The following is a 70,656-nucleotide window of genomic DNA, read 5'->3' on the forward strand; positions in this document are numbered from 1 at the left end:
TCCATCTAATTTCTTTGTCTGGATTTCGTGCAACGTTTCATGAAGAACGACAACCCCCTCAAGGATATGTCTCCCAGGCATAAACGTCGTCTTTGTCGGTTGGACTATAGAATGTGCTATCTTCATCAATCTATTTGTGCCAACCTTTGTGAAAATTTTGAAGCTCACATTCAGCAGACAAATTGGTCTAAACTGTTCAATGCGTGTTGCTTCCACCTTTTTTGGCAACAACGTAATTGTTCCAAAGTTAAGGTGGAAAAGCTGCAACTGGCCCTCGAATAAATCTTGGAACATAGGCATGAGATCACCTTTAATAATATGCCAACCGTTTTTATAAAATTCTGCTGGGAACCCATCTGGTCCCGGTGCCTTATTACGTTTCATTTGTGCTATTGAATCAGAAACCTCCTTCTCTGTAAAGGGAGCAGATAAAACCTCATTCTCATCTGCATTTAGTTGAGGTATATCATGATTCAAGCTCTCATCCAGTGAGACTAGCGTCTCTTTTGAAGGTCCAAATAATTTCTTGTAATATTCAGATATGTATAATTTTAAGTTTTCATGACCTACTATTGTTCCTTCATCTTGCTCCAGTTGATTTTTTTTTTCTTTCTATGCTTGCCATTTGCAATCATGTGAAAGAATTTAGTATTATCATCTCCATGAACTACCTTGTTCACCTTAGCTCTTTGTGCCCATTTCATTTCCTCTTCTCTTAACAATTTTTGCAACTCTTTTTCAGCATTTATCTTATTATTCCTATCTGTCCTGTTTAACTATGCTGACTTGGCTTTGATGTCTAAATCATCAATAAGACGAGTCAGTTTTTATTTTTCTATTTTATAAATACCACTCTGATTTTTCGCCCCTCCTCTCCGAAATTGGCAAAGATGTCTTATTTTGTTCTGCCATCTTTCAATATTCGTAGAGCCGCCAACTTTTCTAGTCCATCCACGAGCTATGAGATCCATGAAGCCTTCTCGTTCGAACCAAATTAATTCAAATGAGAAGACATTTTTATTACCTACATGATTGGCCTCCCCTGAGTCAACCATGAGTGGTGTGTGATCTGAGATGGCTCTCTGTAATGCCCGTACTGTGACAAAGGGATACTTCTGTTCCCAGTAGACACTAGTTAGTACTCAGTCCAACTTCTCATATGTTGATACCGGTAGAGAGTTCGCCCATGTAAATTCTCTACCAGTGAGGTCAATCTCCCTCACATCGAGACACTCAATAACCATATTGAACATGAGTGACCATCGTTCATCATAGTTATCGTTATTTTTTTCCTCAGTCCTCCTGATTATATTGAAATCTCCCCCCACCATTATTGGGATTGTTTCTTCTCAACGAATTCTTACTAGATCAGCAAGGAAATCAGGTTTTAGTTCTGGTTGAGCTGCACCATATACGGCTATCAAAGCCCATCCGAACCCATCAAGTTTCGATCTCACTCGAAACTTAACGGTAAACTCGCCGTAAACCACACTCATCACCTCCAATGTCTCACATTTGACACCAAGTAAGATTCCTCCAGATCTACCCCTTGGTGGCAAACAGTGCCAGTCAAACTCAACCCCTCCTGATAATGCATTTAAAAATTGAGGCGTGAAATTATCTCTACCAGTTTCTTGTAGAGCCATACAATCTAGTTTATATTCTATCGATGTGTCTCTTAGGAACCTTCTTTTACCCAAGTCTGCTAGACCTCTGCTATTCCAGAATATTCCTTTCATATATCATCATGGAATTTTTTCTTTTGTTTCACTCTGGCACTTCTCCTAACCGCTGATTCGGGAAAAACCTTGCTTTTCCAAGGTCGCTTTGGTTTTTCCAGAGTCATTTGAGTGATACCTTCTTGGTTAATTGATGATGAATGCGTACCAGGAATTAAAGAGGCCGTATACCCCTCCAATCCCGTATCATCCCCCTCCTCTTCCTCTCCGTCTATGTGTAATAAACTTTGACATACTTTTTGTAATTCTACTCCTCCTAATTCATTAATATCATTTTCATTCATAGGCTTCACCGATGCAAGATTTTGAATAAACTCTATAGTTCTATCTGTTTCTATATCAAGAATATCATTAATATTTTTGCTAATTGTTTGCTAGAAGAACCCATAGTAATTCCTATGTCGCTAGCATTTTGTATAATCTCAGACTCTGTAAAATGAAGTATTGAAGCATTATGATCAATTTGCATACCTGTAGCTGCCTCGACGTCTCGAAGCTTTGCTCCCCTCGTGGCACGCGCTAGTAACATGTCATCGGCATCCGGCTGCTCCTGGATACGTTGACTGAACCGTAAATCTCCGCAAGAAGGGTCTGAAATTCCTCCAAAAGAAATCACATCATGTGAAGATATAGTTGTATGTTTTCGTCCTGTTACCTCACAATCAACCGCAACCTTGTCCTGCCCAGATGAAGGTGCATGAACCTGTTCCGGTATTGCAATTCTAGTGCCTTGTTGCTTCTGCTTCAGCAAGCAAGATTCAGACTCTGTAATTTGTCCATTCGGTCCATCAGAATCAGCATTTACGTTGCTGTTGTTGCTCATCAGCCCAGCTGAAGCACCGTTTTGCTGCATGGCTTGCATGTCCCCCTAGGACACAACTTTATTATAATGGCTGGTTGTACTTCTTATGTCGCTGCTGTTTCCCATTATACCAACCGAAGCATCATTTTGCTTCGTATATTGCATGTCACCCTCGGACACAACGTGAGAATAGTGGCTTGTACTTCTTACCTCATTGCTACTGTTTCCCATCAGCCCGGCCGAAGCATCATTATGTGTCGAAAATTGCATGTCACCCCGATGTACCTCCTGATTACACGTCGTAGGCACGGATGTATTGTCACGCCCAAGATGCGACCCTATCCTCAATTTGGCACGAAGGCCTCGTCAGGGATAGAAGCGCATCTCGTCGTGTCGCAAGAATGGATATCATTACAAGTACATGTACTGAAAAGAAGAGATATATATATATATAATTGGCTTACACTCGCCACATGCTACATCAGAGTCACAGCAGTACAATACATTAACATCATGAAGAAGAGCAGGGTCCGACTACGGACGAAAACAAACGAGAAAAGAAGAACGACGTCCATCCTTGCTATCCCAGGCTATCGGCCTGGAACCCACCCTAGATCGATGAAGAAGAAGAAGAAGAAGCAACTCCAAATGAACAGTCAACGCGCTCGCGTCAAGTAACCTTTACCTGTACCTGCAACTGGTGTTGTAGTAATCTGTGAGCCACAGGGGACTCGGCAATCTCATTTCCAAAGGTATCAAGACTAGCAAAACTTAATGGGTGAGGTATGGTTAAGTGGTGAGGTTGCACCAGCAGCTAAGCATATATTTGGTGACTAAACTTACGAGTACAAGAAATAAGAGGGGAGATCTACGCATAGCGGACCTGACTACTGATGATCAAATGAATGATCCTGAACACCTACCTACGTCAGACATAACCCCACCGTGTCCTCAATCGGAGAAAGAACTCACGAAAGAGACAGTCACGATTACGCACACAATTGGCAAGTTTTATTTAAGTTAACTTCAAGTTATCTAGAATCAGTGTTAAACAAAGTTTCCACGTTGCCACATAACCGCGGGCACGGCTTTCCGAAAGATTTAACCCTACAGGGGTGCTCCAACTAGTCCATCACAAATTACCACAAGCCGCATAGAAATCCTCGATCACGACACTCGCGATCTCGTCGGATTCCTTAGTGGAAAACCTCAACTTTGAGATTACCCAAAGCATCACCGGAATCCCGATGCACAAGATATCTCGTCAAAGGTAAAACTAACCCAGCAAGGCAGCCCGACGTGTCGACGAACCCGATAGGAGCCGCGTATCTCGTTCTTAGGACACGACGGATGGAAAAGCCTACAGGTACCAAACCTCGAGTTGCCCCGTGATGGCCCCGCAGTCTGTCCTTTTGGGACCAACACCATCAGCACTGGCCCCCCTGTTTATGTAGAATTACTCCTCGGGTAGCGCTAACTCCCTATGCATTTCAATTTAACAGAATTATTATGTTGGGCAAATAGTACCAATGTTGGGCCTTGCCAGACCAGCTTTAATCTAAAACGAATTATCAAGGGGGTCCCCATAACAACCCCGATCGTGTTAGGGGCGCTCAGTTATGGAACATAACACCGGTAGCCGAAACTAAGGGGGCAAAGGTGGAACAAAACACCAGGCTAGAAAGATCGAGCCTTCCACCTTTTACCAAGTATATAGGTGCATAAAATTAAATAGCATTTAATATGGTGATATAACAAGGAACCCATGTTTTCACATGGAAGCAACTGCACCTGCAACTAGCAACGCTAACACAGGGTTAAGCAAGCGGTAACATAGCCAATCAGTGGTTTGCTAGGTCGAACAGGTTGAAGGTTTTCATGGCATTGTTGAGAGGCTGATATTTAACATGTGGTAGGCAACGAGACATGATCGATAGAAGCGATAAAACTAGCATAGCAATGATAGTAATGTTATCTAGGAAAATGGTCATCTTGCCTGAGATCCCGCTTGGAAGAAGAATGCCTCCGTGAAGCAGAAGAACCGACGTAGTTGAACGGATCCTCACAATCCGGCACGCTGCGGAACTCTATCAAGACGAAGCAAACCGGAAACACAAATCAACACACGGAATTCACCAAACGATGCACAACACAAATGATGCATGAGCAGCTGAATACATGCACGTCACGGCATTACAATTCACACAATCAAACCTACAAACTAAGTGAAGTTCAATATGCAACGGGTTGCATATTGACGAAACTCCATGTTTATTTATTTAGTTTTATCCCGATTAGGTACACGGCAATATTAAATGTGGTTACACATGGCAAGAGGTGAAGCGTAATTAAACTACTTATCTAGGCATTTTAAATGAGGTCAGAAATGACATATAGCACCTCCGAGACGACCTCACATGTTAATTTACAATTTTGTCCAGATCTGAACTAACACATTTAATTGGTTGTTAAACAGCAAAACAAATAGGTTCACGTGATTCTATGCGTCATTACAAGCAATCTACACATAGAGAACATCTCCAACGGAGGTACGGATCAAAAGTTACAAGCATCGCAAGATATGATGGCATGAATGCAATATGTGTGCAACGACGGTCACAAGCACTTCAAAACATACAACCAACAAGAGAAAATAAAACTACACGAGATTCTAAGCAAGTTTCATGTAGGACACAATCAAATCGGAGCTACGGTTCAACAACTACGAGCAAAACAAGAAATCACCACAATCTGCCAAAATCAGCCACATAGCATTTTCTACACCCCACAACTACGAGCTACTCAACTCCAATATGCTCAATCAAGGCATGGCACGAAAGAGGGCAAGAAGCACTACCATAAACAACTAACATCTACTAGCATGGCAACAAGGAACACTAGAAAAAGAAGTCACAAGGGCTACAACTAACTCCATTGCACCAACCTCAAAAGAGCTACAGATCACAAGTTACAAGCAAGACAAGACAGCAACAAAATATAACAGATTCCAGACTTAGAAATATTTCAGCTCCTCCAAATCAACACTATTTCTAGCAACTTGAGAGCAAGCAAACCACACCTAAACATGCATTTCTATTGCAACCAAAAATACCAGGGGCTAGAGTAAACATCCAAGAACAACTCTCTAGTTGTCAACTCCGTCAAACAAAGAACGGAATAAACCCTACGAATTAAACAAAAGGGCAACATGGCAAAATATCGCGCAAACTAACTTACTCAAAAGATAAAACTAATTGCACAGAAAAATCCCATGGATTTTTCTACCCCGAAAACATATAAAACATGTGGGGTTGCAACACAACAATAATGCCACACATAAATGCGAGATAATAACCTATACACGGATAAATAAACTAGCGGCAATCCCTACACGCAAAAATACCAATGATTATCCTAAAATACATGGAAAATTGGTTCCTAAAACATGGGCATTTATACTACGGCATTCGAGCAAACCGGACATGCGCGAAAAATAATTACGGGACGCAAACATATTAGGACAACACGTTAATCTATGCATACGGCATGCTAAATGTCGTCAAACAAATATGCAAGTTATGAAATCGTATTCTACGCGAGAAACCACACGAAAACCAAATGCTACTTGTCGCGATCCGACTTACGGAATAAAAGATACGTACGTTTAAATATTTCTAATAACCCTAGAATATCTAATCCGAAAAAAAAATCTTATAATATCTACTGGGCTGAATCTATCTACTCGGCCGAAACCAAGGCAAGCGCGGGATAGCTAATACACGCCACAGGCGGGGCTTACGGGAGCTGGGGCTGCTCACCTTGGTGGGCCGAAGCCCAGGAGAGGAGGAAGCCTCGGGATCCGACGGCGGGGCGGCAGGGGACGAGCACCGGCGGCGGCGGGGCTCGGTGCTGGCGCGGGATCCAGGCAGCGGGGCGGCAGGGAATGTAGTTGCCTCGCCGGCGAGGGCTCCGGCTTGCCGCGCGCGCTGGCCACCTCGGGCAGGAGGAGCTCGAGGAAGGAGATCTCCGGGCACAGCAGCCTCGGGCCCAGATGGGCTCGAGCGGGCTCAGAACGGGCCCCGCGGGCCTAGCATGAGGTGGGAGGAGGGAGAGGCTGTCTGAGGTGGCGGCTAGGGTTGCTCAGCACAGAAAACGAGGAGGAGAGATGGGAGTCTCCTATATATAGAAAAACAGGCTAGGTTTAGCGGTTTCGGGCGTTTTCGGACCTTCCGATTGAGATCGGACGCTCCGGAACCGTCCTGGGGTTAGGTGGTTTAGGTTTAGGCCATGTAGAGGGGTGGTGGCTAAGATGAGAGGGAAGTGGGCACCCGACAACGATTTTTAAAACACCGATAACCGTCCAACGGTAGACCGAATACGGTGCCGCTACGGCCGACCGTTCGGGTACCAGACGAACTCCGATCGCGACAATACTTGACAAGCGGCCTAACTACAACTAATAAAGACCACACGTCAAATATCAACCCGATTAGAGGAAGTTTTCAACACACTTTTAAAACAGGGTTTTGACGATGCCGCAGGCGCGTGCGTGTGCGGTCGGGCTCAGAACGGACAACGACGAGAACCGGCAACTAACAACGGATGCAAGTTTTGAAAACTGGCGGCAACGGGGTGCCGATGCAATGCAGATGATGCGCATGATGCGATGATGATGCGACAAAAGAAAATGACAAGCACCATGATAGCATCGGGCTGTCACATGTATGTTTCAGGCTCAGTTGCTCATCCTCCCTATGAAGTTTGATTGAACTGATTAGCGTGGTCAGCACCTCCAAATGTGACAAACGCATCAGCGGAGAGGTATTGTTTCCTTCACGTGGTATCTCTTTCTCGATACCTGGTATTACTTCCTCCTCCACGCTTGCTTCCGTCCATAGTGTAGTTGGTGTAGGCATCTCAAAAGATCCAAGCCGTAAAGTAACCATAGGTGACAATGAAGAGGAGGGAGTCCCTGCAGTGTTAAGTGAATTATCCTTGGCAGAGGATGATTGTGGTTTTGAATTGTGGTTAGACTTGTCGGACTGATCCTCCTCGGCATCTCCCCGGTCCTTATCTCGATCATCACCATCTGTCATATGAATATCACCGTCAAGTGATTGCTTTTGGGCCTCCACCTCCACCTCTACATCAAGGTCATAGTGAATTCCATCGTAAGACCATGGTGCGTAATCCGGTATGAACTCAACATCAAGGACCAACACACGCACCCTCGCTATACCCCGTTTTTGAGTAAAAGGCATATCCACCTTATCTGTCTTACCAATCAAAGACCCTAGACTCCATACAATAAGGAAGTCATTAAGAAGAATCTCTCGTATTCCTGAAAATCTAATCCAAACCTTCTTTAATCGTGTACCCTGTGGTTCCGGTTTTTTACACTCCTCAAACTCAAGTAAGCATTTGCTATCACTCACTTTGCTGACCCCAAATGCAAGCAACCGTTGAAGATCCTCTCTTCTTGGGAACTCTTCTTGAAAACTTTTGTCATCTACCTTATCTGGTGCCCACTGGTATGTCTCAGACACAAGCCTTTTCAGCTGTTGAGAAACTTGTTCTGCAGTCAGTGTTCCGTTTGTGACCTTTACTAGTCCCGTTCTGGAACTCTGAAGGCGAGGCGGAACTAGGACTGATGACGATGTTGGTGTCTCAAAAAACATAAGCTTGCTTTGACATACACCATAAATATTAATCACCGGCTTAGGAACTAAAAGTAATGGACATGTAGCATCATCATGCCCTGGTTTTTAGCAGATATCACATATCTCAGTGGTACAATCTACTACGAAGTGTCCAGGAACTCTGCATCTGTACCATGCCAGTTTTTCCTTCTTTCGAGCTGCTTTATTGGCACGCGCCGCATCTATATCCTCTGCCGACTTAGGTGCAATGATCTCAGCAGAGTTAGGTTTATTATCTGCAGCCCCCTCATTTGCCTAGGTGTAACCTCCTTCCACTTCGGCATCAGATTGTTTCGTCCAAAGGTGCGTAGTCCACCCGTTCCACGCGGACAATAGTTTGATCCTCTAGCACCTTCAACAAAATTTCCTTCCGGAGGTTGGAAGGGCTGGTGCCACTGATTAGCACCACCCCCTGGACCCCCTCCGGCGTTCCACTGTCCCTCTGGAGGTTACAGAAAACTCATTCCTCTCTATCCCTCATACATTTTTCATCATCCACTTGAATAGATACCTAAAAAGACAGAATATTTTTAGTTCTAAGAAGCATACCAACAAACAGGTAGAGACCATCAATAAACAAGAACATATCAGACTTGAAGGTAGACTGAGATTTTACTACCATAAGCTGGAAAAAACACAAGCGAAGTTTGGATGTAGCAGATTCACGAGAATCACATGAACACACTAGCTATAGGTAGGAATCAATAGTAAATAGAGAAACAAGACAGAGAGGCCAAGCTCTGTAACTATGATTTCAATGCAACCTTAAACATGTCTTGTACCAAACTGTGCGAGATAAAATTGGGTAAGAATGACATAAGAGAGATAAAGATTAAAAGTTGTCCATGCACCATCTCATGAATATGTATTATGTAGCATCAAAACATAAATACCTTTAAAAGCAGGCTGCCACGTACATATGTAAACATGCTGAGAAGGAGCACTTAACATTAATTCACAGAATGAGTTAATTGGAGCACAACCAGGATGACAAAAAAGTGTTGCTACAGCAGAAAAATTGATCGACTGAAATAAATGCATGTCTCTATTCGAGTGGTACAGTAAACACAGGGTAGAATATATTAACCATATTTTAATGGATGGCTCTGCAAGATAGGAAAATAGGTCAAATGTGAACAAAATCAAAGTCTTACAGTATATAGGAATTTCAAGTAAAAATAATGGTGTGGATCTTTTTTACAGTATCCATGGCTACGAAATAAACTAGATTGATGGAGCCTAGCTAGAATTGCATGATTACTCACCAAAAACAGGACATTCCCATATGGTTTAAGCTACAGAATAAACAAGAAATAACCAGAAAGAAAAATCACATTTCCCTGTTATAAAAGATTACTCTTGTATTGAGAGAAGGTTAAACAAAAATATTAGCGAAGATTGACAGGCTGGATGAGTTAGATGAAATAGATTGGAGAGAATGTGTCTTGCTTTCCTCTCATCAGTGTTACATGTACATATAGGGGGAGACTCCCGTCAGGTGAGGAGAGTAGCCGGTGGAGATCCTATATTCTAGCTAGTAGTTACAACGGTATTGCATGCATGTACAAGGTTTGTTAACACCCCCCGCAGTTGGAACTCCGCCTTGGTGGATGTTCAAACTGGAGCGAAAATCATCAAATACGACCGAAGGAAGTCCCTTCGTGAAGATGTCGGCGTACTGCGATCCGGATGGCACGTGGAGGACGCGAGCTTCTCCCATGGCGACACGATCCCGAACGAAGTGGAGATCAATCTCAACATGTTTGGTGCGCTGATGTTGGACGGGGTTGGAGGAGAGATAAGTGGCGCTAATGTTGTCGCAGTACACAACGGTGGCGCGAGATGGCGGGTGATGAATCTCGTGGAGAAGTTGGCGCAGCCATGTAGTTTCAGCAACACAGTTGGCGACAGCACGGTATTCGGCTTCAGCACTGGACCGAGAAACCGTGGACTGACGTTTGGAAGACCATGAAACCAAGTTGGATCCAAGGAAGACACAGAAGCCCGACGTGGACTTCTGTGTATCCGGGCAACCGGCCCAGTCGGCGTCAGAGTAAGAGATGAGATCATGGCACCGAGACGGATAAAACTGGAGACCGTAGTGCGAGGTGCCCTTGAGGTAGCGAAGAATGCGTTTGACGAACTGGAGATGGGCAGTGCATGGGGCATGCATGAAGAGACACGCCTGTTGCACAGCATAGGAGATCTCTGGTCGGGTGATGGTGAGATACTGGAGGGCGCCAGCGAGGCTGCGGTAGTGTGTGGGATTGGAAAGAGGGTCACCATCAAGAGCTGAGAGTTTGGATTTGGTGTCGACTGGGGTGGAAATTGGTTTGCAATTGAGCATGCTAGCACGGTCCAAAATCTCGAAGACATATTGCTGTTGAGAGAGAAAAAGGCCGGATTTGTTGCGGGTAACATTGACGCCCAGAAAATGGTGAAGATCACCGAGATCGGACATGGCAAATTCCGCCTTTAAGGAGGATATGATGGAGGATAGCGTGGCAGGTGTGTTGGCGGGAAGGATGATGTCATCGACATAGAGGAGTAGATAGGCGATGCTGGAGCCGTGGCGATAGATGAAAAGAGAAGTGTCACACTTGGAGGACACAAAGCCGAGAGAGAGGATGTATGACCGAAAGCGTAGGAACCACGTGCGTGGGGCCTGTTTCAAACCATACAGGGATTTCTTGAGAAGGCAGACATGGGAAGGGTGGGAAGAAGAGGCGAAACCTGCAGGTTGGGCGCAATAAACGGTCTCACCAAGTTCTCCATGAAGAAATGCATTCTTGACATCCAATTGATGGATGGGCCAAGAGTAGGCTGTGGCGATGCTCAAGATGACACGAACGGTGGCCGGTTTGACAACCGGGCTGAAGGTCTCAGCGTAGTCGACTCCCTCCTTTTGCGTGAAACCACGAAGGACCCACCGTGCTTTGTAACGAGCCAGCGAGCCGTCGGGGTTAAGCTTGTGGCGGAAGATCCATTTTCCGGTGACCACGTTGACACCTGCAGGACGAGGAACCAAACTCCAAGTATCGTTCTTAATCAAAGCATTATATTCATCAAGCATGGCATGGTACCAATGGGGATCGGTAAGAGCTGTTTTGTATGTGGCGGGGAGTGGGGAAACAGAAGTGGAAGCAGTGAGAGAGAAGAGGCGGCGCGGCTGGGAGAAACCGCGCTTGGCCCGGGTGTTCATCGCATGCGAATTAACAGGCGGGAGAACAGGTACGGTGGGGCGACGTGGAGGAGACGGAGTGGTGGTTCGGGATTCCGAGGAGGATTCGGTGGGCCCGGGTGCAGAAACCATCGGGGAGGTGGGAGCGGCAGCTGCGGGCGAATCAGAGGCAGGTGGAGATCCGAGGCTGTCGACGGGTGGAGGTGGGGCGGGAGGACCGGTAGTGGGTGGTGGGGCCGCCCAAGTGGGGGCGCGGGAGACCAGGTGGGTGCAGGTGGGGAAGTGGGCGCCGAGGTAGGTGGAGGTGGGGGATCCGAGGTAGGTGCGGCGGTGATCCCGGGGAGGATTTGGCGGGCAGGGCGAGGAGGTGCTGCGGGAAGGCACGGTGTGGGCTGCTGTGTGGGAGGGGTGTAGGGAAAAGTGGACTCGTCAAAAATAACGTGGCGAGACACAATAACTTTGCGTGTGACGAGATCAAAACATCTATAGCCTTTGTGTTCGAGGGGGTATCCGAGGAAAACACATGGAGTGGAGCGGGGTGTGAGTTTGTGAGCAGATGTGGCGTATAGATTGGGATAGCATAAGCAGCCAAACACACGTAAATGATCGTACCGTGGAAGAACGCCAGTGAGAAGAAAGTACGGCGTGTGAGGAGATGTTTGGGTGGAGGGACGCCGGTTGAGTAAGAGAGTGGCGGTGTGGAGTGCCTCAACCCAAAAGGGGGGTGGGAGTTTGGCATGAAGGAGAAGGGTGTGTACGACGTCGTTGGTGGTACGGAGCATGCGTTCAGCCTTGCCGTTCTGGGGTGACGTGTGTGGACAAGAGACGCGGTAGGAGATGCCATTGTTTGAAAAGAAGGTACGAAGGGACGTGTTAATGAATTCACCGCCGTTGTCACATTGCATGGTTTTGATAAGAGTGTTAAATTGGTGGTAGATGTAAGTGAAAAATCGCTGGAGAGTAGGGGAGGTGTCAGATTTCTGGCGTAACGGGAAAGACCAAGAATAATGAGTAAAGTCATCAAGAATAATAAGATAATATTCAAAGCCAGAAAAACTAACAACCGGAGCGGTCCAAAGATCACAGTGAATGAGATCAAATGGAGCGGTGGTACAATTATGGGAAGAGGAAAAAGATAAACGTGGTTGGCGCCCTAGCTGGCAAGCGGTACATGGTGTGTTGGACAGTTTATTACAATCGGGAAGGAAATGCTTGGAGAGGGAAGCCAGGGAGCCTTTGCTAGGGTGGCCGAGCCGGTGATGCCACAAATCGCCGGAGGTGATGTGGAGAGCTGAGGCGCCGGTCGAGGTGGTGTTGTAGAATGGATAGAGCGGGCCGGGACTACTGGACGTCATGATGAGATTCCTGGTTGGAAGATCCTTCACAAAGAAACCAAAGGGGTTAAATTCAACGGCAACATGGTTATCGCGAGAGAGTTTGCGAACAGCAATGAGATTTTGAACAATATCAGGACAGACAACATCATTAAGGGAGAGATTGGTGGGGGGTAGGGTTGTGGATCCAGTGCCAATGATGGGAAGACGAGCACCATTGCCAACAGTCACGCTTGAAGATATATGCTTTGGGAAAGGACGAAACGAGGAGAGATTACCAGGGTTGACGGTGACGTGCGTGGTAGCGCCGGAGTCGAGGACCCAGTCGGCGCCAAGGTTGGGGACGCCCTGCTGACTAGGGGCGTGGTGGAACAAGGCCGCCTGATCCCAGGTGGCGGTGCCGGGGTGGTACTGGGCCGGCGCGGTAGGAGAATGGAACGCCGGGGACGGACCCGAGATCATGAGGGGGTACGCCTGGGAGTGAATGCCGGGACGGGGACCCAAGATGCCGGCGGCGTTGGGAGGAACCCAAGCGGGGCGGGGTGCCGGGAGCGCCATGCCGTAGGGGGCGAAGTAGCCAGTCCACGGGACGGGTTGCGGGGGAGGGCCACGACCAGCGGAGTCAGAGCGGCCACGGCCACGACCACCGCCGCCAGAGCCACGAGAACCGCCTGGACCACCGTGTCCGCCAGGGCCGCCGGGGCCATGGCCATCGCGATCGCCACGGTCCTGGGAGGAGCCAGGGCCGCCAGAGATGGTGAGGGCGGTGGAGCCGGCCTCGGCAGTGCGGAGGTTGATGTTGTACTCCGCAAGATCCAGCCGAGAGCGCGTGGCGGCGAAGGAGGGCAGGGGACCCGTGTCACCGAGGAGGGTGCGGATGGTGTCGAGGCGGGCATCGAGGCCATGAAGGAGCTGCATGGTAAGGTCGTGGTCGGAGACGGAGTGGCCCGTATCCGCGAGGCCATCGGCGAGAGCCTTCAAGCGGCGGGCGTAGTCAAACACAGGGAGATCGCCCTGTTTGAGGGTGCGAAACTGGCGTGTGAGATGGAGATACTGGGCACCCTGGTTGGCCCGGAAGTAGTGCCGGACGCGCGTCCAGGCGATGTAGGCGTCGACAGCGCCGCCCATGATGAGGTCGAGGAGGGAATCGACGAGGGTGAAGAGGATCCATAGCATGACACGCTGGTCGGCGGCAAGCTAGGCAGCGTCGGGGGAAGGTGGAGGAGGACGGAGGACATGGTCCTCGACGTGGTGTTGGCGAAAAACACAGGTGAAGAAGGTGCGCCACTTGATGTAATTGTTGAGGGCAGGATCCAGCTTGAAGGTGATGTGGTTGGAGATGTGATCTTGATGGAAATTGAGAAGGGAGTGGTTGGCATGAAGGGTGTGTGGAGTGACCATGGTGGAGAGGGCAGCAGAGGTAGCAGCGGTGGTGGTGGAGAGGACCGGGGAGGAAGCTGGAGGTGTTGCCGCGGCGGCCGTTGCGGCGGCGGGAGCTGATCGCCGAGAATGTCCTCGAATGCCGCGGCGGCCGTTGCGGCGGCGGGAGCTGATCGCCGAGAATGTCCTCGAAGGCCATGGTATCTTATACCAAGTTAGATGAAATAGATTGGAGAGAATGTGTCTTGCTTTCCTCTCATCAGTGTTACATGTACATATAGGGGGAGACTCCCGTCAGGTGAGGAGAGTAGCCGGTGGAGATCCTATATTCTAGCTAGTAGTTACAACGGTATTGCATGTATGTACAAGGTTTGTTAACAGGATGAGGGTCAGTGTCCACCTCTGGGCAACTGAAATAAATCTAACTACAATTTGCAGCTTCCATGAATATTGAAAGTTTGGGAGAGGGTCAGCGTCCACCACCATAAGGTTTCCAACCAACCACGTATGAAAACTAGCATACCATTCAGAGTCTGCCCACATTCGCCAGCCGATGTAAGAAATTTGAGAGATGAGTTAAGAGATGTGGGGCCAACATAAAATAGGAGCATGTACAAATAATACATTTTCCAAACTTGCATGCGATATAGATTGCATTGCTTCTTTACATCAATGTAAAATATGATCACGCCCAGCGGTGTGTATCAACAGATCAAAACTAGAAATAAATAGGTGCTTAGCCATCCATTGTTCGCCTTAAGCACAGTGTGAAAATATGAGAACCAAACTGCAGCTGTATGCAGTGCTTTCAAGGAGGTGTCAAAGAGCAACAAATGTACAATGAATTGGAAAAAGAAAAGTTGATCATGCATCTTGCACTTTTCGCTAGTTGCTACCATGTCTCACTATTATTCACGTCTGCTAGTTGCTACCATGTCTCACTATTATTCACGTCTGCGCCTACAATGTCTCACTATTGTTTAGGTCTGCACCTAGAGAAACTTCGCCTTCCACATAGAGACAACTGCAGGTGAAAGTGAAAATACATACTTTTACCAGGACGATTCAAGTTTAAGAAAAGACACATTTCTGTTCTTTGGTAAGATTAGATAATCGAAAGGTTTAAATTTCAATCTGTTCAGAGTATGATCGGCCCCGATGGCAGTGGCTCGACTAACTAAAAAACTAACAAAACATTACATTCCCAATCAGCAAGCCGGTGACATTGTGCATTAAGATCACAGTTACTTGGGCTTGAATGCTTTGGGCTTCTTTTGGGGGCAAGATTCTTCACTACGAGGCTTGTTTTTTCACATTTTTTTACTTTACCCTTTTTGAGTTCCCTATGTGCGTTCTGCAACACAGCATATACACAATGATGGGATGACCATAGTAATACAGATATAGTAGAAGTATCCCAACTCCATTCTAAGTTAAAATGGCCAAACATGGTATTTCTCAGTACTAGGTCAGGGTGGACACGGTCCGGGCCGGTCCGGTCCCTGACCGAGCCTCGCTTTGGACCGGCCGCAGCTGGCCCGGCCCGGACCGGACCGATGTTACTTGCGGTCCTGTTTCTCTGAACCGGACCGGCTGCAGCTTAGCTCGGTGAGGACCGACGGGACCGAATGGACCGGCTGCAGTTCGTTCCTGGGAGTGAGATGGGAGGTGTTTTAGAACTCTTTGACAGTAAATTTAAACATATAGATCGTTAGGTTGTAAAAGAGATTCAAATGGACAAAAAATAAGCAAGCAAACTCGAAAATTACCAACTGAAGAAAGATGCCAACTGAAGAAAGATCATACGAAGTGCAGAATGAACAACTGACGGCGTCGACGTGAGGTGCAGGTGCTACTCCCCCGTGTCCTCCAGCTTTGTGGTCAACGGCGGACAGCCAACGGGAGGAGGTGGTCGACGATGGTCGACGTCTCGACGTCGGCGTGCAGGTGCAGCCGCGGTGCTCCCTCCTCGGCTTCGCGGCTCCTCCACTCCTCATTCCTTCGCGTGCAGGTGCAAACGAGGAGGTGGTGGTTGACGAGATGACGACAACAGGAGAAGGCGGGACCGACGGCGTGGTAGGAGAGGTCCAGGTGGCGACGGAGATTGGAGATGGACGGCCGGATGGGGCGACGTGCGACGGCGCCGTCGCTAGGTCTGGGAAGAAGATGATCCTCCAGGTCGCCGGCGGGATCGACGGCGTGGTCTTGTTGCGACCCCGACGTGAGGATGATCCTCCAGCTTGGACTAAGAGTGGAGGGATCGACGGCGTGGTCTCGTCGGTGATCGGAGGCGCGGCCGACGGCGCCGTCGCCTTAGGGTTAGGGTTAGGGAGAGGAGGAGGAGCCGCCGTTCCTCTGTGTAACGAGGAAGAGGAGAAGACGAGCGAGGGCCGAGCCGCCGTTCCTCTGCTTTTGTTCTTCTGGTTATTGGGCTCGGTCCTTTCGTTCGGCCCGGTTAAAGACCGGACCGGACCGATTTTTTTTCGGTCTGAATATCTGGGCCCGGACCGGACTGTTTTCTTGTCGGTCCAGGACCGAGCGGGCCAAAATTGAACGGGCCACGAGCGGGCCTAAAAGCCCGCTCGGTACGTCCAGGCTGAGTACTAGGTGACAGTCCAGATCGTTCAAAACGGTGGAGCTCCAAGGAAGAAAAGAAGGAACGGTTTATCTATAACAGAAATTAATAGGGCCATCGCCTTTGGCTGGATCTAAGAAGATACAGTACTGTTGTTCCTCCTCCACAGCCTTCAGCTCCTTCTCCTCTCTCGCCACCATCTACGTGGCCTTCTTCTCCTCCTACACCATGATATCCACCTTCTCCTAGAATTGATCCCACCTCCGAGCGCCAGTCTCCACCATGAACCTGCATCACCTTTACAGTATGCAAGATCCTATCTTCTCTCTTTTCCTTTCTTTGTCTTCTTTCTATTCTTCTGCCTCGCTCCCAAAAACCAAGAACCCTAACCCTAGAAATTCAGAAATTCATGGAGGAGGAAGGGAGGGAAACCTCACCGGCGAGAAGAAAGCCGAAGGTAGAGAGCGATGCCGGAGAAGGCCATTGTCGCCGCCCAGCTCGCGTCGGATCGTTGCACTGCCTACATCGTCTCCTGTTCGCTACCGCTTGAGATACTTGAACTTCACGCGTGAGAGAGGAGAGTAGCCCTCGCCTCTAGTTGGTCCCTTCGGTGCCGCCGTTGTCGCCGTCGCTGCCTCCAGTGTCGCCGCTGTCGCCAGGAAGGAGAGGGGTCGGAAGAGATGAACACCTGTGCGAGCCCGTGAAAACCGCTCGCACCTGATTGGAAAAGGTGGGTGAGTGGGCTACCTCCTACCGACCAGCAAAGGCCCAACCATTTCCGTCGACATAGTTTTACAGACATAATTTTCCATCTGTTTTTAAGCCGGTCTATCCTCGGTGGCTCGGTCGATCGACTCGGGTGAGGAATTACTTATTCCTCACGCAGGGATATTAATAGAATTTATATATCTTTACCTAATAATAAAGAGGCTATCGTTTTCGTCGGAAAACCCAACGAGATGATTTTATAAAAAAGTCCTTACTGTTTATGACATTAAACTCGTAGTATATATTAAATATTTTTTAAAATACTCATATTTTTTAAACCGTAACTTCAAATTTAACATATTATACATGGAATTTGATTAGAAAAATATGTAGAATTTAAATATGATATTATTTTATCCGTTAAACGTTTAATAAAAATACTATCTAGGGTGCAATCTTAATAAATAAGTCATTATTCGTCTTTCTTTCATACCGGTACTCATCCGGGTTGGGGATGAATACGTCAACAAAATCAGTATTAGAGATGAAACTGAAGGTCACTTGACTGATTCTTTGTACGTATTAAATCTACATGCAAGCCGCGTTAAAATAGAAGACCTGTGAAATTTTGAACTGCATTTTCATAGGATAAGACCATCTTTATTTGTATCGTAACTATAAATTCTCAAATTATAGACATTTTTTATAAATTAAGAGCGTGTGCCGTGTGGTATTTCTTTCTCCCGTTGCAACGCATGGGCCCTTTTGCTAGTATATATATATATATATATATATATATATATATATATATATATATATATATATATACTAGTAACAGTGCACGTGCAACGCACGTGTCCATAAACATGAAGTTCAAGCGAGTATAAAAATTTAAAATCATATTATTCGATGACCGCCTTATTATCTCTAAAGAAAAGAGGAAAGGGGAAATACAAACCTATCAATTATCTTTTGTGGATGTCTGAAGTTCGAGCACACCAAGTAAAAATCACAATTGTATAGGTACATGTTAGAGATAAAGGACAATCGACTGGATGAACAACTTCTTCATAGAGAATATAATGGCATAGCCTATTTAGTCTATTTTATAGTAAAAATGGAATCAAACATCCGATGAAGATTTTAGAATGTCTAATTTTCTTGGATGATACAAGTGAACATGGTGGAGATACAAACTTGGAGCGAAGATACAAAAAACAAGTCAGTCTTGGAAAAAATTAATTAGTTCCTTCTTGAATTCATGTTGCTTTTCATCTTGACAAGTTGAAGGACTGATGATGGCGGTAAGGCCATCCATAGGAGTTACAGCGGGCATCGTAGGCTGGTCAAGTCATGTTCAAGCTTGGAAGTTAGAGTCTGCTGCCATCATTGAGCCTCAATGCAACTTTATTGTTCCATTCCATGCTCAGGGCAAAAAGAGGTATATATTGGTCCTACACTCTAGTAATATAAAAAGTAGCCCAATCATGACGCTCAAGTCTCTAACCTAACAGAGGTGTAGCATAGCACTCGGGAGTCCTAGAAGTCAGGCCCCAAACTTGCATGGGCATGGTACATGTCCCCAAACTTGCATATAATCTAGCATGTACCCAATAAGCATGTACCCAAACTCGGGAGTAGCTAAGCACCATTTCTCCATCAATAAACGGTACAAGAATATATAGCAAGTGTTACCCCGTCGCTGATTAGAAAACAATGACTCCTTACTTTTTGGTTCCATAGTTGAGACAAGATAACAACTACTTAGATAGGGAATAAGAAAAATTTTGCTAGTGAATATTGCTGGGAAAGTTTCAGTTAAGCGATGCGTGCAAGTACATCTTGTTAAGGAAAGGAATAAATAAAGGTTATCTAGTCTCCCTCTCTTCTTGAGCCTGTTCATCAACGGAGATAGGTCCCAAGTTGGATTTTAACAGGGTTTTGACCAATTAGCATTTTCACCGGATAATATGCCAATGAATCAAGAAAAAATAATGAAGCATAGAAGCAAAAATGCAGCAGTATGCGAGGAAAAATAAACACTGGTGCTGAATATGCCAAACAGAAACTGCGAAACCTGAATTTCAACCAAATCTCAGCAGTTGCACCTTCAGGAAAGAAAGTCCTAGAGGCACGTACTAAGCTGGTGATGGTCTCGAAGTGTTGTTGTCTTACTTTCCAGCCCTCAGGGCCCATGTTTCTGAAATAATCATGACATTCACCATGTTAATTTATATAGTTCTTTCGACACCAGAAAATATGTGTGTGTTCAGAACTGTACTTCTTGAAATGGGTCTGTATCAATGTCTCGTAAAGTGGCCTCCATTGCACATCAAGTGAAAGTCTCTCCGCATGCTTTTTGAAAAGCCTGATGAGCAAACCTCCCTATTTTATCTGGTTACAAATTATTTACCAACCAAAAGAGTATATCACCAAAGAACAAAAGATCTTAACTAAACATATATAAATCATTAATGGCAGGTCATTACCTGGACGACAAACTTATTCTGCAATGCATGAAATATTCCAAACCCAAGCTCTACAAGAGCATGTATGTCCTCAGGAGCAACGTCACTCTTTGCTTTAATAAAACTAAATCCATAAAAAAATCAAACATCAACATTTGCTACATAAATCCTGATAATTAACCAAATAGTATGTTGCAACAAAAACAAGTTGTGCCCTTCCGAGTATAACCTCACTTCAATTTACAATTGAAATTGCTGTGTTATTGAGAGAAAGGGAAATTGTGCCACATAACATAAAAATTCCATAATAATCTCATGTGTACTTTCATATATTAATCAGTATTACAAAGTGAAGGGTTTTGTATAAGGTAATGTGAAGAATTGATACATGTTGTCACGGCCTAACTCCAAAGACCCCGCAGAGAAAATAACTATAAATTCCTGTGTAGTTTCTTGATAATTTACCAATAAAGTGTACTGTTGAGAAATGTGGCTTCTGCACATAAACCATGCGCTCAAGAACGAGCAGAATATGTAGCCATTCTTTCGTAGTGTAATATCCTTGTCTACATAAATTCCAACTTTTTAAACGGAGTCTCAGTTTATTTGTCAAAGGCATTTATATTGCCCATTCCACTTACTGTCATGCATGATGTCATCCACATCGACAGCAAACGAATTACTCATCTTGCTATTGAGAAGGAAGTTTGCATTAAAAGATAGTTTTGCAACCTATATATTGTTATACCTACTCCATGAGATACTGACAACCTAACAGACAATGCACACAATACTTGGTTCTTTATAAAGTTGACCGCAAGCTATCATCTAATCCCTCCGTCCCATAATATAAGAGCATTTTTCAAGCTATTCTTATTGCGGGAGGAAAACACTCCATAACACAAGGAGAACTGATATGTAGTTCTAATGATTTATCACTTGCGTCTAAGAAATGGCATGAACTTACGGTGGATAAAATCAATGGCTTGACAAAAATCTTCGAGGGATGGTGAGAAGAGGTAGTCTGTTGTGGCAATCACAAGGTGATCAATCCCATGGGCGTGGAAAAAGAAGGTGTGTTACTCATCAGTACATATTTGCCCAGCTGAAGTTATTCATTGTGACATTTCGAAATAGCTTCCTCTGATATAAGATTGGATGTAGGTGATCATGATTCATTATTGTTGACGTTGAGGTAAATGAGCTGGGTGGCAAAAAATAATAAAGCCCATATCTTCATATGTGTTCGATGAAAACATTAGCTCCAAAAATGTGCAATGAGTGTTAGAAATCATAGAAGATTAAATAATAGTTGAGTATGTGAACTTGCTAAAATGAAAGCTCTTACATAGACTCTTCTCTAAAATATGATGAATTATGATTGTCTCAATGACTAAGAAAGTAGTTTGTTGACTGTCAATAAAGTTTATGCTTCATACTTCTCCCCCCTGGTAGCTCCCCTCTGGTACTTCTTTAGCCCAGTATTTTTTATATAATCCTGAAAAATTCCACGTAAATTTTCAGGGAATTTGGAGTTGTGCATAATAGTGGACTAAGATTTTCTCCTTTTCCAGTCGAGAATTCCAGCTGCCTGAATTCTCCCTCTTCAAATAAACCTTGAAAAATAAGAGAGAAAAGGCATAAATATGGTCCCACAAAGTAATATAACAGCCCATAAAGCAATAAATATCAACATGAAAGCATGATGCAAAATGGACGTATCAACTCCCCAAGCTTAGACCTCGCTTGTCCTTAAGCGAAAACCAAGTTCCATAAACATGTCCACATGTTGAGGGACGAAGGTGTCGGTAAAACATAATATGGACATGAGGGCATCATGATAACACATAGAACAACAATACATCATAAAGATTCTTATGGGAAAGTAACAATTCCTTCACAAAGCAAAGTATGAAGCAAAAACCTTACCGAGAAGTAACCAACAACAGTCCATAGTCATTGAAGCAATTGCAATTTATCACAACATCAGAAAGAGTCAAATAAGAGCTTGTAAGGCAAACCCACATACTCAATCATCTCTTTTGTTTTCCACAATTGTTACAACTCACGTGGTACTCATGGTGTCAAAGTTTCAGCTGGACACAGAGGAAGATAGGGGCTTATAGTTTTGCCTCCTAACTATTTACCTCAAGGGTAAAGTCAACAACAATAAATCATAAGTACTCAACTCCAAGTTTATATATGAATATAAATCTTTCCCAAGCATGTGACGGTAGCCAAGACAAAGGCAAAAATAGGGAATTGGTGAAGATCACCATGACTCTTACAAGGGCAAAAAGTAAAGGTACAAGATAGGCCCTTCGCAGAGGGAAGCAGAGGTTGTCATGCGCTTTTCAGGTTTGAATGTGTGTTCTCTTAGTGGGGAGGAACGTCACTTTATATTGCCTCCTATGATACAGAACTTTATTATGCGGTATGTCGCTTTTATGTCTTCCTCATCACAGGTTCGTACAAAGCTTATTTTCCACACACTAATAGATCATACATATTAGAGAGCAATTTTTATTGCTTGCACCGATGACAACTTCCTTGAAGGATCTTATTCAATCCATAGGTAGGTATGGTGGACTCTCATGGCAAAACTGGGTTGAAGGTTTATGGATGCACAAGTAGTATCTCTACTTGGTGCAGGAGTTTTGGCTAATATTAGGTGGAAGCAATCGTCACATGCTAAGGGATCTCTAATCATATAACATTGTTTGGAACCAAGCAAACACAATTCATTATGTTGTCTTCCTTGTCCAACATCTACTCCTAAGCATGTAATAGTTAGGTGAGTGCTCACAATTGTAAAAAGTGTCTAAGATGATATATTTATATGTGAACCTCTCTTTCCTTATTACTTCTTATTAATTGCAACAATGACTGAGGTCTATGTTGTTTTATCCTCAACAAGTTTCCATCATCATACGTGTCATAAGTGAAGTTATCACTTTCCATAAGATCGTCTCATGATCTTTCATGCTATCTTTCTTTTCATACTTTTGATCATGGCACAAAGCAAAGCCCTTGACTAAGACACTCTTTATTATATAGCTCGTAAGCTCGAATACATCGGGGGAGAGACAAAAGCAAAAGACTCAAACTAAAAACTAAAGACTTATTCCTCTAAGAGAAGAAATAAAAACTGAAAAGGAAAGAACTAAAACAAAGGTAAAAGCAAAATATATAAAGGTGATACGATACCACGGCAACTCCCCCAAGCTTGGCAGAAGCCAAGGGGATTGCCCATACCAATGCTTAGTTGTCTTCCTTTGGTGGTGATGGTGGTGGAGTTGCTGAAGCAGTCTTGAGCTTCTCTAATTTCCACTTGAGCAAAAAGTTCTGCTCCCTTAGATCGTCATTTTCCTCCTCAAGTTTCAACACTCTATGGCAAAGTTCCTGCTTACTCTCCTGCAAGAAACGAGAAGGGATAAACAAGGTCTTAGGATTCTTCCTTTGGTCATGGAGGCTTGACTTCTTGAACTCCACATGAGTGCGTCCAGGTTGAAGTAGAGGAGCTTCCTCTTCATCGGAACTCGTTTGTTCCTTCCCCTTGGGCTCATAGTCCTCTTCCTCGTCAGTGGTCCAGCCATATGGTTCCGGGTCCCCATTAATCCTAGAGTTAGCACGATCATCGGCCACATAGATCTCTTCTTCAGAATCTTGAGAAGACATCTTGACCTAAATCTACGGCAGACAACAAGCTCGAAACGAAAACAGAGGAAGACTGCGATACGGAGATCAAAACCTTCGAGCGAATATATATTGATTTTTTCTGGACCAGAAGGAGTGCTCCGCAAGAAAACGGAGTCTGGGAGGCACACGAGGTGCCCACAAGCCCTCCATCCGCCACTAGGGGTAGGTGGCGGCTTCCAAGCTTGTGGCCGCCTCGTGCGCTCTCCGGACTACTTTTTATTTTTCTAATTTTCCAAAAATTCCAAAACGGAGAAAATTTCCTATTGGAAAAGCATCGGAGTCCAATTTCTTACCAAAACAGATACCTCTTCGTTTTCAGGGTCTGAAACAGGCTGATAAAATCCCTTATGTACTCCTCTGGAGTTATGACATTGATGATTTTGGTCTCAACATTTATGGGAGTACCGAAGATATAATGCTTGATTCTTTGCCCATTTACCACTCTAGGAAAATTTCCTTCCGTGTTATTGATTTTGATGGCACCGGAACGATATACTTCCTCGATAACGTAAGGACCTTCCCATTTAGAGAGAAGCTTGCCTGCAAAGAATCTCAAACGAGAATTGTATAGCAGGACATAATCACCTACATTGAACTCTCATTTCTGTATTCGTTTCTCGTGCCATCTCTTAACCTTTTCCTTGAACAAGTTGGCATTCTCATATGCGTGGGCCCTCCATTCATCTAATGAGCTGATATCAAACAACCGCTTCTCACCGGCAAGTTTGAAATCGAAGTTGAGCTCTTTGATTGCCCAATAAGCTTTGTGTTCCAGCTCAAGAGGTAAATGACAGGCCTTACCGTAAACCATTTTATACGGCGACATGCCCATGGGATTCTTATAGGCAGTCCTTAAGCCCTAGTGCATTGTCAAGTTTGTTAGACCAATTCTTTCGAGATCTATTGACGGTCTTTTGTAGGATCAATTTGAACTCCCTATTATTCAACTCCACTTGACCACTGGACTGAGGATGATAAAGAGATGCAACTCTATGGTTGACATCATACTTAGCGAGCATCTTGCGGAAAACACCATGAATGAAGTGTGAACCGCCATCAGTCATCAGATATCTAGGGACTCCAAATCTTGGAAAAATGACTTCTTTAAGCATCTTAATAGAGGTGTGGTGATGAGCATTTTCAGTGGGAATAGCCTCTACCCACTTGGTGACATAATCCACAGCAACTAAGATGTGAGTGTACCCATTGGAACTCAGGAAGGGTCCCATATAATCAAAGCCCCAGACATCAAATAGTTCAATGACAAGTGAATAGTTCATAGGCATTTCCTGACGCTTACTGATGTTCCCTATTCTTTGGCATTTGTCACAAGACAAACAAACTTACGGGCATCCTTGAAGAGAGTGGGCCAATAGAAACCTGATTGCAATACCTTATGGGCAGTTCTATCTCCAGCGTGGTGTCCTCCGTAGGCTTCGGAATGACACTTCTGCAAGATCTATCCCTGTTCATGTTCAGGCACACAACGTCTAATAACACCATCTACTCCTTCCTTATAAAGGTGAGGATCATCCCAAAAGTAGTGTCTCAAATCAAAGAAGAATTTCTTCTTTTGCTGATAGGTGAAACTGGGTGGTATGTATTTGGCTACGATATAGTTTGCGTAATCGGCATACCACGGTGCACTATGTGAAGTGCGGATGACATTTAATTGCTCATCAGGAAAGCTGTCATCAATAGGTAGTGGGTCATCAAGGACATTCTCTAGCCTAGACAAGTTATCTGCTACAGGGTTATCAGCACCCTTTCGGTCAACGACGTGCAAATCAAATTCCTGTAGCAGGAGAACCCATCTGATCAGCCTAGGCTTAGCATCCTTCTTCTCCATAAGGTACTTAATAGCAGCATGATCAGAGTGAATAGTGACTTTGGAGTCAACTATATAAGATCTGAACTTTTCACATGCAAACACAACTGCTAAAAACTCCTTTTCCCTAGTGGCATAGTTTCTTTGGGCACTGTCTAGAGTTTTACTAGCGTAGTGAATGACATTCAACTTCTTGTCAACTCTTTGTCCTAGAACAACACCAACAGCATAATCACTAGCGTCGCACATGATTTCAAAGGGAAAGTTCCAGTCAGGTGGTTGAACAACAGGTGCGGCTATCAAAGCCTTCTTAAGTACTTTGAAGGCTTCCTCACAATCCTCATCAAAAACAAAAGGAACATCCTTCTGCAAGAGGTTGGTAAGAGGCCTAGAAATCTTAGAGAAGTCTTTAATGAACCTTCTATAGAAACCAGCATGACCTAGGAAACTGCGTATACCTCTGATATCTGTGGGGCAAGGCATTTTCTCAATTGCATCAACCTTAGCCTTATCAACTTCAATGCCTCTTTCAGAGATTTTGTGTCCTAAGACGATGCCTTCACTAACCATAAAGTAGCACTTCTCCCAATTCAATACGAGGTTGGTATCTTCGCATCTCTGTAACACTCGATCAAGGTTGCTGAGGCAATCATCAAAGGAAGACCCGTAAACAGAGAAGTCATCCATGAAAACCTCGACAATCTTTTCATAAAAGTCAGAGAATATAGCCATCACACATCTTTGAAAGGTGGCAGGTGCATTGCATAAGCCAAAAGGCATACGCCTATAAGCAAAGGTACCGAAGGGGCAAGTGAAAGTGGTTTTCTCCTGATCAGATTGTGCAACAGGTATTTGCGAGAAACCTGAATAACCGTCTAGAAAGCAGAAGTGTGTGTGTTTTGATAGCCTTTCTAGCATTTGGTCGATAAATGGCAAAGGATAATGATCTTTCCTGGTTGTCTTGTTCAGTTTCCAAAAGTCTATCACCATCCTATAGCCAGTAATAATCCTTTGTGTGATTAGTTCATCCTTATCATTAGGAACGACGGTGATACCTCCCTTCTTAGGAACGCAATGTACTGGACTTACCCAATCACTATGAGCAACAGGATAAATGATTCCTGCTTCTAGAAGCTTTAATATTTCTTTTCTAACGACCTCTTTCATCTTAGGATTTAATCTCCTTTGATGATCAGCAACTGGTTTAAACTCAGGATCGGTTTTAATCTTGTGCTGACATAGAGTAGGACTACCACCCTTAAGATCATCAAGAGTATATCCAATAGCAGCGCGGTGCTTCCTCAGAGTTTTTAGTAACTTCTTCTCTTCGCGCTCTGAGAGGAGAGAACTAATAATGACAGGATATATCTCCTTCTCATCAAGATAGGCATACTTAAGAGTATCAGGCAACTGTTTAAGCTCGAACACAGGATCACCCTTTGGTGGGGGAGGATCCCCAAGCAGTTCAACAGGCAGATTATTCTTGAGAATAGGATATTGTTCTAACACAATTTTATTTATCTCATCTCTCTCCTCCATATGCATATCATTTTCATGCTCAAGCAGATATTGCTCTAAAGGATTCGTAGGAGGTACGACAATAGAGGCAAGAGCAATGATTTCATCTCTACCAAACGACTCTCTTTCATGGGTTTGTCTTCCAAACTTGGAGAAGTTAAATTCATGAGACACACCCTCGAAACTTACTGTGACAGTCTGCCTAATGCAATCAATGTGAGCATTGACAGTGTTGAGAAAGGGTCTACCAAATATGATGGGACAAAAGCTATCTTGTGCAGTACCAAGGACGAGGAAATCAGTAGGATACTTCGTCTTACCACACAGGACTTCTACGTCTCTCACAATTCCTAGAGGGCAAATAGTGTCTCTATTAGCTAGCGTGATAGTGACATCAATGGGTTCTAACTCAGCAGGTGCAATCTCATCTTTGATTTCATCATATAGAGAACGGGGTATTGCACTAACACTAGCTGCCATATCACATAAACCATGGTAACAGTGATCTCCTATCTTAACAGAAACAACGGGCAGGCCAACTACAGGTCCGTGTTTGTCTTTCGCGTGAGGTTTAGCAATTCTAGCGGAGTCCTCACAGAATTTGATAACATGCCCATATATGTCTTCGGCTAAGAGATCTTTCATAATAGCAACACTAGGTTCAACTCTAATATCCTCAGGGGGTGCAAGTTATCTAATGTAACCCCTACGTATCACAGTTGGAGCTTTAGAATAATCCTTTATCCTAGCAGGGTATGGTGGTTTCTCAGTGTAAGCGCAAGGAACAACAGGATCACTAAAAGCAATGACTTTCTCCTCAACTAGATTGGTTTTGGCTATGTTGCTTTCTACAGGAGGATGATATTTAAACCACTTCTCTTTGGGAAGATCAACATGAGCAGCAAAAGATTCACATAGAGAAGCTACTATCTCAGAGTCAAGTCCATACTTAGCGCTAAAATCTCTAGAAGTGTTTGTCTCAACAAAAGATTTAACGCAATCAAACTGGAAATTCATACCTGACTCCTTACCTTCCTCCAGCTCCCAATCTTCAGAGTTGCCTTTGATTCTCTCCAATAAATTCCACTTGGGATCAATATCCTTCTTCATAAAAGAACCGGTACAAGAAGTGTCAAGCATGGTACGATCTTCATGAGAAAGCCGAGCATAAAAGTTTTGAGTGATAATATCTCTCGAGAGCTCATGATTGGGGCATGAATATAGCATTGATTTAAGCCTCCCCCAAGCTTGAGCTATGCTTTCCCTGTCATGAGGCCAAAAGTTATAAATAAAGTTCCGATCACGATGTACTAAATGCATAGGATAGAACTTTTGATGAAATTCCAATTTCAACCGATTGTAGCCCCATGATACAGTATCATCACATAGCCTATACCATGTCAATGCCTTACCCTTCAAAGATAAAGGAAAGACTTACTTCTTTACCTCATCCTCGGGCAAACCTGAAAGCTTAAATAAACCACAAACTTCATCTACATAGATTAGATGCAAGTCTGGATGTGAAGATCCATCTCCTGTGAAAGGATTAGCCAGCAGTTTCTCAAGCATACCCGACGGAATTTCATAAAAGATATTTTAAGTAGGTACCTCAGGTTGAGGAGCAACTCCTCATGCTTTCGTTCGTGGTGAAGATACCCCGAACAAACTCCTCAAAGGAACAGTTTCCATAGTGACAAGTTACAATAAATTTCAGCACATCATATAAATGTTTCCTTACCAATTTCCACTTACCAAAGGCGCTTCACTCCCCGGCAACGGCGCCAGAAAAGAGTCTTGATGACCCACAAGTATAGGGAATCAATCGTAGTCCTTTTGATAAGTAAGAGTGTCGAACCCAATGAGGAGCAGAAGGCTCTGATAAGCGGATTTCAGCAAGGTAATAACTGCAAGCACTGAAAGTAGCGGTAACAAGTGACTGTGTAGTGAGGTGAAATGTAGCGAGCAAAAAGTAACAAGTAACAAGTAGTAGCAACGGTGCAGCAAGTGGTCGAATCCCTTCTGTAGCAAGGGACAAGCCTGAACAAAGTCTTATAAGAGGAAAAACGCTCCTGAGGACACATGGGAATTTTTGTCATGCTAGTTTCATCATGTTCATATGATTCGCGTTTGTTACTTTGATAGTTTGATATGTGGGTGGACCGGCGCTTGGGTACTGCCCTTACTTGGACAATCATCCCACTTATGATTAACCTCTCTCGCAAGCATCCTCAACTACAAAAGAAGAATTAAGACAAAGTCTAACCATAGCATTAAACTAGTGGATCCGAATCAGCCCCTCACGAAGCAACGCTTAGACTAGGGTTTAAGCTTCTGTCACTCCAGCCACCCATCATCTACTTACTACTCCCCAATGCCTTCCTCTAGGCCCAAATATGGTGAAGTGTTATGTAGTCGACGTTCACATAACACCACTAGAGGAAAAGACAACATACAACATATCAAAATACCGAACGAATATCAAATTCACATGACTATTATTAACATGACTTATCCCATGTCCTCAGGAACAAAAGTAACTACTCACAAAACATAATCATAATCATGATCAGAGGTGTAATGAATAGCATCAAGGATATGAACATAAACTCTTCCACCAAGTATTCCAACTAGCATCAACTACGAAGAGTAATCAACACTACTAGCAACCTTACAAGTACCAATCGGAGTTGCGAGACGAAGATTGGTTACAAGAGATGAACTAGGGATTGGAGAGGAGATGGTGCTGATGAAGATGTTGATGAAGATGCCTCCCCTCCGACAAGAGGAGTGTTGGTGATGACGATGGCGATGATTTCCCCCTCCGGGAGGGAAGTTTCCCCGGCAGGATCGTCCTGTCGGAGCTCTAATTGGATCTGCTCAAGTTCCGCCTCGTGGCGGCGGCGAAACCACGAAAAAGCTCACGTATGATTTTTTCTGGACCAAAACCCTTCACATAGCAAAAGGGGGGAGCTAGTGGGCCGTCAGGCAGCCCACAAGCTTGCCCTGCGCCACTAGGGGGGTGGTGGTGGTGGCAGGGCTTGTGGAGCCCTGGTGGCCCCCCTCCGGTAGTTCTTTCGCCCAGTATTTTTTATATAATCCAGAAAAAATCCACGTAACTTTTCAGGGCATTTGGAGATGTGCAGAATAGTGGACTAGGATTTGCTCCTTTTCCAGTCCAGAATTCCAGCTGTCTGAATTCTCCCTCTTCAAATAAACCTTGCAAAATAAGACAGAAAAGGCAGAAATGTGGTACCACAAGTAATATAACAGCCCAAAAAGCAATAAATATCAACATGAAAGCATGATGAAAAATGGACGTGTCAGCGCTCCCGTGCCCTAGGTCTTTGGCCCATAAATTCCCTAAAAATCCAGAAAAAATCAAGGCATCCACGAAAACACTTTTCCGCCGCCGCAAGCTTCCGTTTCCGCGAGATCTCATCTGGAGACCCTTCTCGGTGCCCTGTCGGAGGGGACTTTGGAGTTGGAGGGCTTCTACATCAACATCATCGCCTCTCCAATGACTCGTGAGTAGTCTACTTCAGACCTACGGGTCCGTAGTTAGTAGCTTGATGGCTTCTTCTCTATCTTGGATCTTCAATACAAAGTTCTCCATGATCTTCATGGAGATCTATCCGATGTAATCCTCTTTGGCGGTGTGTTTGTCGAGATCCGATGAATTGTGGATTTGTGATCAGATTATCTATGAATTATATTTGAGTATTTGTTGATTTCTTATATGCATGATTTGATATCCTTGTAAGTCTCTCCGAGTCTTGGGTTTTGTTTGGCCAACTAGATCTATGATTCTTGCAATGGGAGAAGTGCTTGGTTTTGGGTTCATACCGTGTGGTGACCTTTCCCAGTGACAGAAGGGGCAGCAAGGCACGCATCCTGTTGTTGCCATCAAGCGTAACAAGATGGGCTTTTATCGTAGATATGAGATTGTCCATCTACATCATGTCATCTTGATTAAGGCGTTACTCTATTCTTTTGGACTTAATACATGATACGTCTCAAACGTATCTATAATTTTTTATGGTTTCACGCTGTTATCTTGTCTTCTTTGGTTGTTTTATATACCTTTTATATATTTTTTGGTATTAACTTATTAATTCAGTGCCAAGTGCCAGTTCCTGTTATTTCGTGTTTTTGACTCTTTTCTAATCTGATTTTGGAACGGAGTTCAAACAGAAGAAAAACCCCGAAATGATTTTTTCCCGAACGGAAGAAGACCACGGGGCTTTTGGGCCAAGCCAGGTGGGCTCCAGGGAGCCCACAAGGCCCCACTCTGCCACCAGGGGGAGGCGGCGGTGGGCAGGCTTGTGGCCTCCCTGGCCGCCCCCTGACCTAGGTCTTTGGCCTATAAATTCCCAAATATTCTGCAAAACATCGAGGGAGCCTCGAAAATACTTTTCCGCCGCCGCAACCTTCTGTTTCTGCGAGATCTCATCTGAACACCCTTCCCGGCACCCTGTCGGAGGGGACTTTGGAGTTGGAGGGCTTCTTCATCATCATCATCGCCCCTCCAATGACTCGTGAGTAGTTCACTTCAGACCTACGGGTCCGTAGTTAGTAGCTAGATGGCTTCTTCTCTCTCTCTTGGATCTTCAATACAAAGTTCTCCATGATCTTCATGGAGATCTATCCGATGTAATCTTCTTTGGCGGTGTGTTTGTCGACATCCAATGAATTGTGGATTTGTGATCAGATTATCTATGATATATATTTGAGTCTTTGCTGATTTCTTATATGAATGATTTGATATCCTTGTAAGTCTCTCCGAGTCTTGGGTTTTGTTTGGCCAACTAGATCTATGATTCTTGCAATGGGAGAAGTGCTTGGTTTTGGGTTCTACCATGTGGTGACCTTTCCAAGTGACAGTAGGGGCAGCAAGGCACACATCAAGTAGTTGCCATCAAGGGTAAAAAGATGGGGGTTTTATTATTGGTTTGATATTATCCCTCTACATCATGCCATCTTGCTTAAGGCGTTACTCTGTTCTTATGGACTTAATACACTATATGCATGCTGGATAGCGGTTGACGTGTGGAGTAATAGTAGTAGATGCACAAAGTATCGGTCTACTTGTTTCGGACGTGATGCCTATAGAAATAATCATTGCATAGATATCGTCACGACTTTGCACGGTTCTATCAATTGCTCGAGAGTAATTTGTTCACCCACCGTCTACTTGCTTTTATGAGAGAAGCCACTAGTAAACACTACGGCCCCCGGGTCTATTCACATCCATCGTTTACATCTCCGCTTTTACTTTGATTTGTTACTTTGTTGCTTTCAGTTCTCACTTGGCAAACAATCTATAAGGGATTGACAACCCCTTCATAGCGTTGGGAGCAAGTTTTGTGTTTGTGCAGGATCTTGAGATACTCCTCCACTGGATTGATACCTTGGTTCTCAAACTGAGGGAAATACTTCCCACCGCTACGCTACATCACCCTTTCCGTTTCGAGGGAACACCGACGCAAGGCTCCAAGGCCACGGGGGAAATCCTTTGCATACTTGCCTAGGAAGTCCCTTAAGGCGTAGCCGCAGAAGAAAGATCAAGCCAAGTATTCTCCCGTCGACGTGCCTATTTCTGGCGCCATTGGAAGGTCTTTTGTTGCAGTAGCAGAAGTATTTCTGGCGCACTTGCCGGGGATACACAGCAAACATCAGAAGTATTTTCGGCGCCGTTGCCGGGGAGGAGAGATCAAGATCTATCCAAGTAGGTATCACAAACTCATCTCTTGCATTTACTTTTGTTGCCAGTTGCCTCTCGTTTTCCTCTCCCCCACTTCACATTTGCCGTTTTCTTTCGCCTTTCTCCTTCGCCGTTTTGCTTTGCCCTTGCCGGTTTATTGCTTGCTTGTGTGCTTGTTTGTTTGTTGAAGACATTATGTCTGAAAACACCAAACTTTGCGACTTCTCGAGCACTAATAATAATGATTTTATTAGTACTCCGATTGCTACCGCCACTAGTGCAGAATCGTATGAAATCAACGCAGCTTTGCTGAATATTGTTATGAAAGAGCAATTCTCTGGCCTTCCTAGTGAAGATGTCGCATCGCATCTCAATACCTTCATTGAGCTTTGCGATATGCAAAAGAAAAGAGATGTGGATAATGACGTGATTAAGTTGAAACTTTTTCCTTTCTCGTTGCGAGATCGCGCAAAAACTTGGTTTTCTTCTTTGCCTAAAAATAGTATTGATTCTTGGGATAGGTGCAAAGATGCTTACATATCCAAGTATTTTCCGTCGGCTAAGATCATATCCTGACGTAACGATATCATGAATTTCAAGCAACTTGATCATGAACACGTTGCACAATCTTGGGAGAGGATAAAGCTTATGATTAGAAATTGTCCCGCTCATGGCTTGAGTTTGTGGATGATTATACAAATCTTTTACGCTGGCTTGAATTCCGCTTCTCGCAGTATCTTGGACTCCGCCTCAGGTGGAACGTTCATGGAAATCACGTTAGGAGACGCTACAAAACTCCTAGACAATATCATGACCAACTACTCTCAGTGGCACACTCAAAGGTCGCCTGCTAGCAAAAAGGTGCACGCTATAGAAGAGATTAACTCGCTTAGTGCTAAGATGGACGAGTTGATGAATTTGGTTGCTAGTAGAAACGCTACCGTAGATCCTAATGACATGCCACTATCTTCTTTGATTGAGAGTAGCAACGCTATTTTGGACGTGAATTTTCTTGGTAGGAACAATTTTGGCAACAACAATGCTTTTAGAGGAAACTATGTTCCTAGGCCTTTTCCTAGTAACTCCTCTAACAATTATGGAAATTCCTACAGCAACACTTATGGAAATCACAACAAATTACCCTCTCATCTAGAGAGTAATATCAAAGAGTTCATCAACTCTCAAAAGATTTTCAATGCGTCCATAGAGGAAAAACTACTCAAAATAGATGATTTGGCTAAGAGCGTTGATAGGATGTCTTGTGATATTGATGCTTTGAAAGTTAGATGCGCTCCTCCCAAGATCAACTTGGATGAAACTTTGAAAGCTATGCGTATCTCCATGAATGAGAGCAAAGAAAGAAGCGCCCAAATTCGCGCTAGACATGAATGGTTTAAAAGGGTGCGTTCTAGTGATGCAAATCACGAAGATCTTAAAGTGCTTGGTGTGTCTCCTCTTGAATCTTTGTTTTCGCGTGTCCAACCTACTTCTGGAGGGGCTGGATATGAATCCACTTTGGTTGAAAAACGCACCAATGATTCGGAGTCCACCTATCTTGATGATAAAGGTGTGGAGAGTGGAGTAGAAGAAGTCAAAATTTTGGGTAGTAATGAAACTCCCACTTTGGATTTTGAGGAATTCAATTATGATAATTGCTCCTTGTTTGAATGCATTTCTTTGATGCAATCCATTGCAAACTCTCCACATGCTCATAGCCAAAGCAAAGCCTTTACCGCGCATATCGTAGATGCTATGATGAAATCTCTTGAAGAGAAGCTCGAACTAGAAGTCTCTATACCTAGAAAACTTAATGATGAGTGGGAACCTATTATCAAAATCAAGATCAAAAACTATGAGTGCAATGCTTTGTGTGACTTGGGTGCTAGTGTTTCCGCGATTCCAAAGTCTTTATGTGATATTCTTGGTTTTCATGAGATTGAAGAGTGTTCTCTTAATTTGCATCTTGCGGATTCTACTGTCAAGAAACCCATGGGGAGGATCGATGATGTTCTTATTGTTGAAAATAAGAACTATGTACCCGTGGATTTCATTGTACTTGACATAGATTGCAATCCTTCATGTCCCATTATTCTTGGTAGACCTTTCCTAAGGACTATTGGTGTTGTCATCGATATGAAGGAAGGGAATATTAGATTTCAATTTCCTTTAGAGAAGGGCATGGAGCACTTTCCTAGAAAGAAAATAAGATTGCCTTATGAATCTATGATGAGGGCTACTTATGGTTTGAGCACCAAAGATGACTATACGTGATTTCATCACTTTCGCCTAGCTAAGGGCGTTAACAAAAGCGCTTGTTGGCAGGCAACCAAACGAATCTATCCTTTTTCTTTCTGTTTTGTGTTTTCCAAACTTTCATAATTCTGTTATGACTGTGTTTTTTGTGTTTCTTTTTGCGTTTGTGCTAAGAAAAACCGTTAGGATTAGTCTTGGGGATGATCGTTTGGTCATGCTGGAAAAGACAGAAACTTTCTGCTCACGAAAAGAATTTTAATTTTTTTCTGTAAGAGCTTTTGAGTTGATTCTTTTTGCTGCTGATTGCTACACAAATTCTTCAGACTTTCTAATTTTTCAGAATTTTTGAAGTACCAGAGGTATACGAAATATACAGATTGCTACAGACTGGTCTGCTGTTAACAGATTTTGTTTTTGTTGTGTTGGTTGCTTATTTTGATGAAACTATGGATAGTATCGGGGGGTATTATCCATGGAAGATTGAAAGTACAGTAACCCAACATCAGCACAAGTAGAATTTAAGTTTTCTACAGTACCTAAGGAAGTGGTGGTTTGCTTTCTTGTACTAATGTTATCACGAGTTTCTCTTTAAGTTTCGTGTTGTGAAGTTTTCAAGTTTTGGGTGAAGTTCTTATGGACAAAGAGATAAAGAGTGGCAAGAGCTCAAGCTTGGGGATGCCCAAGGCACCCCAAGGGATTCAGGTATTCCGTAAAAGCCTAAGCTTGGGGATGCCCCGGGAAGGCATCCCCTCTCTCGTCTTCAATCCATCGGTAACGTTACTTGGGGCTATATTTTTATTCACCACATGTTATGTGTTTTTGCTTGGAGCGTCTTGTATCATAGGAGTATTTTATTTTTGTTGTGTCACAATCATCCTTGCTGCACACCTAGAGAGAGAGACATGCACACACCGTGATTTTGTCGAGCTTCACTTATATCTTTTGGTAGACAATTCAGCTCACATGTGCTTCACTTATATGTTTTGAGCTAGATAATTTTGCTCTATGTGCTTCACTTATATCTTTTAGAGCGCAGCGGTGCGTGGCTTGGTAGTTGAACTATGCTTTGAAAGTAGTCTCAAAAGGGGTAGTTATCCAAAGGGATACAAAAACTTCCACCTTCATGTGCATTGAATAGTTAGAGAAATTTGATTCATCTCAATTAGTTTTGAGTTGTGGTTATGGTAATTTTGAAGTCATGCTAGTAAGGTGTCGTGGATCTAGAAATACTTGTGTTGAAGTTAGTGATTCCCGTAGCATGCACGTATGGTGAACTGCTATGTGATGAAGTCTGAGCATGATTAATATATTGATTGTCATCCTTTGCGTGGCGGTCGGGATCGCGCGATGGTTTATACCTACCAACCCTTCCCCTAGGAGTATGCGTTGAATGCTTTGTTTCGATTACTAATAAAACTTTTGCAACAAGTATATGAGTTCTTCATGACTAATGTTGAGTCCATGGTTTATATGCACTTTCACCTTCCACCATCACTATCTTCTTAGTGACGTGCAACTTTCGCCGGTGCACAAAACCCACCATTAGCCTCCCTCAAAACAGCCACCGTACCTACCTATTATGGCTTTTTCAAAGTCATTCCGAGATATATTGCCATGCAACTACCACCATGACATGTGCCACCACGTCTACTTTGCCTTTGCATGATTGTAAGATAGCTAGCATGATGTTTCCATTGATGTCTATGCCATGCTGGATCATTGTCACGGTACACTACCGAAGGCATTCCATATAGAGTCATAGTTGCTCTAAGTTTTGAGTTGAAAGTGTGATGATCATCATTAATGGAGCATTGTCCCATGTGAGGAAATAAAAGAGGCCAAAGAAGCCCATAAAAAAAGAGGCCAAAGATCCCACCAATATAAAAAAGGCCAAAGATCCCACCAAAAATAAAAATAAAAAATGAGAGAAAAATTGAGAAGGGACAATGCTACCACTTTTTCCACACTTGTGCATATTAAGCACCATGATCTTCATGATTGAGAGTCTCTCGTTTTGTCACCACCATATGGCTAGTGGGAAATTTTCATTATATAACTTGGCTTGTATATTCCAATGATAGGCTTCCTCAAAATTGCCTTAGGTCTTCGTGAGCAAGCAAGTTGGATGCACACCCACTAGTTCTCTTTAAGAGCTTTCACATACTCGTAGCTCTAGTGCATCAATTGTATGACAATCCCTACTCATTCACATTGATATCTATTGATGAGCATCTCCACAGCTCATTGATATGCCTAGTTAATGTGACTATCTTCTCCTTTTTTCTTGCAACCTCCACCACATTCCACACCATCTACAGTGCTATAACCATGGCTCACGCTCATGTATTGCATGAGAGTTGAAAATATTTGAGAAAGTAAAGGTGTGAAACAATTACTTGGCCAATACCGAGGTTGTGCATGATTTAAATTCGTTGTGCAATGATGATAGAGCATAGCCAGACTATATGCTTTTGTAGGGATAACTTTCTTTTGGCCTTGTTATTTTGAAAGTTCATGATTACTTTGCTAGTTTGCTTGAATTATTATTGTTTCCACGTCAATAGCAAACTATTGTTTTGAATCTAATGGATCTGAACATTCACGTCACATAAGAGGAATTACAAAGAACACCTATGCTAGGTAGCATGAAAGCATCAAAAATTCATTCTTATCACTTCCCTACTCGAGGACGAGCAGGAGTTAAGCTTGGGGATGCTTGATACGTCTCAAAAGTATCTATAATTTTTTATGGTTTCACGCTGTTATCTTGTCTTCTTTGGTTGTTTTATGTACCTTTTATATCTTTTTTGGGACTAACTTATTAATTCAGTGCCAAGTGCCAGTTCCTGTTTTTTCCATCTTTTTGACTCTTTTCAGATCTGATTTTGGAACGGAGTCCAAACGGAAGAAAAACCCCGAAATGATTTTTTCCTGAACGGAAGAAGACCAGGGGCTTTTAAGCCAAGACAGGTGTGCTCCAGGGATCCCACAAGCCCCCACTCCGCTACCAGGGGAGGCGGCGGTGGGCAGGCTTGTGGCCTCCCTGGCCGCCCCCTGACCTAGGTCTTTGGCCTATAAATTCCCAAATATTCCGCAAAAAATCAGGGGATCCTCAAAAATACTTTTCCGCCGCCGCAATCTTACGTTTCCGTGAGATCTCATATGGAGACCCTTCCCGGCGCCCTGCCGGAGGGGACTTTGGAGTTGGAGGGTTTCTTCATCATCATCATCGCCCCTCCAATGACTCGTGAGTAGTTCACTTCAGACCTACGGGTCCGTAGTTAGTAGCTAGATGGCTTCTTCTCTTTCTTGGATCTTCAATACAAAGTTCTCCATGATCTTCATGGAGATCTATCTGATGTAATCTTCTTTGGCGGTGTGTTTGTCGGGATCCGATGAATTGTGGATTTGTGATCCGATTATCTATGATATATATTTGAGTCTTTGCTGATTTCTTATATGCATGATTTGATATCCTTGTAAGTCTCTCTGAGTCTTGGGTTTTGTTTGGCCAACTAGATCTATGATTCTTGCAATGGGAGAAGTGCTTGGTTTTGGGTTCTACCATGTGGTGACCTTTCCCAGTGACAGTAGGGGCAGCAAGGCACACATCAAGTAGTTGCCATCAAGGGTAAAAAGATGGGGTTTTTATCATTCGTTTGAGATTATCCCTCTACATCATGTCATCTTGCTTAAGGCGTTACTCTGTTCTTATGGACATAATACACTAGATGCATGTTGGATAGCGGTCGACGTCTGGAGTAATAGTAGTAGATGCAGAAAGTATCGGTCTACTTGTTTCGAACGTGATGCCTATAGAAATGATCATTGCATAGATATCGTCACGACTTTGTGCGGTTCTATCAATTGCTCGACAGTAATTTGTTCACCCACCGTCTACTTTCTTTTATGAGAGAAGCCACTAGTAAACACTACGGCCCCCGGGTCTATTCACATCCATCGTTACATCTCCGCTTTTACTTTGCTTGGTTACTTTGTTGCTTTCAGTTCTCACTTGGCAAACAATCTATAAGGGATTGACAACCCCTTCATAGCGTTGGGATCAAGTTTTGTATTTGTGCAGGATCTTGAGATACTCCTCCACTGGATTGATACCTTGGTTCTCAAACTGAGGGAAATACTTCCCACCGCTACGCTACATCACCCTTTCCGCTTCGAGGGAACACCAACGCAAGGCTCCAAGGACACGGGGGAAACCCTTTGCATACTTGCCTAGGAAGTCCCTTAAGGCGTAGCCGTAGCAGAAAGATCAAGCCAAGTATTCTCCCGTCGACGTGCCTATTTCTGGCACCGTTGGAAGGTCTTTTGTTGCAGTAGTAGAAGTATTTCTGGCGCATTTTCCAGGGATACACAGCAAAAATCAATACACTAGATGCATGCTGGATAGCAGTCGACGTGTGGAGTAATAGTAGTAGATGCAGAAAGTATCGGTCTACTTGTTTTGGACGTGATGCCTATAGATATAATCATTGCCTTAGATAACGTCATGACTTTGCGCGATTCTATCAATTGCTCGACAGTAATTCGTTCACCCACCGTCTACTTGCTTTCATGAGAGATGCCACTAGTGAACAGTACGCCCCCCGGGTCTATTCACAACTATCGTTTCCACTTTCACTTTTACTTTGCTCTGTTTAATCTTTGCTTTAAGTTCTCACTTTGCAAACAATCTATAAGGGATTGACAACCCCTTCATAGTGTTGGGTGCAAGCTCTTTGTGTTTGTGCAGGTACTTGTGTCTTGACGAGATCTTCCATTGGTTCGATACCTTGGTTCTGAAAACTGAGGGAAATACTTACCGCCACTGTGCTACATCACCCTTTCCTCTTCAAGGGAACACCAACGCAAGGCTCCAAGGCCGCGGGGAAATCCTTTGCATATTTTCCAAGGAAGTCCCTAAAGGCGTAGCCGTAGCAGCAGGATTCCTGGCGCCGTACCAGGGAAGGTCTGTTGTCGCAGTAGCATGAAGATGCTACTAGAATTGCTAAACCTCACGTTAGAGACAAACATAGGCCTGTTGTTGGCATGCATGTGGTTTCTGTTAAGATAGGAGATCATTGTTATCATGGTTTATGTGACGTGGGTGCTAGTGTTAGTGCAATACCTGAATCCTTATACGATGAAATCAAAGATGAGATTGCACCTATTGAGATAGAGACTATTGATGTCACTATTCAGCTTGCCAATAGAGATACTATCTGCCATGTGGGAATTGTTAGGGATGTTGAAGTCTTGTGTGGTAAAACGAAGTATCCTGCTGATTTCCTCGTTCTTGCTACCACACAAGATAGCTTTTGTCCCATCATATTTGGCAGACCTTTTCTCAATACTGTCAATGCTCATATTGATTGTGAGAAGCAAACTGTCACTGTTGGCTTTGAAGGTGTGTCACATGATTTCAATTTCTCTAAGTTTGGTAGACAACCTCATGAAAAGGAGTTGCCTAGTAAGGATGAAACTATTGCCTTAGCTTCCATTGTCGTGCCTCCTACTGATCCCTTAGAGCAATACTTGCTTGAGCATGAAAATGATATGCATATGGATGAAAGGGATGAGATAGATAGAGTTGTCTTAGAACAATGTACTATCCTTAAGAATAACTTGCATGTTGAACTGCTTGGGGATCCACCCCCACCAAAGGTTGATCCTGTGTTCGAGCTTAAACAATTGCCAGATACTCTTAAGTATGCCTATCTTGATGAAAAAGAGATATATCATGTTATTATTAGTGCTAGCCTCTCAAAGCATGAAGAAAAGAAGTTACTAAAAACTCTGAGGAAGCACCGTGCTGCTATTGGATATACTCTTGATGATCTTAAGGGCATTAGTCCTACTCTATGCCAGCACAAAATCAAAACTGATCCTAACTTCAAACCAGTTGCTGATCATCAAAGTAGATTGAATCCTAAGATGAAAGAAGTAGTAAGAAAAGAAATACTAAAGCTCCTCGAAGCGGGTATTATCTATCCTGTTGCTCATAGCGATTGGGTGAGTCCGGTGCATTGCGTCCCTAAGAAGGGAGGCATTACCGTTGTCCCTAATGATAAGGATGAATTGATCCCACAGAGGATTATTACTGGCTATAGGATGGTGATCAATTTTAGGAAATTGAATAAAGCCACTAGGAAAGATCATTACCCTTTGCCTTTTATCGACCAAATGCTAGAAAGGTTGTCCAAACACACACACTTCTGCTTTCTGGACGGTTATTCTGGTTTCTCCCAAATACCAGTTGCACAATCTGATCAGGAGAAAACCACTTTCACCTGCCCTTTCGGTACCTTTGCTTATAGACGTATGCCTTTTGGCTTATGTAATGCACCTGCCACCTTTCAAAAATGTATGATGGCTATATTCTCTGACTTTTGTGAAAAGATTGTCGAGGTTTTCATGGATGACTTTTCCGTTTACGGGTCTTCCTTTGATGATTGCCTCAGCAACCTTGATCGAGTCTTACAGAGATGTAAAGACACCAATCTTGTCTTGAATTGGGAGAAGTGCCACTTTCTGGTTAATGAAGGCATCGTCTTAGGACGTAAAATTTCCGAAAGAGGTATTGAAGTCGATAAAGCTAAGGTTGATGCAATCGAGAAAATGCCATACCCCACAGATATAAAAGGTATAAGAAGTTTCCTTGGTCATGCTAGTTTCTATAGAAGGTTCATTAAAGACTTCTCTAAGATTTCTATGCCTCTTACCATTCTTTTGCAAAAGGATATTCCTTTTGTTTTTGACGATGATTGTGAGGAAGCCTTTGAAATACTTAAGAGGGCTTTGATAACTGCACCTATTGTTCAACCACCTGATTGGAACTTACCTTTTGAGATCATGTGTGACGCTAGTGATTATGTTGTTGGTGCTGTTCTAGGGCAAAGTGTTGATAAGAAGTTGAATGTTATTCACTACGCTAGTAAAACTCTAGATAGTGCCCAGAGAAACTATGCTATTACGGAGGAGTTTTTAGCAGTCGTGTTTGCATGTGAAAAGTTCAGGTCTTACATAGTTGATTCCAAAGTCACTATTCACACTGATCATGCTGCTATTAAGTACCTCATGGAGAAGAAGGACGCTAAACCTAGACTTATCAGATGGGTTCTCTTGCTACAAGAATTTTATTTGCACGTTGTTGACAGGAAGGGTGTTGATAACCCAGTAGCAGATAATTTGTCTAGGTTGGAGAACGTTCTTGATGACCCACAACCTATTGATGATAGCTTTCCCGATGAGCAACTGAATGTCATCAATGCTTCACGTAGTGCACCGTGGTATGCTGATTATGCAAACTATATCGTTGCCAAATATATATACCACCTAGTTTCACATACCAGCAAAAGAAGAAGTTCGTCTTTGACTTGAGACACTACTTTTGGGATGATGCTCACCTTTATAAGGAAGGAGTAGATGGTGTTATTAGATGTTGTGTACCTGAGCATGAACAGGGACAGATCCTACAGAAGTGTCACTCCGAGGCCTACGGAGGACACCATGCGCGAGATAGAACTGCACACAAGGTATTGCAATCAGGTTTCTATTGGCCCACTCTCTTCAAGGATGCCCATAAGTTTGTCTTGTCTTGTGACAAATGTCAAAGAATAGGTAATATTAGAAAACGTCAGGAAATGCCTATGAACTATTCACTTGTCATTGAACCATTTGATGTTTGGGGCTTTGATTATATGGGACCTTTTCCAAAATCCAACGGGTATACTCATATCCTAGTTGTTGTTGATTACGTCACTAAGTGGGTAAAAGCTATCCCCACTAGTAGTGTTGATCACAACACCTCTATCAGGATGCTGAAAGAAGTTATCTTCCCTAGATTTGGAGTCCCTAGATATCTAATGATCGACGGTGGTTCACACTTCATTCATGGTGCTTTCCGTAAAACGCTTGCTAAGTACGATGTCAACCATAGAATTGCGTCTCCCTATCACCCTCAGTCCAGTGGTCAAGTAGAGCTAAGCAATAGAGAGATTAAACTGATTCTGCAAAAGACTGTCAACAGGTCTAGAAAGAATTGGTCTAATAAGCTCGATGATGCACTGTGGGCTTATAGAACTGCCTATAAGAATCCCATGGGCATGTCTCCATACAAAATGGTGTATGGTAAAGCATGTCATTTACCTCTTGAGCTAGAGCATAAAGCTTATTGGGCAATCAAAGAGCTCAACATTGATTTCAAACTTGCCAGTGAGAATAGGTTATTTGATATTAGCTCGCTTGATGAGTGGAGAACTCAGGCATATGAGAATGCCAAGTTGTTCAAAGAAAAGGTTAAGAGGTGGCATGATAAGAGGAAACAAAAGCGTGAGTTCAATGTAGGTGATTATGTCTTGCTATATAACTCTCGTTTAAGATTCTTTGCACGCAAGCTTCTCTCTAAATGGGAAGGTCCCTTTGTTGTTGAGGAAGTATATCGTTCCGGTGCTATCAAGATCAACAACACGAAAGGTAATTGTCCGAGAGTAGTAAATGTGCAGAGAATCAAGCATTATATCTCAGGTACTCCCATAAATGTTGAAAGCAATATTATCAGTACCATAACACCGGAGGAATACCTAAGGGATGTTTATCAGCCCGTTTCAGACTCCGAAAACGAAGAGGTATGTGATTCGGTAAGAAAACAGCGTCCAAACATTTCCAATAGGAAATTTTCTCCGTTTTGGAATATTTGAAAAAATACAAAAATTGGAAGTAGTCCGGAAAGTGCGCGAGGAGGCGACAAGCCTGCACGGCACGGGCCCACCCCCTGGCCGCGCCGTGAGGGCTTGTGGCCACCTCGTGCACCTCCCGGACTCCGTTTTCGTGCGGAGTACTCCTTCTGGTCTGGAAAAAATCATTATATATACTCCCATTTGGTCTGACCCCTACATCACGCAGATTTCCTCTGTTTTTCGTTTCGAGCCTCTTTCTGTTGCAGATCTAGATCGCTATGACTTCCCCAAAAGCTCCGAAGGACAAGATCTTCGAGAAGGTCATCAATCCCTACCTCACGGGAGTGCTGCAACACCCTCAATCTATCGAGATGCGTGAGGGGATGTTGCACATCCGTGATGTTGAGGGGCCCAAGAAGACCGGAAGCATGGAGACGAGGCTCGAAGCAATGGAGCAACAAGTCTTCAAGTGCCAAGGGATGATGGAGCGTGGACTCAACGCCAACCACATGATGATCACGGAGTTCACCAGCAAGCACAGGATTGATGCCAATGAGATTGGGAAGCACCTCTCCAGTCTCTATGACAGGATTGATCAACTCCAAGCCCAGATCTATGACCTGCAGAACCAAAACTGTGAGTATGAGTATAGATTTAAATCAATACGGTTGGTTGCACATTTGAGGATTCCGGAGACTCGTTCATCTTTCCATGATGGAGCACCTATGCCTTGGAAGACGGAGGATCAAGCCCATGTTGCAACAACACCACCATCACCACCAAAGGAAGACAACTGAGCATTGGTATGGGCAATCCCCTTGGCTTGTGCCAAGCTTGGGGGAGTTGCCCCGGTATCGTATCACCATCACATCTTTTGCATTTACCTTTGTTTTAGTTTTCCTTTTCAGTTTTCTTTTTCTCTAGTAGATTAAAAGTCTTAGTGTTTTAGTCTTGAGTTTTGCTTTTTGTCACCCCCTATGTATTCGAGCTCGTGAGCCATATAATAAAGAGTGTCTTAGTTGAAGGGTTTTGCCTCTTGCCATGATCAAAAGAGTGAGAATAGAACAAAATCATGAAAGATCATGTAATTATCTTATGGGAAGTGATGGCTTCACATATAAAAAGAATGAGGATTGAAACTTGTTGAGGGTAGGCAAATGTAAACCTTGGTCATGGTTGCAATTAATAGGAAGTGATAAAGGAGAGGTTCACATATAAATATATCATCTCTCACACCATCTATGACTGTGAACACTCACTAAACTATTCCATGCCTAGAAGTAGATGTTGGACAAGGAAGATAACATAATGAATTGTGTTTGCTTGGCTCTGAACAATGTTATATGATTAGGGATCCCTTAGCATGTGACGATTGCTTCCACCTCATATTAGCCAAAACTCCCGCACCAAGTAGAGATACTACTTGTGCATCCATAAACCTCCAACCAGTTTTGCCATGAGAGTCCACCATACCTACCTATGGATTGAATAAGATCCTTCAAGTAAGTTGTCATCGGTGCAAGCAATGAAAAATTGCTCTCTAATATGTATGATCTATTAGTGTGTGGAAAATAAGCTTTGTACGAACCTATGATGAGGAAGACATAAAAGCGATAGACTGCATAATAAAGTTCTTTATCACAGGAGGCAATATAAAGTGACGTTCCTCCCCACTAAGAGGACACGCATCCAAACCTCAAAAGCGCATGACAACCTCTGCTTCCCTCTGCGAAGGGCCTATCTTGTACCTTTAGTTTTTGCCCTTGAAAGAGTCATGGTGATCTTCACCAATTCCCTATCTCGCCTTCATCTTGGCTAACGTCATATGCTTGGGAAAGATCTATATTCATATGTCAACTTGGAAGTAAGTATTCATGAATTATTATTGTTGACATTACCCTTGAGGTAAGCACTTGGGAGGCAAAACTATAAGCCCCTATCTTTCTGTGTGTCCAGTTGAAACTTTGATCTCATGAGTACCACGTGAGTTGTAGCAATTGTAGAGAACGAAAGAATGATTGAGTATGTGGATTTGCTTTACAACCTCTTATTTGACTCTTTCTGATGTTGTGATAAATTGCAATTGCTCCAATGACTAAAGGCTATCGGTTGTTACTTCTCGGTAAGGTTCTTGATCCACGCTTTACTTTGTGAAGGAATTATCACTTTAGCATGAGAGATTATATGTTGGTATTTTTGTTCTGATCTTGATCATGATGCATGCATGTTCGTATCTTGTTTTGTCGACACCTCTCTCCCTAAACATGTGGACATATTTATTGAGCTAGGCTTTCGCTTGAGGACAAGCGAGGTCTCAGCTTGGGGGAGTTGATACGTCCATTTTGCATCATGTTTTCATGTTGTTATTTATCGCTTCTTGGGCTGTTATTTCACTTCACGGTACAATTCTTATGCCTTTTCTATCTTATTTTGCAAGGTTTACATGAAGAGGGAGAATGCCGGCAATTGAAATTCTAGCCTGAAAGTGGAGCAAAGTTGAGATACCTATTCTACGCAACTCCAAACGTCGTCAAAATCAACGAGGATTTTTTTCCGGATTTATAAAAAATATTGGGCCGAATAAGTGCCAGAGGGGCGCCAAGGGTTGGCCACAAGCCTGTACGGCGCGGAAACCCCCCCCCCCCAGGTCGCGCATGAGGGCTTGTGGGCAGCCTGCTGGCCCACTTGCCCCCCTCTTCTGCTATATGAGGGGTTTCGTCTGGAAAAAAAATAGAGAGGAGCTTTTTCGTGGATTCGCCGCCGCCACGAGGCGGAACTTGAGCAGAACCAATCTAGAGCTCGGGCAGGACGATCCTGCCGGGGAAACTTCCCTCCCGGAGGGGGAAATCATCGCCATTGTCATCACCAACACTCCTCTCATCGGAGGGGACTCATCACCATCAACATCTTCATCAGCACCATCTCATCTCCAAACCCTAGTTCATCACTTGTAACCAATCTCCGTCTCGCGACTTCGATTGGTACTTGTAAGGTTGCTAGTAGTGTGTGTTAATTACTCTTTGTAGTTGATGCTAGTTGGATTACTTGGTGGAAGAGTTTATGTTCAGATACTTGATGCTACTCATTACCTCTCTGGTCATGAATATGATTATGCTTTGTGAGTAGTTACTTCTGTTCCTGAGGACATGGGATAAGTCATGCTAATAGTACTCGTGTGAATTTGGTATTCGTTCGGTAATTTGATGTGTTGTACGTTGTTTTTCCTCCAGTGGTGTTATGTGAACGTCGACTACATAACACTTCACCATTATTTGGACCTAGAGGAAGGCATTGGGAAGTAGTAAGTAGATGATGGGTTGCTAGAGTGACAGAAGCTTAAACCCTAGTTTATGTGTTGCTTCATAAGGGGCTGATTTGGATCCACTAGTTTAATGCTATGGTTAGACTTTGTCTTAATTCTTCTTTAGTAGTTGCATATGCTTGCGAGAGGGGTTAATCATAAGTGGGATGCTTGTCCAAGTAAGGGCAGTACCCAAGCGCTGGTCCACCCACATATCAAACTATCAAAGTAACGAACGCGAATCATATGAACATGATGAAACTAGCATGACAAAAATTCCCGTGTGTCCTCGGGAGCGTTTTTCCTCCTATAAGACTTTGTCCAGGCTTGTCCCTTGCTACAAAAGGGATTGGGCCACTTTGTTGCACCGTTGCTACTTTTGTTACTTGTTGCTTGCTACGAATCATCTCACCACACAATCACTTGTTACCGATAATTTCAGTGCCTGCAGATTTTACCTTGCTGAAAACCACTTGTCAGATCCTTCTGCTCCTCGTTGGGTTCGACACTCTTACTTACCGAAAGGACTACGATTTATCCCCTATACTTGTGGGTCATCAGCCATCGGATCCCAGAGCTCCTCGTCGTCGGCCATGTCCTTGTTTACGCTGTGGTACCCCATCCACGCGCTCGAGCTTGGGATCGAGCTCCTGGAGCCGACAGGAAGGTTTTGAGCCCCTCAACCGGACCCCCTGTGCCCTGCAACCCCACGCCCATCAAAGCCCGAGTCGTAGCCGCCGCCAAGCTCGTCGTGGTCGTCGTCTCCGGCGACCCCATGCCCTCTCGACCCCTCTGCTCGATGCGGTCGAGCATGGGCTTCCTCCCGGTACCCCCAGTGGTTGCCCCGAGCCTTGTAGCGCGAGTTTGAGCAACTCCGGCGAGAACCCACCACTGTTTTGGTCGCCACCGGTGAAGTTCCGGCGAAGTCCGACATGGCTAGTCGTTATAAGTCTAATCCACTAATTAGTGTAGCTAACAAACGCTGGCAGTGGGCCCTGGCGTGGGTCAAACCCCGGGTCAGCGCGGGATTAATCCATGTGTCGCTGACCACTGGGTCCCACCTGCGAGTGACCGTAGCCAGCCCTGGGTCACTGACCAGTGGACCCCACTAGTCAGGTTTGACCTGGGACGGCCGCTATTGACTGCTGACGCAATACTAGCGTCACGCTCGCGCAATAATTGGTTTTCTAATATAAAAGAAATTCCAGAAAATGCTGAAAACTTCTAAAAATCATAGAAAATAATCTGTAAGTCCAATGAAAATAATTTATATATGAAAAATGATCAAAAAAATTCAAGGAATCCAATTATGATATTTTCATGCATATTTGAGAAAGTTAACATCACCAAGTAGGCAAAATGATGATTAGGGTAAATTTAATAAATAGTTTGGGGATGGAATTTGGTATACATTTGAATTCCACTTCAACTAACAAGATCAAACATTGAGATAGGAAAACCAGTACCTCAAAATGCCATCTTCATGCATGCTAAAACAAGATATACCTGAGCATGGAGAACTTTGTATTGAAGATCCAAGAGAGAGAAGAAGCCATCTAGCTACCAGCTATGGACCCGAAGGTGTGTGATGAACTACTCACGCATCATCGGAGAGGCAATGGTGTTGATAAATAAGCCCTCCGTGTATGAATCCCCCGCCAACAGGGCACCAGAACATGCCCTAGATGGGATCTTGCGGATACATAAGCTTGCGGCGGCGGAAAAGTATTTTCGTGGCTCTCTCTGGCAGTTTTGGATTTTTAGGGAATTTATAGGCGGAAGAAGTAGGGCAAAGGAGCCACGGGGGGACCACAAGCCTGGTAGGCGCCCCCCTAGGCCGCGGATAGGGGGCTTGTGGCCTTCCCCGTGGTACTTTGCCTTAGTTCTCAAGTTCCCTGTGTATCTTCTGTTACGGAAAAAATCATTCCGAAGATTCTATTCCGTTTGGACTCCGTTTAATATTCTTCTCTGAAAAGGGTCAAAAACACGGAAAAAACAGGAACTCGCACTTGGCACTGAGTTAATAGGTTAGTCCCAAAAAGGATATAAAATAGCATATTCATGCATACAAAACATCCAAAGTTGACAAGATAATAGCATGGAACCATCAAAAATTATAGATACGTTGGAGATGTATGAAGCATCCCCAAGCTTAACTCCTGCTCGTCCTCGAGTAGGGAAGTGATAAAGACTGAATTTTTGATGTGGAATGCTACCTAACATATTTATCCTTTGTAACTTCTTTCTTGTGGCATGAATGTTCAGATCCGTAAGATTCAAAACAATAGTTTGCTATTGACATGAAAACAATAATACTTCAAGCAAACTAGCAAAGTGACCATGAACTTTTGAAATAACAAGGCCAAAGAAAGTTATCCCTACAAAATCATATAGTCTGGCTATGCTCCATCATCCCCGCACAATGAATTTAAACCATGCACAACCCCGGTATTGGCCAAGTAATTGTTTTCGCACTCTTACTTTCTCAAACTTTTTCAACTCTCACGCAATACATGAGCGTGAGCCATGGATATAGCACTATAGGTGGAATAGAGTATGGTGGAGGTTGTGAGGCAAAAAGGAGGAGATGGTCACATCGACTCGGCGTATCAACGGGCTATGGAGATGCCCATCAATAGATATCAATGTGAATGAGTAGGGATTACCATGCAATGGATGCACGAGAGTTGTAAGTGTGTGAAAGCTCAAAAGGAGAACTAGTGGTGTGCACCCAACTTGCTTGCTCACGAAGACCTAGGTCAATTTTGAGGAAGCCCATCATTGGAATATACAAGCCAAGTTATATAATGAAAATTCCCACTAGTATATGGAAGTGTCAAAACAAGAGACTTTCAATCATGAAGAACATGGTGCTATTGTGAAGCACAAGTGTGGAAAAAGATAGTAGCATTGTCCCTTCTCTCTTTTTCTCTCTCTTTTTTTTGTTTGGGATCTTTGGCCTCTTTTCATTTTTTTGTGGGCATCTTTGGCCTCCTTTTTTATTTCCTCACATGGGACAATGCTCTAATAGTGATGATCATCACACTTTTATTTACTTACAACTCAACACTTAGAGCAGTGATGACTCTATAGGAAATGCCTCCGACAGTGTACCGGGATGTGCAACGATCTAGCTTAGCGTATGACGTTGAAACATCTTGCTAGCTATCTTACGATCATGCAATGGCAATATGAAAGTGACGGCACAAGTCATGAGACGGAACAGTGGGAGTTGCATTGAAATATATCTGGGAATGGCTATGAAAATGCCATAATAGGTAGGTATGGTGGATGTTTTGAGGAAGGTATATGGTGGGTTTGTGCACCGGCGAAAGTTGCACGACACTAGAGAGGCTAGCAATGGTGGAAGGTGAAAGTGCATCTATACCATGGACTCACATTAGTCATGAAGAACTCATATACTTATTGCGAAAGTTTTATTAGTAATCAAAACAAAGTGCTAACGCATACTCCTAGGGGAAGGGTTGGTAGGTGTTAACCATCGCGCGATTCTGACCACCACACAAAGGATGACAGTCAATAAATCAATTATGCTCCGACATCCTAACATAGCGGTTCACCATACGTGCATGTTACGGGAATCACTAACTTCAACACAAGTATTTCTAGATTCACAACACCCTACTAACATAACTCTAATATTACCAAATCCATATCTCAAAACTAATTGAGAGGAATCAAACTTCTCTTTACTAATCAATGCACATGAATATGGAAGTTTTTATTATATCCTCTTTGGATGCCTATCATCTTTAGGACTCTTTCATGGCACGCGCCAACTACCAAGTTACTTAAAGAGAGCACTCTCAAAAAGATATAAGTGAAGATCGAGAGTTTTTATTTCTCCAAAATATGACACCGCCGTGCTCTAAAAAGATCTAAGTGAAGCACTAGAGCAAAGTTATCTACTCCCTCCGTTCCTAAATATAAGTCTTTGTAGAGATTTCACTAGTGGACTACATACGGATGTATATAGACATACTTTAGAGTATAGATTCAATCATTTTGCTTCGTATGTAGACCCTTAGTGAAATCCCTTAAAAGACTTATATTTAGGAATGGAGGGAGTAGCTCAAAAGATATAAGTGAAGCACATGCGAGATAAATTGCCTAACTCAAAAGATATAAGTGAAGCTCAATGAGTATTCTAGCAAATTCACGATGAGTGCATGTTCCTCTCAAAAGGTGTGCAACAAGGATGATTGTGACACAACAAAAAGAAAAGACTCCTATCATACACGACGGTCCAAGCAAAACACATATCATGTGGTGAATACAAATATAGCTCCAAGTAACGTTACCGATGGATTGAAGACGAAAGAGGGGATGCCTTCCCGGGGCATCCCCAAGCTTAGGATTTTTGGTGTCCTTGAATTGGTCTTGGGATGCCTTGGGCATCCCCAAGCTTGAGATCTTTCCACTCTTTATCCCATTGTCCATGAGAACATCACCCAAAACTTGAAAACTTCACAACACAAAACTTAAACAGAAACTCGTGATATCATTAGCATAAGAAAACAAACCACCACCTCTTTAGGTACTGTAGTAATCTTGATTTATATTTATATTTGTGTTATATTACTGTATTCTCACTTTTCCATAGCTAGTACCCCCCGATACTATCCATAGTTTCATAAAAATAAGCAATCAACACAACAAAAACATAATCTGTCAAAAACAGACCAGTCTGTAGCAATCTGTATACTTCGTATACTTCTTGTATCTCAAAAATTCTGAAAAATTATGAAAATTAGGTAAATTGGCATATAAACCAGCACCAAAAAGAATCAACTCAAAAGCTCTTTCTGGATAGGAATTAAAAATAATTTCGTGAGCGCAAAGTTTCTATCTTTTTCAGCAAGATCAAACAACCATTACCAAAACTAGTCATAAAGGTTTTACTTGGCACAAACACAAAAAGAAACACAAAAAACACAATCATAACAGAAATTATGATGGTGTGGACACAACAAAACAGAAAGCAAAAAATCAAAGATAAATTCATTGGGTTGCCTCCCAACAAGCGATATTGTTTAACGCCCTTAGCTAGGCATAAGGCGATAGACCAAGTATCGTCGTCTTTGGTGCTCAAACCATAAGTAGGGTGAACACTCAACATTTCAAGATCTTCATCTCTCTTACCAGATGGTTCACCACTGTTTTTAGGAACAAAAACAAACTTGGTGGCCTTATTGTGGGCAAAATTTGGAGTGTTCTGAACAGCGGCAAAAGCGGAACCCAAGTTGGTTATGACATCCTCTAGTTTGCCAATTCTAGTGGAATCATGACCTAGTTTTTCGTTAACTGTGGGTTCCCTCTCCTTTAAATTTTTCAAAGTCATTCCCACCTTGGATCCATACTGAGTGATTTGATTGTGGATCCTTTTATCCAAAATTTCAATGAGTTCAATCGTAGCAACTTTATTTTCGATGATATCCAGCCTACGCATCACATGTTCTAAATTTAAGGTAGTTCCATTAACCATGAGTGAGGGTGAGCCTACCAAATTTATTAAGGCACCGTAAGAATCAACGGTATGGCTACCCAAGAAATACCACCTACTATTGTGTCAAGAACATACCTATTCCAAGGGGAAATACCCACATAAAAGTTGCAAAGCAGAACAGTAGTAGATTGCTTACGAGTAGATCTATTCTGAGCATTGCAAATCATATACCAAGCATCCTTTAAGTTTTCTCCCTCATTCTGTTTGAAATTAAGAACTTCGCTCTCGGGAGTATCGTTCAAAGCAATAGGGCTAGCCATAAGGATATGTAGACTATCCCGCACAAGCAAACAGAAAGCAAGCAAAAGAAAAAGGCGAACGAAAAAGACAAATATTTTTGTAATTTTTTGTTTTTTCAGAAGTGGGGGAGAGGAAAACAAGAGGCAAAAGGCAAAAAACGTAAATGCAAGAGATGAGTTTGCGATAGTTATTTGGATAAGCTTCACTTAGAATAGTCCCCAGCGCCAGAAATTGACACGTTGAAGGGAGACTATTCTTGACTTGATACTCCTCGGCGACGGCGCCAGAAATTCTTCTTGCTACCTCTTGAGCTTGCGTTGGTTTTTTCCTTGAAGAGGAAAGGGTGATGCAGCACAGTAGCAGTAAGTATTTCCCTCGGTTTGAGAACCAAGGTATCAATCCAGTAGGAGTATCAAGACAAGTCACCAATGTACCTGCGCAAAAATAAACAAACTTGCACCCAACGCTATAATGGGGTTGTCAATCCCTTCACGATTAATTGCAAGGTGAGATCTGAAGGTGGAAAGTGCAAGAAAGTAAAAGTGTAGAGCTAAAAATTTGATGTGAAGTAGACCCCGGGGCCATAGTGTTCACTAGAGGCTTCTCTCATGATAACAAGTATTACGGTGGGTGAACGAATTACTGTCGAGCAATTGATAGAATCGCGCAAAGTCATGATGATATCTAAGACAATGATCATACATATAGGCATCACGTCCGAGACAAGTAGACCGATACTGTCTACATCTACTACTATTACTCCACACATCGACCGCTATCCAGCATGCATCTAGTGTATTGAGTTCATAACAAACAGAGTAACGCCTTAAGCAAGATGACATGATGTAGAGGGATAAATTCATGCAATAGATATAAACCCCATCTTTTTACCCTTGATGGCAACAACACGATGCGTGCCTCGCTACCCCTTCTGTCACTGGGTGAGGACACCGCACGGTATGAACCCAAAACCAAGCACTTCTCCTATTGCAATAATTATAGATCAAGCTGGCCAAACGAAACTCACAACTCGAAGAGAATTACAAGGATACGAAATCATGCATATAAGAGATCAGAGGAGACTCAAATAAAATTCATAGCTAATCTGATCATAAATCCACAATTCATCGGATATCGACAAATACACGACAAAAGAAGGTTACATCGGATAGATCTCCATGAAGATCATGGAGAACTTTGTACTGAAGATCCAAGAGAGAGAAGAAGCCATCTAGCTACTAGCTATGGACCCAAAGGTCTGTGGTGAACTACTCACGCATCATTTGAGAGGCAATTGTGTTGATGAAGAAGCCCTTCGTGTCTGAATCCCCCTCCGGCAGGGCACCAGAACATGCCCCAGATGGGATCTTGCGGAGACAGAAGCTTGCGACGGCGGAAAAGTATTTTCGTGGCTCTCTCTCGCGGTGTTGGATTTTTAGGGAATTTATAGGCGGAAGAAGTAGGGCAAAGGATCCACGGGGGGCCCACAAGTCTGGTAGGCGCCCCCCAGGCCGCGGCTAGGGGGCTTGTGGCCTCCCCCAGGGTCCTTTGCCTTGGTTCTCAAGTTCCCTACGTATCTTCTGTTACGGAAAAAATCATTCCGAAGATTTTATTCCGTTTGGACTCCGTTTAATATTCTTCTCTGAAAAGGGTTAAAAATACGAAAAAAACAGGAACTGACACTTGGCACTGAGTTAATAGTTAGTCCCAAAAAAATATAAAATAGCATATTCATGCATACAGAACATCCAAAATTGACAAGATAATAACATGGAACAATCAAAAATTATAGATACGTTGGAGACGTATCATGCCTTGTTTTCTTTTAACTTTTGGTCGTTGCTCTCTCGTACGCTACAATCCGGTAATAGTAGCACAAAATTTGTTTTGAAACTTTTTCCAATCACCTGCTAGTAACCGGCCTGGTAATAAACGCTACAATCCGGTAATAGTAGCACAAAATTTGTTTTGAAACTTTTTCCAATCATCTGCTAGTAACCGGCCTGGTAATAAAAAAAGAGAGAGAAAAGAGAGAAAGAAGGGCAAAATAAAAAGAAGAAAAAACCCGGTCGGTTACCATCTTTTGGGAATATACATCCAGAACGTTTACAGTGATTAGATACGTTGTGTTTGCTACACATTTTCTGCTCTTGGCTACTCTACACTGTCGTTTGTACCTCACTTATCTCTAGCCACTTGGAGGCCTCGTAATTTCATCTGTTTCCATTCCATTGATTCAGTATCTAGGCTTAGATTATTTTGTCTCTTACTAGTCAAGTGCCAACACTAATTAGGAGTTTGAGCAATTATTCAGCTTGCATTACTTTTTACTTAATTGTGCCACATATTGTGAGTTGACAAAACTTTCACCGAGCTCTACTTCCTATATTGTACCTTGTCCGGTCACTTGGTAATCGCTATATCAATCTTTTGATATCTTTTGACATCGCCAACGGCCGACAACCACTGCAGCAAGGTAAGAACCAATAAGAGCTTGGTAATTGCTAGTGTTGAGAGAGAAAAATCTGTTACATCCTCAGTAGTACTGTAGGAACACTATACTTGTGATTTTGTTCTTGTTCGGTACTAATCATGGCAGGTTTTAGAGTGACCAATAGTTGGGCTACATCTATTGTCGGGGATGACTTGCCATGTACCGATGCGAGTCATTTTGTCCCACGACAGACGGTACGACGATCATCACAAGATGTATATCAAGGTCGAAGCGCACATGATCAGGTTATCTTTTTGCCACAATTCGAGGGTAGATATAAACCTGATTTGTATATTGATTGGGAGATGGAGGTAGAGGAAATCTTTGGTAGCCATGATTTTTCCGAGCACAAGAAAATAAATGACGTGACTAAATGTTTTGTCGGCTTTGCTTTAGTTTGGTGGAGAACTTATTGTGGGAAAAATATTGATAGTAGACCTACTACTTGGAAATATTTAAAACTTGTTATGCGCAATCAACTTGTTCCTTCATATCATGCTCGTGATTTGCTTCGAAAATTGCAACACTTAACACAAGGCAATAAAACTGTTGAAGAATATTATGATAGTTTGTGTACTGCTTTGCTTCGTCTTGGATTAGAAGAATGTGAAGAAGCTATCATGAATAGATATTTGAGGGGCTTAAACCGTGATATTTATGATATACTTGTGCACAAAGAATATTATTCCTTGAATGATTTGTTTTATCTTGCTTGTCAAGCTGAACAAAAAATTAATAGCCATGCACATGAAACAAGCAAACAAGTGTTTCCATTTTGTGGACCAAGTTGTGTTCCACTTGCTTCTTCTTGTGCCAAACATACTATGGTAGTTCCACATGTTTCTTTGAGAGTTGCACCCGATAGCGATTTATGTTATGTTGAATTAAAAGATTCGTGTGTCGAGTTGAATGAAATACTATCCCTTTTGCCCACCCCAATTGTTAAGGATAATTGTGTTGCTACCTTTGATATTTTATGTGAACAACCAACATCAACACCTATTGTTTTGCATGCACCAACTACAAAAGTTGATTTCCTCATTGATTTGAGTACGCCTAATGAATTAACGGCTACCGACATTAACACATGTGACTTGATTGCTCAATCAGGTTTGGATCACATCCAATTGATTAAACATGATGATGTATTAGCTAGAATTACTCATAATTATTCTTTGTATTCTATTTTGATGGATCCACCTATGCCTTTGTCACATGCAAGAACTAAAATAGCTGAAATCACATGTTTGAGCTGTCTAAAAAGTGTTTATGCGTCAAAATTTACTTTTAACTTGATTGGAGAGGACTGCATAGACAATGAATTTTTCGTGCATAAAATTTGCATCACATGCAATAATTTTACTAGCATAAAAGAGAATATTATTATGCACATGCTTGTTCATTTTAATATGACCTCCAACATCGTTGTAGATTACATGTTCAATAGCATGTTGTATGATTGTTTATCTACACATGTTAATTTGGATTCTCCTAATATTTATCTACCCATGTAGGGATGGTTGAATGATCATACTCGCAAATTGGATGACATAATTTTATGTGTCACGTATATGTGCAAACTAAGTTATCATACTTCTTGTTGGTATATTTCTTGTGATAATTCTTTAGACTGTCATCTCATGCGATATGCTATTTACTCATGCATCAAGACATTAATAGTGCAACAATGGAGAGAAACTACAACAGATGACTCATACATATACAATGCATACACCGTGTCTTCTTGGTTAGTCTATTTTCAGATTATTCAAAGCCGAGGACGGCTTTATTTTCAAGAAAGGGAGGATGATGTGGACATGGATGCTTCAGATACGATCAAAAATATTATATGCATATATAATAATAAGGTGATTTCTATTAGTAATTATATAAGTTATTATTTTGTCACGCCGAATAGAAATACGACACTTTGTTTTGTTATATACAGAATTATGGAGTATTTGTACAAGCCGCGTGTGAAGATACAAGTGCTAATAAAAATGTGTCTGGCAAAGAATGCACCTCGGATACGATTGAAAGTATTCTAAAGATGCATATTTTCCAGGTGAGTGAATTCTTGTAATAAATATAATTTATTTTATTTTATTATCAAGGACAAAAATACTACACATCTATTTTTTACTCACAGATATCCAGAAGATTTTCACAAACCTCGTGTAAAGATGCGAGGACAAATTGAGCAAGAACTAATTGTCCAACGAAATCAAATAAGACCAAGATATGGATGTTTCCGAGCTCCAATATTCAAGTTGTGTGTTTGTTCGCTGATGCATTTACATGCATATATGACAAGAGGTGGGACAACTCTCACATGTGATAATGGAGAAGAGAAGGCCACGCACCTCCAAACATGACCTAGCAATGTACATGCGATGATGCATTTACATGTATAAGAAATGGGCCAGCTCTCATGTTGTTTGCTTGGGTTAATTAATTGGAAGCTGCTGCCACAAATGTGAAAATAAAGCCACCACGTGGGACCAAAGAAGGACACGAAGCACCAGCCCACCACAGTTTTTGAAAAGTGTTGCGTACAACACTTGGTCAACCGGGCCAACACGTTTTGATTAAACGTGCAACACTTGGTCGAGGAGTCCAACATGTTTTTACGTGTTGATCCCACCCAGGCGGCGTCCTTTTTAATAAATAGCTAGCTTAAGTTAGGGTTTTATTGTATTGTTTAGCCATCTTTACAAATCGCATCTACGAGACGTGTACAACTACCGCCTTGTCAGATCCACAGTGGAACCCCATCATTATCGTGTGCTTATTTCATACCAGCAATTTAGATTGCATTCATCATTGTTCTTGCCGGTTCTTCGGTTGCTTGCTGGAACTCGATCCTCGTGTTTAGGTTGATCGTGCCTACGGCAGGGTCAATAACCATCGGAGATTGGTTTAGCGATTGCTAAGGCATACGTCAGGCACGGTATAGTCGGATCGTCAAAGTCAAAATCCACCAAATCGATAGTTATCCCCACTCTCATCGAAAGATCGGGCAACGCCTCTATCACCTTGCCCTTCTTAAAACTAGTGGTTTTACTAACCATCAACAATTGACGCTCCTATTTGATTTCTACTTTCGTGATGTCAAACATCGTGAATAGCTTAAGGATCATCATATCTATCCTTGATATGTTATAGTTCATCACGAAGCTCTAGTAGCTTGGTGGCAGTGACTTTGGAGAACCATCACTATCTCATCTGGAAGATTAACTCCCACTCGATTCAAGCGATTGTAGCACTCAGACAATCTGAGCACATGCTCAACGATTGAGCTTTTCTCCCTTACTTTGTAGACAAAGAATCTTGTCAGAGGTCTCATACCTCTCAACAAGTCCACAAGCATGAAATCTCAATTTCATCTCTTGGAACATCCCGTATGTTCCGTGATGTTCAAAACGTCTTTGGTGCCTCAATTCCGAGTCGTTTAAGCATTACGCACTGAACTATCATGTAGTCATCAAAAAACGTGTATGTCAGATGTTCGCAATATCCACAGACGACGCTCGAGGTTCAGCACACCGAGCGGTGCATTAAGGACATAAGCCTTCTGCGCAGCAATGAGGACAATCCTCAGTTTACGGACCCAGTCCGCATAATTGCTACTATCATCTTTCAACTAAATTTTCTCTAGGAACATATCAAAAACAGTAGAGCTACAGCGCAAGCTACAACATAATTTGCAAAGACCTTTTGACTATGTTCATGATAATTGAGTTTAGCTAATCATATTACTAATAACTCCCACTCAAATAGACATCCATCTAGTTATTCGAGTGGCGCATGATCCAAATTCACTAACTCAAGTCCGATCATCACATGAGTTAAGCATAGTTTCAGTGGTGAACATCTCCATGTTGACCATATCAACTATATGATTCATGCTCGACCTTTTGGTCTCTTCTGTTCCGAGGCCATGTTTGTACATGCTAGGCTCGTCAAGTTTAACCCCGAGTGTTCCGCGTGTGTAACTGTTTTGCACCTATTGTATGTGAAGATTGAGTTTATCACACCCGATCATCACGTGGTGTCTCGAAACGACGAACTGTTGCAATGGTGCACAGTCGGGGAGAACACAATTTTATCTTGAAATTTTAGTGAGGGATCACCTTATAATGCTACTATCCTTCTAAGCAAAATAAGGTGCATAAAAGGATTAACATGACATGCAAATCATAAGTGACATGATATGGCCATGATCTTGTGCGTATTGATCTCCATCACCAAAGCACCGACATGATCTTCATCGTCACCGGCGCCACACCATGATCTCCATCAATGTGCCGCCATCGAGGTTGTCGTTCTATCTATGATATTACTACTAAAGCTACTACCTAGCAATATAGTAAATGCATCTGCAAGCACAAACGTTAGTTTAAAGATAACCCTATGGCTCTTGCCGGTTGTCGTAGCATCGACGTGCAAGTCAATATTTAACTATTACAACATGATCATCTCATACATCCAATATATCACATCATGTCTTTGGCCATATCACATCACATGCATACCCTGCAAAAACAAGTTAGACGTCCTCTAATTTGTTGTTGCATGTTTTACGTGGCTGCTATGGGTATCTAGTATGATCGCATCTTACTTACGCAAAACCACAACGGTGATATGCAAATTGCTATTTAACCTTCTCCAAGGACCGCCTCGGTCAAATCTGATTCAACTAAAGTTGAAGAAACAGACACCCGTCAGTCATCTTTATGCAACAAGTTGCATGTCAATCGATGAAACCGGTCTCTCGTAAGCGTACGAGTAAAGTTGGTCCGGGCCGCTTAAATTCAACAATACCGCCGAATCAAGAAAAGACTAAGGAGGTCAGAAAATTGAACGTCAACGCCCACAAACTCTTTTGTGTTCTACTCGAGATTTCATCTACACATGAATCTAGCTCATGATGCCACTTTTGGGGAACGTAGCATGGGAAACAAAAAAATTCCTACACGCACGCAATACCTATCCATGGTAATGATCATCTACGAGAGGGGAGAGTGAATCTACATACCCTTGTAGATCGCTAAGAGAAAGTGTATATAACGCGGTTGATGTAGTGGAACATCTTCGCAATTCGAATCACAGCCCGTCCCGCAATCTCATCACGATCCGTCCCACGATCCCATCACGATCCATCCTGATCTAGTGTCGAACGGACGGCACCTCCGCGTTCAGCACACGTACATCTCGATGACGACCCCCGCCTTCTCGATCCAGCAAGAGAGACGGGAAAGTAGATGAGTTCTCCGGCAGCGTGACGACGCGCCGGTGATAGTGGTGATTTATTCATGCAGGGCTTCGCCTAAGCACCATAGAAATCGGATCTAGAAGAAGAACTACAAACTAGAGGAGAGGGTAGCACGTGGCTGAAATTGTGTGTCTCAAAAACCCTCAATACCTCTAGTATATATAGGAGGGAGGGAGGGAGGAGGCAGTCTCAAACCCTCAAGGTTTGGCCAAATTTGGAGGTGGAGGAGTCCTACTCCAATCCTACTAGGAGTAGGATTCCTCCTTTCCACTTGGAAACCCTTTCCACATTTTCCACCTTTGGGTTTTTGCCTCTCAAACCTCATGGGCCTTAGTGGCAGCTTATGTCATCCCACTAGGGGCTTGTTTGTATCCTACCACAGCCCATAAAGCCCCTCGGGACGTGACACCCCTCCCGATGGTCCCCGGTACCCTCCCGGCACTCCCGGTACACTACCGATGAGCCCAAAACTTTTCCGGTGACCAAAACAGGACTTCCTATATATCAATCTTTACCTCCAGACCATTCCGGAGCTCCTAGTGACGTCCGAGATCTCATCTGGGACTCCAAACAACTTTCAGTTACCAACAACTATAACTCAACTATACCGAAACGTCATCGAACCTTAAGTGTGCATACACTGCAGGTTCGATAACTATGCAGACATGACCTGAGACATTCTCCGGTCAATAACCAATAGCGGGACCTGGATGTCCATATTGGCTCCTGCATATTCTACTAAGATCTATATCGGTTGAACCTCTATGTCAAGGATTCAGTTATCCACCCCTTTGTCCTTCCGTATGTTACTTGCCCGAGATTCGATCGTCGGTATCTCCATGCCAAGTTCAATCTCGTTACCGATAAGTCTCTTTACTCGTTCCGTAATACAAGATCCCGTAATTAACTCATTAGTCAAATTGCTTGTAAGGCTTGTTGTGATGTTGTATTACCGAATGGGCCCCGAGATACCTCTCCGTCACACGGAGTGACAAATCCCAGTCTTGAACCATGCCAACCCAACAAACACCTTTGGAGATACCTGTAGAGCATCTTTATAGTCACCCAGTAACGTTGCGACGTTTGATACACATAAGGTATTCCTCCGGTGTCCGGGAGTTGCATGATCTCATGGTCATAGGAACACATACATTAACATGCAGAAAAATAATAGCAATAAACTGACACGATCACATGCTATGTTTATAGTTTGGGTCTTGCCCATCACATCATTCTCCTAATGATGTGATCACATTATCAAGTGACAACACTTGCCTATGGCCAGGAAACCTTGACCATCTTTGATCAACGAGCTAGTCAACTAGAGGCTCACTGGGGACAGTGTTTTTGTCTATGTATCCACACATGTATTTGAGTTTCTAATAAATAGAATTCTAGCATGGATAATAAACGATTATCATGAACAAGGAAATATAATAATAACCAATTTATTATTGCCTTTAGGGCATATTTCCTACAGTTAGTGTGGGAATCAACCTGTAATCTAATTAGATCTAATTAGGAGTGGCGGGGGGGGGGGGGGGGGGGGGGGGGGGGGGGGGTTAGTGGCAAAAAGTCAGTCGGCTGTGGCGGCGGCTGTGCGGTACGCACGCAGCCACCGGTCGGGCCAAGGTGCGGTGAGGCCATCGGGCCGGTGCAACGGCGAGCCGGGAGAACGACCGGTCATGGTCGGGGGCGGCACGGGCGTCGACGGCAGAGCCAGGTGTCGCGGGAGCAGCACCGGCAACATAGGGACGAGCAGCAACGGCCACGACGAGCGCGGAGAGAGAAGCGGCAAGGCCAGCGAGTGATGGGAAGCGCTAGTGTCGCCAGCGAGCACGGGCACGCTGCAATGGCACACGCAAGGCACGGTGCAGGGACGAGGGAGCAGGAACGGGCGCGGCTGGGTGCGATGCGCCGCAAGCAGCAGCCGGAGGGAGCGGACCGCGCACAAGCAGACGCGTGAGCGCTCGGAGGCGGGAGTGCATGCGCACGAGAAGCGGATCTTCAGTCATGGCGTCCGGGCATGGGGGTTGCTTAACAGTAATGGAAACGACAGCGGGGAAGAGGGAGACGGAGGAGGGCCTCACAGGGGAGTTGTGGAGGCGCACGGCGAGGTGAGGAGGCGCGGGAGCTCGCGGGGTGGGGAGGCTGGTGGCAGCGGACGGTCGGCACCGGTGAGGGCGACCGGGGCGGTGACGTGGCTCGGGGGCACGAGGCGAGGAGGCCGTGGCGGGGCGATGGTGTGGCGACACCGGTGGAGAGCCGGTGCGGTGGCAGGACGGCGCGACGCCGCGAGTGCGACATGGGGCTCGGACCGAAGGAGGAGGCAGGGGGAGCCGTTGGTCGAGTGAGGAATCAAGGGAGGAGGGAGAGAACGTTGGGGTGAGTGGGGCACGGGGAGGGTTAGGGTTGCGGTTGGGGAGGGCATAGCCCCCGGGGTGGGACGATGGAGAGGAGGTGGTCCGCCCAGGAAGAGGGGGGCTTAGCCTTCTTATTTTAATTAATTCTTTTTTTCTTCTCTTTTGTGTTTTCTTTTTAAAACAATAGTATATTAGTTTTATAAAATATATAAGTTATACCAATATTTATAATGCATTAATAGACGACACCACAAAAGTTTGTGATTTAAATGAAATGGTTTGGAATTTCTATAATTTAAAAGGCATTTCAATAATAGTTTTGGCCTCGGTTTTAATTGTTTTGAGGCACTTAAACAATTTATACAAATGTTTATTATGATTTTATAAAATTTACGATGATATACTTTCAATGGGAGAAGATGTTTCCGATGACGACGGACGTCTACGGTAACTTCGTTAATCTTAAGTTGATATGCCGGTTGAGTCTTTTAAAAGTGTTCATAGGGGTAGGATGTGTGTGTGCGCGCGTTTATAGGTGTGAGTGTATGCACGTGTATATACCGTGTTAAAAAGAGATATCTGGTTAATATTTTTTAATACATGGTCAACATTTTCCTATACACATTTGAATTTTTTAATACATGGTTAATATTTACAATACAAGATTAACATTTTTTAATACATGGTCAACATTTCTTATATACACATTCTAATGTTTTTCCAAATGTTTGATTACAAAAATTCAAATCCATTTTTTTACATTTTTGGAATACGTGGTTTATTTTTTTCTATCACATTAACATTTTTCAAATACTTGTTTACATTTTTTAAAATGTCTGATTTTTTTAATACATTATCAAATTTGTACACACATATTGTTAATTTTTTGAACACTTTTTTCATATATATGAGAGACGTTTTCTTTATACACATTAATATCTTTTCCAATGGTTGATTAATGTTGGTTTTTATTTTTTTATGTAATGTATTTATTTAGAATATTTGAAAGTATAAAATAAATTTTTAAATAAAAATGAGTCTGTGGCTCCTGCGCGCCTGGGCTATCCGCGCGTGGCAATCTAGGTCTGGCCGTAAGCGAGACATAGCGCTGTCCGAAGAGAAGTGCCAAGCCGAACTTCCTTCCCTCTCTGCGAACGACACGAACTCGGCCTCCTAGCCCATATCCCCCTTCAGCCATTCAACTCCCGAGCCCAAATACGAGCACCAAGGAATTTCGCAGGAGCAAAGCTCCGACCGACGAAACCCAGCCCACCGAGCCACATCCGACCCGATCCGAACCCAACGCGGCGCCTCCCACTCGTACGGACCGCCCCTTCGCCCTCGCCTCATGTCCTCCTCCGCCGGCGACGGCTGCGCGCCCCCGTCGTCGGCGTCCAAGGGCAAGGCCAGGATGGACGACGACGCCGAAGCCGAAGCCCTGAACTTGGCGCCGGAGGGCGTGCCCTGCGGCATCTGCTTCACGGACTCGCGGCGGGCGATCCGGGGCGAGCTCGACTGCTGCGCCCACCACTTCTGCTTCGTCTGCATCATGGCCTGGGCGCGCGTCGAGTCGCGCTGCCCCTTCTGCAAGGCGCGCTTCCACACGATCCGCCGCCCGCCCGTCCCCGGCCGCCTCCCCTCCGAGCGCATCGTCAACGTCGCCGAGCGCAACCAGGTACCCAATCCCAAGCATTTTTCACCCTGATTTTCTTGTCTGTTAGTCGCGCGATCAATACCCAAGCCATCTTCGTCGTCGTTGCCGCCTCGCTCCGTGGATAATTAGTTATATGCTGTCGGAATTTTCGTGACGTGTTTCTATAATTGCACGCTTCCTAGGTTTCAGCTTCAGACACCATAATGGCGAAGTTCATAGTACTGAGATTTATGAAAACATTCAGGCAACTGAGAATCAGAATAAAAACCTTTTTTAGGCCACACCAACAAAACCTTAAAAGATTCATGTAACTGCTGCAAAGGTCAAGTCAATCGTCGATTCTTCGGCCTGCGTGTGTAGCCTATATATATCGGGTGTGCGTCTTAAGCTGATTTTACACGACGAGCTAGCATTGAATGCGACGTCGTGCAAAACCAATAGGGTTGACTTATCTTTCCTACTTCTAAAGGTTCGAGTTGGTGGTGAGTTCACTCACTCTTCTTTACACATGTGGGATGTTTTGCCAAAAGGAGCAGAATTATATTGGGTCAGCAGAGAGTCGAACTCGGCACCTTATCTAGAGGGTTCTAGCGTCCTACCATCTAACCCGTATACTAGGGGTATGCCAAAGGATCGAACAACATTTATTAAATTAGCCCTCAATCATTTCCTCACGAGTCTTCCGCCTGCCATCTTTCTTCGCAGTCGCCGTCCTCTAGCCGCCTCTCCCTTCAATCACCGTCCTCCGGCATTTCAAAATTTGAACTATGATCGCGCTTAAAATATTCTAATGCCTCTCCCATGCCCGCGTCAATTGCTTCAGCACCGCGCTGCTGCCGAGCCCTTTCCCTGCCTTTTCCATGTTTTCCTCGATGCTGAAAATTGAAAGTAGATGGTGTGTTTTTCCTTTTCTATTGGGAGGATTGTTGTAGAGTGGAATAGGTAAGAGGATTAAAACTGGAGTGAAACCCAACATATTTATAACGTTATACAGCCCGAATCAGGATGAAGCCTAAGCAGTTTGAGTGGTATAAACCATCGAATTGTTTTTAAGGTTTGTCAGCACAAATTTATTTACTTTGGATCTGGTACAACTCAGACACACTTTGCTAGTTGTTATTTATAATCTGTTTTATTCTCTCTCCTCCTCTCTCGTTGGCACTAGCAATTGTCCTATGTGTCAAGATGAAGAGTCAGCTGATGTCATGCCTTTGTAAATGCCCTTAGGAATTTTAATTATTGCACTGCAATGCCAGCATTTATTGGTAACTCTATTACTCCCTCATTTTTTAGGTTTACAAGGCCCGCATTTATTTTGACCATCAGTTAGACCAATAATATATGAGTTGTGTATCATGATACCATCAGAAACTTCTTTCACATACTAATGCAATGATTATTTTTATGGCATATAATTAACATTTGTTTGTTAAAAAAATGGTTATAGTAGGCCTCAAAATGTGTGTGGGCCTTGTAAACCCGAAATGAAGTGGTAGTATTTAGTAAGTTGCAATGTTTATGTTCTGTCGTTAGGACCCTTTGAATTCTTGGCAGAACTGACGTGCTGTGTTGGTTGAACAGGTATACCATCCTCGAGGCAATGTGAGTAGCTTGGTGAGCACTGATCCTTACGCGAACAGCGGCTGCAGCGTGTGTAACTGCTCCAGTGATGAGGATCTGCTGCTCCTCTGTGAGCTGTGCGATGCGGCTTCACACACGTACTGCGTGGGGCTAGGGACCACTGTGCCAGAGGGAGACTGGTTCTGCAAGGACTGTGCAACATCCAAGGAGGAGCACTCGAGGTGTCTGATCGATGATGGTGGGTCTAGCGATCAGGGTGAAATTGAAATCACCATTGAAGTTCCAACTAATGAGCCAGTTACAGAACCTTCTGTTTCTGGTATTATGCATGAGGGTTACTCTCTGAGTTCAGTGCGCCGCACAAATACAAGGAGCAGTGGGATCACCATTGAAGTTCCAACTGCTGAGGCAGTTACAGAACCTTCCATTTCTAATATTGTGGACGAGGGTTACTCTCTGAGTTCAGTGCGCCGCACAAATACGAGGAGCAGTGGGAGCACCATTGAAGTTCCAACTGCCGAGCCAGTTACAGAACCTTCCGTTTCTGATATCGTGGATGGTGGTTACTCTCTGAGTTCTTTGCGCCGCACAAATACGAGGAGCAGCGGGCCTATCCCAGTTCCCTCTATTTATGATAATGCGGATGAAGATTACGGGACAATCCCAGTGCATGGGACAAATGCGCAAAGCAGTGGGTGTTTCCCAGTTCCTTCTGTTTATGACATTGTGGATGATGATTACGAAATAAATCAAGTGCGCAGGACTAATGCGCGGAGCACCAGACCTGATAGAAAGGCCAATGATTTGCCATCGCAGGGTACTTCTTCTGATGGATCTTACTCTCATGAATCTCCTCAAGGGCGAGCCAATGGTCGTGTATTGTTGCATGCCCATGCTCGCTTTGGAACTGAGAGAGCTAGAACATTTCGTAATTCTCGCAATCTCAGTAACCGTATAATGCTGCTGCGTGAGAACTGGCCTGCTCTCCGTGCAGGTTCTGCCGGATTTGCCACACATTTACACAACAATAGTGCTAGTTCTTCTGTTAAAGAGCATCAGCAGTCTGCGGCACCTCTACCTAAGGAGACCCGTTATGTCAATAAGGCATGGAAAATGTTGGAAATTGCAAAGTCTGCTGGTGCAAGGAAGAAATGTGACAAACCTTCCTCCCTAGACTGCACTCCTCGATTCTCTATGGGAAATAGGTCAACTTCATTCAGCCCGATTGATACAATCTTAGGACGGAAGAAGCAGAGCCTTTCTCCTACCGTGACTCAGAGAAACATTATGAAATTTGACCGTGGTGCAAGAAGGGATAATATACTGCCCCGGAAAGATGTTGTAGGGCACTGCGACTTGCCTGAGAATCGTCATGTGTTAGTTTGTGAAAGGATTGGCTCATTCCAGAGTAGATTGACAAATCAGGAAAGTCCAAATGGTAAAGTTGCCCCATCAAGCCATGGTCAACTTGTCGATCAGACACCAGAATCTTCATGTGGCGGTAAAGTTGCCTCGTCAAACCACAGGCGACATGTTGATCAAACATTGGAATCTGTGCGTGGTACACTCGGATCAGGGAAACCTAAAACAGATGCGCTGCATCCATCTGCCAACAGTCTATCGTCCAGTCATCCCACAGTGATCTCTCCGCTACAAATCGTATCGAGCGCTGGGAGCCAATCTGATGCAAAGGTAAACCCTGAGGAACCTTCAGCCGTTTGTGCTTCAACATCCAATGGAACTGGTACCGCAGCAGCAACAGTTGAAGTTACAAAAAGTTCTGGACCAGATCGTGGCGGGTCCAAGAGAAAACATCATTCTGGAACACGTGATGATCAAGGATCCAGAAAATCCAGGGTAAACCCTGAGGAACCTTCAGCCGTTTGTGCTGCAACATCCAATGAAACTGGTAACATGGCAGCAACAGTTGAAGTTAGAAAAAGTTCTGGACCAGACCGTGATGAGTCCAAGAGAAAACATCGTTCTGGAACATGTGGTGATCAAGGATCCAGAAAACCCAGGGTAAACCCTGAGGAACCTTCAGCCGTCTGTGCCACAACATCCAATGAAATTGGTACCGTGGCAGCAACAGTTGAAGTTAGAAAAAGTTCTGGACCAGATCGTGATGGGTCCAAGAGAAAACATCGTTCTGGAACACGCGATGATCAAGGATCCAAAAAGGCCAGGAAGAGCGGTAAACTTGCAAAAGGTGAAATATCATGTTTGGCCATGCTTGAGTTGAAGCTACTCAAGATAGACAAAACCTATGGTACGTATTTTTCCTCTCAGCCCTTTCAGCAACAGAACCTTCATTCATTTACATATATATCTGATCTGTAAAAACTTGCTTGTTACCCAGGTTCCGACAGATTTAAGGAAGCTGCTCGAGCAGCAACACACACCGTGTTGGCTTCCTACGGGCTCGAGCACACGCCATCAGTAGCCCTGGCGCTCCCCAAAGCGATCTGCAAGCACAGCCGCAGAAGCGAACCTTCCAAATCGTCAGCGATAGCCAACACCTGCAAAGAGTGCCTGCGTGGTTTCGTGAAGCAAGCCATCAGTTCGGTGTTGGCTAGCAAGCAGATGGATCAAACTGCTGCCTCTCCCTAGGGTTTAGACGGCGTCTCAAACTATCCTTTGCACTTGTGAAGGAAGAATTCTGTTGTTTTTAGCTAGCGTTTAGACACATGTTGTATGTACATTTCCGTAGCGTTGTTTTGGGGTTTCCTAGCTGTGTAGTGGCTGCTTGGTTTGGCCTGATCAATGACAAGAAACATTGTATTCAAGAATAAGAAAACATAGTACTTGAAACAACAGTTGCTGGTTTATATGAGGCATGGTTGGTGCGCCTGGAGCACGGAACTGGTCTCACATGCCAGGATTTGTGAGCGTTGGCTGTTAATGGCTGGACAAAAAGTCTCCCAAGGAGGGAAAACCAGCTGTGGGTTGTGGCGTAATTGTTTCGTCGCAAGTTTTGCGTAGTTTAGCGCCACTGGATGTTATTGGTTGCTTGACCTCCTAAAGTCTTCCGCTGAGGAGAAGCATTACTGAAGCTTTCCAATATTGTGTGTGTAAGGTCCAAGTCTTTGCCCAAATGATTTATACAAGTTGGAATGCAACTTGCAGTGCTTCTATTTTCATGGATGAAGGGAATGCGAGGTAAGCAGCTCTAGGTTGGTTTGGCAGAATATGTCGTTGGTTACTGTCCAGCAGTCACCAACTCAACGCCTCGACCAAGACGAAGTCTTCCTAAAGATGGCATCGCCATATACACCGATTTAATTGATTTTTGCACAGCAAAGTTGGTATTCGTCTATTCGTAAAGCACAAAAGAAAATTTCCTACTACTACTTCTCTTTGCGACCGCGGAAAGTCCTTTTAGGCTTGACCAGACGCCGAACCATGGGCATCTGAATTCCTGCCTCTCGGTTCGACAATCTAGTCGCGCGCGCTTATTCGAAAGTCATGCCGTGCTTAATTTCGTGTTGAGCTAGAACCTAGAGGCATTTTACCTGCGGTCTTTTTTTATAATCATACAAGCAAAGTATAGCTTTCCCGCCTTGTAAAAGCGCATCGACAAAGTTCAGAAAAAAAGACGGCCAGGACTGTAATACAATAACAGGCAGGCAAGATTTTTAATAATAAAAAGAAAAACAGGCCGTCAAGTCAAGATACAAAGCGACGGCACCATCATCAGTTAAAACAAAACGTCGACACCAGGGCTTCAAAAGGACGCTGAGAATAATCTTCCTCGCAGACGAGGTTGGAACAAGGATCGCAGAGGCCCAAACGGCTCCGGCGGTCGCCACCACTGGCCACCGGACAAGGCAGGCGTTACGCTCAAAGCAGAGGGATGAGACGAGACGCACTGCCGTCCGGAGGGTGGCGGTTGGAAGAATCGGACGACCCTCGCGCTCGGCGAGGATAGCTGAGTCAGACGACTATAAGAAAGTAGTACCTCCTCGATCACCTATTTTAAAACGGAGAGAGTGTATTTTTGTTTAGTTGAAGGAAAGAGAAAATAAATAGGTTCTTAGTTAAGAGCCAACTCTAGCACCTTCTAGACACTTTATGAAAGTGAAAAAAGGGGAGAGAAGATAATCACATCCATAACGATCAGCCAAGTCAGGTGGTGTTTCTTTACCCAGGGACTAAGACTAAAAAGTCTTTTTTAGTCCTTAGGTAAAGAAACAGAAGGGACTTTTTCTTAAGGGACTAGAAAAAGACTCTATTGAAGGAACTTTTTTCTTTAAGCCCTGTTTCTTTAAAAAGTCCTAGGACTTTTTTTAATCCTAACTAAAAAGTCTCTAGTCCCTACCCGTTTCTTTCCAAGGACTAAACATGGACTAGAGGTCATTAAATGACATGCAAAAAGACCACGTTACCCCTAGTAATATACTAGAAGTTATTAAATGACATGCTAAAAGTAGGGGCGCTGTTGAAAAAAGTGTCAAAAAAGTCTCAAAAAGTCCCTCCCATAGGGACTTCTTTCTTTAGTCCCAAATATTCTATTTTAGTCTCTAAAAGTCCCTCCTGTTTCTTTCTCATAGGACTAAAAGGGATTTTTTTAGTCCCTACACTAAAAAGTCCCTGAGACTAAAAAAAAATCTAGTCCCTTAAAAAGAAACACCACCTCAAGCAGGACACGCGTGCTACTGTTT

The 70,656-nt window shown here is 43.6% G+C and overlaps 3 protein-coding genes across 3 annotated transcripts; 1 reads left to right on the forward strand and 2 right to left on the reverse strand.

Annotated features, from left to right (window-relative positions):
• Positions 1–6,355: 6,355 nt before the first annotated feature.
• LOC123408461 lies at positions 6,356–16,026 on the reverse strand. The gene is made up of 3 exons (XM_045101568.1): positions 15,942–16,026; positions 7,249–8,751; positions 6,356–6,581 (listed from the first exon to the last, which is right to left on the reverse strand). The coding sequence occupies exons 2-3, from the start codon at positions 8,217–8,219 to the stop codon at positions 6,356–6,358; spliced, it is 1,197 nt and encodes a 398-aa protein (XP_044957503.1). The 5' UTR covers positions 8,220–8,751; positions 15,942–16,026.
• LOC123408462 (SH3 domain-containing protein C23A1.17-like) lies at positions 14,761–17,004 on the reverse strand. The gene is made up of 3 exons (XM_045101569.1): positions 16,861–17,004; positions 15,905–16,705; positions 14,761–15,785 (listed from the first exon to the last, which is right to left on the reverse strand). The coding sequence occupies exons 1-3, from the start codon at positions 17,002–17,004 to the stop codon at positions 15,600–15,602; spliced, it is 1,131 nt and encodes a 376-aa protein (XP_044957504.1). The 3' UTR covers positions 14,761–15,599.
• A 47,042-nt stretch (positions 17,005–64,046) lies between these two features.
• LOC123410593 lies at positions 64,047–68,823 on the forward strand. Its single transcript, XM_045103537.1, has 3 exons — positions 64,047–64,435; positions 65,996–68,264; positions 68,355–68,823. Exons 1-3 carry the CDS (start codon positions 64,109–64,111, stop codon positions 68,603–68,605), a joined length of 2,847 nt encoding a protein of 948 aa, XP_044959472.1. The 5' UTR covers positions 64,047–64,108; the 3' UTR covers positions 68,606–68,823.
• The last annotated feature ends 1,833 nt before the right edge of the window (positions 68,824–70,656 follow it).

This window comes from Hordeum vulgare, chromosome 7H, assembly GCF_904849725.1.
Source record: "Hordeum vulgare subsp. vulgare chromosome 7H, MorexV3_pseudomolecules_assembly, whole genome shotgun sequence".
NCBI classification, from domain to species: domain Eukaryota; kingdom Viridiplantae; phylum Streptophyta; class Magnoliopsida; order Poales; family Poaceae; genus Hordeum; species Hordeum vulgare.

What these genes read in the sequence shown, in the direction of transcription:
- LOC123408462 (XM_045101569.1), bottom strand. Translation starts at nt 17,004, where the DNA reads ATGCAGGTTCATGGTGGAGACTGGCGCTCGGAGGTGGGATCAATTCTA. An exon ending in GCTGTGGAGGAGGAACAACA is followed by an intron (nt 16,706 to 16,860) that starts GTACTGTATCTT and finishes GCGGGCTTTTAG; the next exon opens with GCCCGCTCGTGGCCCGTTCA. An exon ending in TTGGCATCTTTCTTCAGTTG is followed by an intron (nt 15,786 to 15,904) that starts GTAATTTTCGAG and finishes TCTCACTCCCAG; the next exon opens with GAACGAACTGCAGCCGGTCC.
- LOC123408461 (XM_045101568.1), bottom strand. Translation starts at nt 8,219, where the DNA reads ATGTTTTTTGAGACACCAACATCGTCATCAGTCCTAGTTCCGCCTCGC. An exon ending in CATACATGTGACAGCCCGAT is followed by an intron (nt 6,582 to 7,248) that starts GCTATCATGGTG and finishes TCTGGGCCCGAG; the next exon opens with GCTGCTGTGCCCGGAGATCT.
- LOC123410593 (XM_045103537.1), top strand. Translation starts at nt 64,109, where the DNA reads ATGTCCTCCTCCGCCGGCGACGGCTGCGCGCCCCCGTCGTCGGCGTCC. An exon ending in ACGTCGCCGAGCGCAACCAG is followed by an intron (nt 64,436 to 65,995) that starts GTACCCAATCCC and finishes TTGGTTGAACAG; the next exon opens with GTATACCATCCTCGAGGCAA. An exon ending in CAAGATAGACAAAACCTATG is followed by an intron (nt 68,265 to 68,354) that starts GTACGTATTTTT and finishes CTTGTTACCCAG; the next exon opens with GTTCCGACAGATTTAAGGAA.